This window comes from Solanum lycopersicum, chromosome 2 (genome assembly GCF_036512215.1).
Source record: "Solanum lycopersicum chromosome 2, SLM_r2.1".
In the NCBI taxonomy this organism is placed as follows: Eukaryota; Viridiplantae; Streptophyta; class Magnoliopsida; order Solanales; family Solanaceae; genus Solanum; species Solanum lycopersicum.
In genome coordinates this window covers 21,830,827-21,902,915 of record NC_090801.1, presented here as the reverse complement: position 1 = coordinate 21,902,915, position 72,089 = coordinate 21,830,827, and the positions used below count along the sequence as shown (strand labels likewise).

The 72,089-nt window shown below is 35.4% G+C and overlaps 1 protein-coding gene and 1 long non-coding RNA gene across 2 annotated transcripts; both read left to right on the top strand.

Annotated features, from left to right (window-relative positions):
- The first annotated feature begins 9,570 nt into the window (after positions 1-9,570).
- Positions 9,571-11,611, top strand: LOC109119509 (uncharacterized). The gene is made up of 2 exons (XR_002026710.3): positions 9,571-9,641; positions 11,379-11,611. It is a non-coding gene; the product is annotated as an uncharacterized lncRNA (long non-coding RNA).
- Positions 11,612-20,956: 9,345 nt separating this feature from the next.
- Positions 20,957-66,389, top strand: LOC138341936 (uncharacterized). Its single transcript, XM_069294121.1, has 6 exons — positions 20,957-21,030; positions 21,188-21,305; positions 21,408-21,566; positions 64,549-64,664; positions 65,701-65,851; positions 66,198-66,389. Exons 1-6 carry the CDS (start codon positions 20,957-20,959, stop codon positions 66,387-66,389), a joined length of 810 nt encoding a protein of 269 aa, XP_069150222.1.
- Positions 66,390-72,089: the final 5,700 nt, after the last annotated feature.

Genomic DNA, 72,089 nt, shown 5'->3' with positions numbered 1-72,089 from the left:
CCTTGAACTTCCGGCATGGACTAGCTTCTTATGTATTTTTTTTAGCTTTTAGAATACTCTTAGTTTGGTCATTCGATCGTAGGTGTTCTTGTGATGATGACTTCCAGATTTTGGGGAATAATAGATGTTGAATTTTAGAAGTTAATGAATTGGTCTTTATTTAATGAGTTTAAGTCTTCCGCATTACTTTCTGTTGATATTATATTGAAATGTTAAGGTTTAGATTGGTTGGTTCGCTCATATAGGAGGGTAAGTGTGGGTGCCAGTCGCGGCCCGGTTTGGGTCGTGACAAACTTGGTATCAGAGCATTAGGTTCGTTGGTCTCATCACACAAGAACGAGTCTAGTAGAGTCTTATGGAACGGTAGGGGGACGCCTTTACTTTTCTTTAAGAGGCTATAAGACTTTAGGAAAATTCCATTCCTTCTTTCTTTCTTTCGTGCTATTACTTGGGTCAAATTGGTATCTAGGTGATACAAATTGGTATCTGACCATCTTCACTCTATTTCGCAGATGGTTAGAACTAGAGCAACGACTACGCCAGCATCAACACCAGCACCGGCGGGACAGGGTGCGACTGAGCCAGCCACTGGGGCTGTAGCTCGAGGAAGAGCAGCGGCAAGAGGCCGTGGTAGAGGTCGTGGGAGGACGTCCTCTAGGGGAAGAGGACGAGCACCAAGTCCATTTGATACTAGGGCAGTGACTCCTCCACCGACTGAGGAGGTAATAAGAGAATGGGAGGATGGGGAAAATAAACAAGTGCAGAATGAGGGATTGCCACCCCAGCCTACCCCAGAGATGATAAATCAGGTGCTCGCTTATCTTAGTGGGTTGTCCGATCAGGGTCAGGCCCCTCCAGTGTTTTCTGCACCAACACCTCCAGTTTCAGAGGTACAACATGCAGCCACTATGGCTCCTCGTATGGATGACTCATTGGACATAGGCACGTTTCCACGTCTGACTACTGGGCCTATAATGACAAATGATCAGCATGAACTTTTCAGTAAGTTCTTGAAATTGAAACCTCCGGTCTTCAAGGGTGCTGAATCGGAGGATGCTTATGATTTTCTGGTTGACTGTCACGAGCTACTACACAAGATGGGTATAGTAGAACGGTTTGGTGTGGAGTTTGTGACTTATCAGTTTCAAGGGAACGCCAAAATGTGGTGGCGGTCACATATTGAGTGTCAACCAACAGAGGCACCACCTATGACTTGGGCCTCATTCTCTAGCTTGTTTATGGAGAAGTATATACCCCGAACTTTGAGGGATAGGAAAAGGGATGAGTTCTTGAGCCTAGAGCAAGGTAGGATGTCGGTCAATGCATATGAGGCTAAATTTCGTGCATTATCCCGGTATGCCACTCAACTGTTTTTCAGTCCACAAGAGCGAATTCGCTGGTTTGTGAAGGGGTTGAGGTCAGAATTGCGGATTTCGGCCTTACAGATAGCGGCAACGGCAAAATCCTTCCAAGAGGTGGTAGACTTTGTGATAGAAGTGGAAGGAGTGAAGCCAGACGACTTCACTACGACATCGACATCAAAAAGGTTTCGAAAGGGAGGTGAGTTTAATGGTGCTTACACTAGAGGACAGGGTACGGGAAGTTACTTAGTCCGACCAATTCAGTCTTCACTACAGACTGTAGTTGGGGGTCCACCTCAGACCGGTCAACACTTCTTCGAGAGACCTATGCTTGACTCCAGAGAGTGTTACGGATGTGGGGAGACTGGACATATTATGAGAAATTGTCCAAAATAGAGTTACTAACCCCCAATAGCTAGAGGTAGAGGTGGTCATGGTAGAGGCCATTTTTCTGGAGAGCGTGGTGGTCGAGGAAATGGTGGTCATCAAAACGGCCGAGGTGATAGGCAAACTGGAGCCACTAGATCACAACATGGTAGGGGCAACAGACAGACGAACGATAGGGCCCATTGTTACGCTTTCCCTGGGCGGTCTGAAGCGGAGGCATCTGATGCTGTCATCACAGGTAATCTTTTGGTTTGTGATTGCATGGCTTCTGTATTATTTGATCCCGGATCCACATTTTCTTATGTATCTTCCGCATTTGCTAATGGTCTTAATTTACATTGTGAATTGCTTGACATACCTATTCGTGTTTCTACTCCGGTGGGTGAGTCTGTAATAGTTGAAAGGGTGTATAGGTCTTGTCTTGTAACTTTTGTGGGGAGCAATACATATGTTGACTTGGTTATCTTAGAAATGGTCGATTTTGATGTAATTCTGGGTATGACTTGGCTTTCTCCGCAATTTGCGATCTTGGATTGTAATGCTAAAACGGTGACGTTAGCCAAGCCTGGGACAGATCCGTTAGTGTGGGAGGGTGACTACACTTCCAATCCGGTGCGTATCATCTCCTTTCTTCGTGCTAAGAAAATGGTTAGTAAAGGGTGTTTAGCTTTCTTGGCACATCTCAAGGATGACACTACCCAAGTACCTTCGATTGAGTCGGATTCGGTAGTCCGCTAGTTTTTGGATGTGTTCCCTGCAGATCTTCCTGGTATGCCACCAGATAGGGATATTGATTTCTGTATTGACCTTGAACCGGGTACTCACCCCATTTCGATACCCCCTTATAGAATGGCTCCCGCGTAGTTAAGATAGTTAAAAGCCCAACTTCTAGAGTTGTTAAACAAAGGCATTATTAGACCAAGTGCATCTCCTTGGGGTGCTCCGATTTTGTTTGTAAAGAAGAAGGATGGGAGTTTTCGAATGTGTATAGACTACAGACAACTAAACAAGGTAACCATAAAGAACAAGTATCCTCTTCCCCGCATTGATGATTTGTTCGATCAGTTACAAGGTGCTTGTGTCTTCTCTAAGATTGACTTGAGATCCGGTTATCATCAATTGAAAATACGGGCAACGGATGTGCCAAAGACTGCTTTTCGAACGAGGTATGGGCATTACGAATTTGTAGTGATGTCCTTTGGTCTTACGAATGCCCCTGCTGCATTCATGAGCTTGATGAACGGGATTTTTAAGCCATATTTGGACCTCTTCGTGATCGTATTTATTGATGATATATTGGTATACTCAAAGAGCAAGAAGGAACATGAAGAGCATTTGAGAATGGTATTGGAAATGTTGAGGGAGAAAAAGCTTTATGCCAAGTTCTCTAAGTGTGAGTTTTGGCTAGATGCAGTGTCCTTCTTGGGGCACGTGGTTTCTAAAGAAGGAGTGATGGTGGATCCTTCTAAAAGCGAGACAGTGAAGAATTGGGTAAGACCTACTAATGTGTCAGAAATAAGGAGCTTTGTTGGGTTAGCTAGCTATTACCGCCGATTTGTCAAGGGATTCTCTTCTATTGCTTCCCAACTGACGAACTTGACTAAGCAGAATGTTCCATTTGTATGGTCGGATGAGTGCGAGGAAAGCTTTCAGAAGCTCAAGACTTTGTTGACTACCGCACCCATTCTCACCTTGCTAGTGGAAGGTAAGAATTTCATTGTCTATTGTGATGCATCTTATTCGGGTTTGGGTGCAGTGTTAATGCAAGAGAAGAATGTGATTGCTTATGCTTCGAGGCAATTAAAAGTGCATGAACGTAACTATACAACTCATGATTTGGGATTGGCTGCGGTAGTGTTTGCATTAAAGCAATGGAGACACTATTTATATGGGGTTAAGTGTGAGGTCTACACAGATCATCGTAGCCTTCAGTATGTCTTTACTCAGAAAGATTTGAACTTGAGGCAGAGGAGATGGATGGAACTACTGAAGGACTACGACATCACTATTTTGTATCATCCGGGGAAGGCGAATGTTGTAGCGGATGCTTTAAGTAGAAAGGCGGGAAGCATGGGAAGTCTAGCTCACTTGCAAGCTTCTAGACGCCCAGTGGCTAGAGAGGTCCAGACTCTAGCTAATGACTTGATGAGATTAGAAGTAAATGAGAAGGGAGGATTGTTGGCTTCTGTGGAGGCAAGATCTTCCTTTCTTGACAAGATTAAGGGAAGACAGTCCGATGATGAGAAACTGCGCAGGATTCAAGATAAGGTATTGTGAGGAGAGGCTAAGGAAGCACAAATTGATGAGGAAGGTGTTTTGAGGATCAAGGGAAGGGTATGTGTACCCCGCGTCGATGATTTGATCAACACTATTCTGACAGAGGCTCATAGTTCAAGGTATTCTATACATCCGGGTGCAACCAAGATGTATCGTGACCTAAAGCAACACTTTTGGTGGAGTAGAATGAAGCGTGATGTTGTTGACTTTATTGCCAAGTGTCTAAACTGTCAACAAGTAAAGTATGAACACCAAAGGCCCGGAGGAACACTTCAGAGAATGCCCATTCCTGAATGGAAGTGGGAGAGAATTGCAATGGACTTTGTGGTTGGTCTTCCCAAGACATTGGGAAAGTTTGATTCTATTTGGGTAATTGTTGATAGGTTAACTAAGTCTGCTCATTTTATTCCGGTTAAGGTGACTTACAATGCCGAGAAGTTAGCCAAGATCTATATCTCAGAGATCGTTCGATTGCATGGGGTTCCACTATCCATCATATCAGATAGAGGTACGCAGTTTACTTCTATGTTTTGGAAAACATTGCATGCGGAATTGGGTACTAGGTTGGACCTTAGTACTGTGTTCCATCCCAAAACCGATGGTCAGTCTGAGCGAACGATTCAAGTGTAGGAAGATATGCTTCGTGCATGTGTGATAGAGTTTGGTGGCCATTGGGATAGCTTCTTACCCTTAGCGGAGTTTTCATACAATAATAGCTATCACTCAAGCATTGATATGGCTCCATTTGAAGCGTTGTATGGTAGGAAATGTAGGTCTCCCATTGGTTGGTTTGATGCATTTGAGGTTAGGCCTTGGGGTACTGACCTTCTGAGGTATTCGATAGAGAAAGTGAAGTCTATTCAAGAAAAGCTTCTAGTGGCGCAAAGTAGACAAAAAGAATATGCAGATCGAAAGGTTAGAGACTTAGAGTTCATGGAGGGTGAACAAGTCTTGTTGAAAGTTTCACCAATGAAAGGGGTGATGCGGTTTGGTAAAAGGGGTAAACTATGTCCAAGGTACATTGGACCATTTGAAGTACTTATGCGAGTAGGAGAGGTGGCTTATGAGTTAGCCTTGCCTCCAGGGCTGTCCGGAGTACATCCGGTATTCCATGTGTCGATGTTGAAAAGATACCATGGGGATGGAAACTACATTATCCGTTGGGATTCAGTTTTGCTTGATGAGAACTTGTCTTATGAGGAGGAGCCTGTTGCTATTTTAGATAGAGAAGTTCGAAAGTTGAGGTCAAGAGAGATTGCATCCATCAAGGTGCAATGGAAGAATCGACCCGTTGAAGAAGCCACATGGGAGAAGGAGGCGGATATGCGAGAAAAATACCCACATTTGTTTACAGATTCAGGTACTCCTTTTCGCCCTTGTTTTCCTTCTTTCGATCGTTCGGGAACGAACGATGGGTAAATTGGTATCTATTGTAACAACCTGTTTAGTCGTTTTGAGCAGCAGATTTTATTCTAGAAAAATAGGCTGAGGTGACGCACCCAACGACGGACCGTCATAGGCACGACGGAACGTCGCAGGGTCTCGTTTCAAAACACTTAGAAAATCTGAAATTTGGTACTGAAAATCGACTCTCTGAACTTCGTAACGGAGTGGCAGGACGGATCGTCACAGGTGTGATGGACCGTCATAGGCCATTCACCCAAAATCAAGTTTCTGAACTACGCGACCTACAGCAGGACGGACCGTCGCAGGCGCGACGGCCCGTCACAGCTTGCGTAATCCCAGTTGGAGTCGGATTTCTGGTTAAGTTTTAAGGGACGTTTTTGACTATTCTTGCCTTAATTATAAAGTTCGTGGGTTTATATTAATAACTCAAATTCTTGGGGGTTAAAAGAGGTAACCTTAAGTTAATTAGTGGGGTATTATTTTCATCTTTTATTCTTAATTATATACTAATTAGGGTAAAAGAAAGAGGGTTTGAATAAGAAAATAGAAAGAACAAGAAGGGAGAGAGAGAAACGATCGAGAGAAGAGGAAAACACCAAGCTTTGAGGATTAACTTGCTTGATTTCAATTCTTTGGCGGAGGTAGGTTATGGTTTTCATGCTTTCATAGTAAACTCTTAATAGAGAATGATATATATTGATAGTATTGTAAACCCTGCTATGTGCTTAATTGTATGCATGCATGAACATGATTATATAATTGTGAATATATTAAGCATGATGAAGTTATTGAATCCCAAATCTTGATAAAAACCTAATCTCTTTTTAACGATGATGCCTTGGTTTGGGAGAAGGCTTGATGAACCTTTTGATGAGATTGATGATGCCTTGGTAAGGGAGAAGGCTTGATGAGTTGATAGAATGAGATTAGAGGATCGGGTGTCACGAACCGACACGTAGAATTAGGGGATCGGGTGTCACGAACCAACACGTAGATTTAGGGAATCGGGTATCACGAACCGACACGTAGAATTAGGGGATCGGGTGTCACGAACCGACACGTAGAATTAGGGGATCGGGTGTCACGAACCGACACGTAGAATTAGGGGATCGGGTGTCACGAACCAACACGTAGATTTAGGGAATCGGGTATCACGAACCGACACGTAGAATTAGGGGATCGGGTGTCACGAACTGACACGTAGAATTAGGGGATCGGGTGTCACGAACCGACACGTAGATTTAGGGGATCGGGTGTCACGAACCGACACGTAGATTTAGGGGATCGGGTGTCACGAACCGACACGTAGATTTAGGGGATCGGGTGTCACGAACCGACACGTAGATTTAGAGGATCGGAGTGTCACGTACCGACACAAGAGGATTAATGAATATGAGGGAGCGGAGTGTCACGTGCCGACACAAGAGAAATAAAGATAATGAATCTTGAAAGAGGTTAATATACTCAATCTAATGAACATGATTCCCAAATGAGTATGGTATTGAGGCTTGAGTCCTCATGTGTGAACTTGATGGTAATTGTTAATGATAGAGTGCTTGTTGTTGCTACATGTTGAGTATCATAGTTGATTTTATGATATTACTTGGTATATATTGTTTTCTATTTTGAGTTGGCCGATGATATCTACTCAGTACCCGTGTTTTGTACTGACCCCTACTTTTATATTTTCTTCTTGTTATTTGTGGAGTTCAGCAAACGTGCCATCGTCTTCAACTCAACATTAATTCAAGCCAGTCTTACTACATCGGAAATTCAGGGTGAGCTAATGCTTCTAGCTTGGACTGGATCTTCTTCTTCAAGTCTTGATGCCTTGAACTTCCGGCATGGACTAGCTTCTTATGTATTTTTTTTTAGCTTTTAGAATACTCTTAGTTTAGTCATTCGATCGTAGATGTTCTTGTGATGATGACTTCAAGATTTGGGGGAATAATAGATGTTGAATTTTAGAAGTTAATGAATTGGTCTTTATTTAATGAGTTTAAGTCTTGCGCATTACTTTCTGTTGATATTATATTGAAATGTTAAGGTTTAGATTGGTTGGTTCGCTCACATAGGAGGGTAAGTGTGGGTGCCAGTCGCGGCCCGGTTTGGGTCGTGACACATATTCTCTCAGTTCTAGGCATAACTACACTATGGAGTCTTAAACATTTATTACTGTAGGTGAAGGGATAGATAATTAGCACCACATCTCAACTCTGGAAGGCTATGTATCCCTAGAGGTTACATTGGAATGCCATATCTCAACTCACAAAGGATATTCAACATCCAAACTATCTTAGAAAGGTGTTTGGAATATGGATGTTGATACTAAACGCTTCATCTAAACTCATGAAGACTGTTAACCCCAAAACTCTCATTTTTATTCACATTCGTTAGCTTCATTAATTAATTCATTCAAAGTGTGAATGTGTGATTACATGGGAGCACATCTTTCACGTAATCACCATTTTCATAACATTTACTTCTAAACATGGTTACTCCTTCATTCATGATATTACATAATTTAATATACTTCATACAAACATATACTTCATTTAGACATAATCTCTAGCATACTTCACATAACAAGTGTCATAAAGCACATCAACATGAACATCATCATTATCATCTATTTCACATAATATGCCTTCATGACCTTATTCACAATACACAAGTAGTTTCACATTCATATATTTCAAGTAAACACCATTGTCAAAGGTGGACCATACCACTCAAGAGCATTTCATAAAAATAGATAAACAATATAACCAACTTACTATTTATCAAAAATTTTACCACCTATTATAAAATCCTAAATAATAAAGCATAAAATAGCCCTTAAGACAGTAGCTAAGTAACAATAGAACCATAAAGAAACTAGAACTCTAACATTATAAAATAACGTTCATTAGACCCATTTCATAAGTCAAAAGTTTATAAAATTATATAACATGGTTTCATTGAAGTTTTAGCATTAAAATCACTAACTAACATTATAATTAACATATTTTAATTCTGTATAAAATTTTATGCAACACCCATACTTAATGTTACAGATAGAAGAAGTTAGGACTTGAAGAACTTTTTTTGCAATTCCTTAGAAATGGATCCTTGAATGGAAGAGAGTTCAAGGATGAATACAATACGTCAATGATATGGAAACCCACAAACTATGATGAAAAACATCCCCCACCATCCCCTTCTAGCCCTTCCTTGACTTCAAGATTCTATTGGGTTTTGAGAGTCTTTCTTAAGGAAGTGTTTTGGGTTTTTGAAAATGTAGTCTAAAATTAGATCTTAGTGTTTGCAACCTCTTACTATACTTAAAATACACTAAAATAATAATCCATTGTTTAGAAAAGATTTTGGGTGAATTTACAAAACACCCCAAGCCTAGGCAGAAATTTGACAGCTTTTGTAGGCCAGCCTACGGCCCTCACTGATGGGATGTTGCCGGGTTTACGCCCCTAATAGGGGGTCCATAGATTGGGGTACAACCTACATTATTTGCAGGATTTGGTATCCTTGAAGGGACACTATTCACCCAAGGTCAATGGGACGTCAATTGACCAACGGTCGTCCCTTGCAGCCGTCGTTGGTCACTGTTTGGCATCATCCTGCCAAAGGGATTGGGTCCTCTTCTAGGGCCCCTCTTGGGTCCTAGGTGGGTTCGTACCCGGAATTTAAACCCCTATATATATATATATATATATATTTCTAAGTCATAAGAACATCCCACGTCAATTTCAATCAAAATGGACACGTAGACTCACTAAAAAACATGAGGACACACAAGTACTTTCTAAGGCACACCTTCAAAACATCATGGAGGTTAGTAAACGTTTGACCTCAAAACCTTGCCAAAATTCGTACATGGACTAAGGAAATCATTTATGGAATTGAGGACCTCATCACACACATATTTAGATCTAGTTTCACTTAGTTCTTTTTAATGTGTTACATAGGCAATTAATTAATTAACAAATTAAATAATGACTAGGGATATTTATAATTAGTTAGTTAAGGACTATTTAATTATAATAAATCATTAAACTAACCTTACACCTCATAAATCCCGAAACCAAATAGCTCCCACTCCTCTTTAGTTTCTCTCACTACTTAAAAGATCCCCATTGAAGAAAAAGATCAAGTTCTCTCCCGGGCTTCAAGATCAAGGAATTCATTCAAGATTATTTAAGGATTCTCAAGGTATGGATTCTATTAACTCTTTTAACTCATTTCCCCACTAGGTTCTTCAAAGTTTGGTTTTCAATCTTCTTCAAAAAGCTTGTTTTCATCCAATTTCGTGGGTGTTCTTTCTAAAGTGAATGTTTTAGTATTAATTCATTTATTAGTTATTAATTATGCTTTTTTATTTGTGGATTTTTATAATATCTATAAATTTTACCTAGTTCCCTAAAAAGGTGTATGAACACACATATTCTCCTAACCCTAACTTGTGAATTAGGTTGGTTTGTGATTGAGGGAGATGTAATTGAATGTATTATTTTATACTTTACCAGCATATAATGATTATGATTAAATTGGTGGGGAAATATCATTGAATTGAGGGTGATGTCTTTAAAGATCTCTCTTGGAGGATTATGGTAATATCTTCAAGTACATTACTACTTTATAGCAATCATGTTGATCTATTCTTGATGATTATTGTTAAATTAAAGTACGAATATGTGAGTATCATAGGAAATTTCTTATATTATGAATGTGATGAATTATTAGACAATGATAGGTGTATCATTATGAGGGATTGGAGGTGATTCCTTCATGCATCTATTAACTATGTTTATGATGATGATATTTTTCACATACAGTTGTGTTGTGACGAAAGGTTTTTATCATTCTACAACCTATGATATTTGAAAAATATATATGATGGGTTAGACTCCTAGGACCTATTATATAAACTAATTTAATTAAAGACTCTAAGACACTTCAAAAGGGAACATTTAGCTTAGCACCGAGTGAACTTAACAATGATAGGTTCTCCATCCCAAAGGAAAGGAGTATCACATTATGTATTCTCATGAGGTGGAAACCATAATGCTTATTAGCATGAAGAGACTTTCTAGAAACAACCTCATAGTTCCTTAACATTGTTCCTCATAGAAAACCTGGATAGTGGATCAACGTAGACACTATTATGATGTATATGTCTACCTACACAAGTAAGATGTCCTCCTTTCGGTGTGAGGAGATGACACCACATTCCATGTCTAGATCACATGGTCTATTTTCAGTTATGAAGAAGTTTTCCAAACGTAAAATGAATTAATATAAGTAAATGTATGTATAATAACTTGGATTACTTGAGAGGTGTACTAGTATAGGTAAGGGTATGAGACTTTAGCTATACAATGAACATGGGGACTTTGAGGGAACTCCTAGTGTGGTTTCTCTATATACATATGTTATGAATGAAATGCATAATGTTGATTCTATATAATGTTCGTCTCATATGATGTTGCATTTACTAGATATACATGTTATTGGTTTCGATTGCCATGTATCAGATTTAATATACTTATTATGAAGTGATAAGATATAAAGACATTGCTTATGGTTTCTTTCCAAGTGGACATAGTTTATGTGGGGTTATGGGGCTTCACATAGGCAATGTAGTAGTTGGCTTGGACTGGGATTGTAACGTATTTTTATATAATGATGAAATGCATTCAAAGTATGAAATGTTTACTACGTATACATTATGATGTATTCTTGAACATTAACATAAATATGATTGGTTATTGTTGTATTGGGGACTTTATATGATTGAGATGTTCATAAAGGCTTTTAAAGTGACTTAGCATGCTTTTGAACAAAATGTCCTTTTAGCATGTTTCTAAATGTTTTAATTTCATATGTCTTCATACTTAGTACATGTGTTTGTAATAACCCGTATTTTGTTCTATTCCTACAATATTGTAGGTCCGGATCATTGTAGGGATTCAAGGCAAAAAATTCAAGAAGCTTGTAAAGATCCCCAAGTTTGAGAGTCCTCATGTTCAAGGACGAAACCTATCAATCTAGTGCTTGATATTTGATTAGTCTAAAGACAACGCTTTATTCTTTATCCTTTTGATACTGGTTATGTGTGAGATAACGTAGACTATTTTCGATATATGAGAACTACACTTGAACTTCAAATGTCAAGTTTTTAATTTTCTGTATTTTTCTATCTATGAAGTTCAATGATGAATGTCAAGGGCTTGTTTATGGAATATATGAGGATGAAAACTTCGGTTACCACTACGGGGTTCTCCTCGGTCATGACACCTATAATTTTAATGAGATAGGCAGCAGTTCAAGAAGTTCGACAGATGCCTTTTTTTAACCTTTATTTTGTTGACAAACAAGGAAAGTATGCGCATAATCTTAAAAAATCATCTCGCATATGAGTTCAATGATAAGAGAATTCCAATAATGCCAAATTCTTTTTCTACCCCAAGTGACAAGCACATGCAGTATTGTGACCTTTCTTAATCAAATAACATCAAATGTTTGACCACCTAGAAATGTACATACGTGTGCCCGTAGTTTACAACAAACCATTCTGCGCCAATAACTTATTTGTCTTACCCTATAGGGACAAAACGTGAAGGTGTTCTCCACGTGATCATGTTGCATTCCCTCTTTATTATTCTCAATAACATAGCTTCAAGTTGAACTAACAATAGCAGCTAAAGTATCCTTGCAACTAAGTTAGTCGGCTATGCATTAGCCTTACCCAACTTGTTCTTAAAAGTGAAATCAAATTAAGCAAAGAAGTCTTAGCAACATGTTTATTTTGAAGTCAACTTCTGTTTGAATTGAAAATAAGTTGTTTTAACATTTCCTTCTTAACAACAAAGTGAGCACCCAACACATAATGATGTTAAGTCCTTAGACGATGGACTATGACATTCTTCTCATGTGCCGAATAGAGACTTTTGACATTATTCTATTTTCTTTTCTCAAATTCTGTCGGGTGGTCCTCTTGCTATGGACACCACTAATAGCAAAACCATATGTGTCAGTGTGAATTTTAAATGCCTTTGCGAAATCAGGTAGCGCAAAAACAAGCTCGTCGGTAATAGCTGCCTTAAGCTTTTCAAACGCATCATGACCCTAATTATACCACTACCACTAATGACTCTTTTTCAGAATATCGGTGAGTAGAGTTGCAATAACCAAATAGCCAAACTTGAAGTACCAATAAGAATTGGTGAGGCCAAGAAATGATTCTAGTTCGGGTACCTTTGTTGGAACATCCCAATCATGAATTTCCTCCACCTTATCAATGTCCATCCTTATTTCACGATGGCTAATAGTGTGTCCAAGGAACTAGACAGTGGGTTGTGTGACAACTGCATTTTTCTTGCTTCACGCACAAATCATATTCTTGCAAGACCTTGAACACTTCGTACAAGTGCTCGATATGATCCTTTATACTATTTCTATACATATATATCATATATAACTAAAAACTGATCCAAAAAGGGATGGAATATTTGTTCATAATTGTACAAAATGTCGATGGAGCATTTCCCAAACTGTAAGGCATGACCAGCAACTAAATGGATCCATAATGAGTAACATATATTATATTTGGGTAATATCCTTTTGAAATCTGATCATGGTAATAACCCTTCCTCCAGTAAATTTTCTTGAACAATTTAGCCTGCCCCAACCTGTCAAATAAATCAGCAAACAAAAAAATAGGATATTTTTTCTTTACTATGACCTTGTTGAAGTCCCAATAATCCTTACACAAATTGAATTTCCCTTTATCCTTCTTTTTTAACAAAACAAGCGCATTAAATGGGGCTCCATAAGATAAAGCATCATGGCAGGTGGCTTTACCTAGGAACCAATTCAATTTGCGATCAACATTCCTTTATGGTGGAAACCATTGGAGAAGTTCTTCAAGCATCACATCCCTTTCATAAAAAAGGTCCTACTCAATACAAGTATTCAAATCTACTGCCTCAATTGAGTTTTCTAAGCCTCCCACTAGGGTAGAAAGAAAGGTTCGTTCCCGTTTATTCAAACCTTTACAATCAGCATAGAGGACAAGTTTATTCAATTTTGTGGCACCCAAATAAGGGGTATCACACGAACATCCAGCATCGTGTATGTGAATTTGGGTGAGAAACGGTGAAATAAATGCGTTAACCTAATATTTAAGATCTATCCCCAAAAAAATATGTTCGCAATAGTAAAGTCTGTCAACCTCTTCCATTCTCCTAACTCAATGGGCACTTTAGTAGCAAAACCTTGGACAGTAGTGGGGAGCACATTGATGGTTTTAAACAAAGTATGCTGGTAACCAAATTTATACAATAGCTGCTATCCCTTTTCTCCATTACGAAATTATGTATTAGTCAAGCATGATTCAAACATATTTTCCATTTATTTAGGCATTAATGAACAATGATTTGTGTGGCTTTACATGTGCCGGTTATTCCGCCAACATTGTAAGTATCATGTGATTAAACAAATCCATATGATTTGACAAATCCACATCAACACTCTTCTCCTTGTCCGCCCACTAACCCATCCAGTTTGCTCCCATAATGTCTTTAAGCCTTTCTAAATATTCATATCTTAGTATAGGACATAGGAGACTAACCCCTTTTAATTACCTCATTAGGTATTACATGAGAATTTCGTTCCATAACAACCTTTAATTTGTGTGATCAATATATCATATTGATATCATAGTAAGGCACACAAGTGATTAATATTTAACCTTGTGTCTTCATACCCTTAGAATGATCACACAATTAGAATTGTCAAGACATTTAAACACATTGATAATATCATAATCATTATCTTAACCTAATCACATGTAACACTTCACTTGAATACCATTATCAAGAATAAATCATCATTATTGCCATAAAAGATTATAGATTATTAAGTCTTACCACATAGCCTTCATATGTCCTCTTCAAAATCATACCATCAATCAAACAATATTCATCGATAAATTTACTTAATAATATCATATAATAGTAATTCATAGAAGAACTAAGTCAACTGTATCATCAGTAATCAAATCAACCTAAATTCATAACCTAGGGTTAAGGGAAAAAAGGGTTCAATCATAGATTCTTTCATAGAACTAGTTCAAAGTCTAAGAAATACAAAAATTAACCCTTAAAAAATCAAAATATATCAATAATAATCAATTGAATTCATCACCTAACCAGTTTGAAAGATCAAATACGAAATTGGAATAAAACCCATATTTTGAAGAACATAGAAATCATATTTTGAAGGAGATTCTTGGTGAAAGGGTTCCAAAGAGTGAATAGATTTCATACCTTAAGATTCCTTGATAATTGTTTGATAAAATACAAATCTTAGAGCCCTAGTAAAAATTGACCTTTGTCTTCAATGGCCGGTCTTTAGAAGAGATAAAGTAGAGAGAAATTGGAGAGAAATGGGTTTGGGAATTATAAGGTTTAGGTTAGTTTGATGAGGTTTAGATATTATATAGACCCTCAAATAACTTAATCAACCACCCCTTAACCCTTAAATAATCACCTAAAAACTTACTAAATAAGTTAATTAAGTAAAACTTGGACAATTAACTTGACCCCTAAACTACGAGACCTTGATGTATAGTCGATATACACAACAATTGCTCGTGCTAGCAACCTTTGTTTGTGTCAGAGATTGGTATTTTGGAAAATATTGTAAAATTGACTGAATGTCAACCTGAGAATTCATCAACGGAGCGTTGATCAATCGACGGCTCGTCACTTGGCTCGTAGATGCACATTGTAAACTTGACAGTTTTTGGGCCAAATGAAAGGGTCGTTGGAGTGGTACTTGCGGAGTCGTACCCGGAAGTTTTAATCCTAAAATCACTCTTTTATATGTTTAACACCTTTTTTTTATACCAATTTTCATTAAATTCTGACTCTTAAAACCTCCTGAAACATGGCAAGGCAAACTAGTAATTCTCCGTACATCATTGACGTTTCTTGACCTTTTGACTCCAAACATCCTAACTAGGACAAATACTTTAAATTACGCTTGTAAACTGTTTTTCAAGTCGTGGTTTATCATTTAGGATTTATATAATGTCATGGACTTTTGGATTCAATACCTCTTTCATAGGTGGAATCCTCAACACCTTATCACCCACCTCAAAATCAAGGTCTCTCCTCCTATTTTCGGCATAAGACATTTTACGACTATAGACTGCTTTAAGTCTATCTCTTTTCATTTGAACTTTCTCCAATGCTTCATAGATTATTTCTAAACCATTGAGTAAAGACTCACTGACCAAAACACCCTATCGGAGATGTAGATCTCCTACCATAGAGTTCTTCAAAAGGATCCATGGCAATAGTCTAATGGTAGCTATTATTATAATAGAACTCGATCAATAACAAGTGATCATTCCAATTTAGTTTGAAATCAATTACACAAGCTCTTAACATATCTTATACGGTTTGAATGGTACATTCCGCTTGACCATCCGTTTGAGGATGAAAATCAACGCTAAGCTTCACTTGAGTACCTTACCCTTTTTGGAAAGATATTAAAAAATGAGAAGTGAATTGTGAACCTCTATCAGATATGATAGACAAAAGGATCCCATTAAGAATCACAATCTCATTAATGTAGATTGTAGCATAATCCTTCGCCGAATAAGTAGACTTAATGTGGATAAAGTGAGCGGTCAACCTATCAACAACCACATATATGTAGTAATTTTTCCTTGGTTTCCGAGGAAAACCCACTACAAATTCCATATTAATACCTTCCCACTTCAAGCGGGGACTTACATTTCTTGAAGTAAACCACCCGACTTTTGATGCTCGGCCATTACTCATTATTAATTTAGAGAGCTAGCCACAAAATCCTCTATGTCCCTTTCAAACCTTCCAACCAATAAACGCTTTGAAGGTCACGGTAAATTTTTGAGACACCCGATGAATAAAATATCAGGACCCATGAGCTTCTTCCAAGATCCAATTCCTCAATCATCAACACCCGACATCTGTTATTGTAATATTCAAGAAAATATACTCATCTAGTGAAGAGCTTATAAAGTTTTAAGAATGGGTATTCGGGGTGCATAGGAATTCCAATGCCTGATATTTTTAAATATTGGTCTTAGAAAATATTGGCTTAAAGGGGTGTTGCCAAATTTTCTATGTATTAACAAGCTTGTTTAATAAATTTACTTGAAATAAAGACGCTAATAAAAAAATATTATTTTTCATTGCTCACAAATTAAGTACGAGGCATCCATGTGTCAAGGATATGCACCGTAGCACATGACCTATTAAAATGATCATATATATTAAGCAATGTCCAAGGAAATAGTGAGGATCCTTGGACAAGGAGTTAACTTTCCAAATGCAACAATAGAAGTGCATGGTTGGGAACATGGGCAGCAACAAATGTGCAAGCACATGTGTAACAGACAATGGAGGGACCACGCGACCAACCTAAGAAAATTTGGATTGGGTGGTAAGGTGCAGGTGTGCGAGCGGGTCCTTCCATGTGGGAACTATCTCCCTAACAAACTCTAGACTCTATCTTACTGACCTAACTAGATATGTAAGCTAGGAAAAACAAAATTAAACCAACTAGTGAACCCGACAACCTAAGACCTAACTGGGTGATACTAACCTAGTAACTAACTCTAGAAACATCCTAGTACCTAACCTAGGATGGTCCAAAAGGGTTAGTTGAGGTCCAAATGACCTAGGGGTATTTTAGTAATTACCCTAGGTCCCTTAATTAATTAAATTAGAAACTTAATTAATTAATGAAAATTCACAAGCTTGGCCGAGACCCTTAGCAAATTTTAAGATTTAGCTATGTCAAACTTTATCCTTTGTCTAATTAACTAAGGAGGGGTGTTTTTGGAATTAACAAATTAATTTATTTAATTAACTTAATTAGCCTAATTTGAATTATTAAATATTAGTTCGTAAGACTTAGACTCACGTACAAACACTATAAAACTCACGACTCGAAAGAGTAAGCAAAATATGTAAGAACAACAAAAGTTCTCTTACGTGATTTCAAGTTATTCTTCAAGGTTTTCGTGCAAGGGGATCTTTATAGATTCAATTCTACATAAGGTATGTGTTTTCTATCATGGTTTCATTTCCCCAAGAGTCTTTTCAAAGGTTTTACGAATTTAAGAATATCGAAACTAGGGTTGTTTCGAATAATTTGTTTAACGTCCATCTCCTTAGTTATGTTTGTTTTTTATTCTAATAGTACATATAATGTAAATGTCAAACATGTTATTGGTATGTGGTGCTAATTGATCATTATTTGTAAGTTTCTTGATCTGTTAATGTCTAATGAGGCCTATAGATTTGATTCGTATGATTAAGGTATTAGTTACATAAGTTAAATGATGTTTTAATGCCTAATGGTATTCAAGAATATGAAGGTGTAATGAATCATTCATGAAGTTTAGTTCACTGTTAAATGTCGACTTGCGTAGAATGATGAAATCACTATAGCACATTCATGAAGTTTATTGACTTAGCTAATGATAATATCATACTTTGACTTATGCCAACAAATTGACTAGCAATATTGTCCAAAAAGTAGAATAGAGTTGGCTTATAATGTTATTTCCAAAATATAATATAAAATTGGATAATGACTAAGTTAAGCTAAACTAAGCATGACCAATGTAACTCAATGAATTCATAACAAAGGGTGTTCCAATCATTGGGACAAGTCCCAAACTACCCTTTCCAAATGAACTATGAATATAAGTAAGTACATTGAACAAAGTATATAATGTTCATAAAGAGTGATATAAAGCTACCAAGTGCCATTGAACAATATATGGATAATAATAACATAATTAAAATTTGAGAATTATGAAAGTGACACCAATGAGGTGTTAAAAAAAGTGAGACAAGTCTCACTCAGACCTAGACAATTATTTTAAAGATACTTACATAAGAGGGTGTTAACAATCGTGATAAAAGTCTCATTAACACAAACATGATGATGTAAGATTAAATTTACATTTCATCAAGTAAAGAAAGGGATGACTGGTTATACAAAGATTTAAATAAACCTCATAACTAGAAGCAAGCTCCAGAATGTTTGAGTCAACTCTAAAAGTTATAAAGAAAAATAAGTTAAGCAAATAACTGATAGACTAGCAATGAGGTTGTGCTAACACATGTAAGCCTCATGAGATAAGGCTCCACCAAGGTGGATGTCTCTGAAAATCTCCTAGTCTTTAAACTATGTTACCATCATAGCAACAAGCCAATCTATTCAATCAAAGAGATCTAGGTATGATGCGGTTTAACTTTAGTCGGTGAAACCACCCCTTTTCGGTGTGGGACAAACACTTAATTTCATGTTTAGCTCACATGATCTAAGTCGGTTAATGCTCAAAGAAAGTACTGGGTTTCACTTTAGTTGTGAACCACCTCTTTTCTGTGTGGGGAAGACACTAGACTTGTTTTCATTTTAGCCAGTGAACTACCCCTTTTTGGTGTGGCGCAGAAACTGCATTACACGTTAACTCACATGATCTAGGTTCATTTTGATCGCTGAACCACCCCTTTTCGGTGTGGGGTAGACACCGGATTTAATGTTAGCTCACATGATCTTAATGCTAAAGATTTCATTTATAAAATAAGAAAGAAAGAAGGAGAAATATAAGTTCAAAGTGAACGAAGAAATTCAGAGCTCAAGAATATCAGTCAACACTTTTTCTAAGAATGAAGTTTTAACAAGTTATGAGCATAGCCAATAAAGATTTGCTTATAATGACTTCTTTGATTATGCCAATAAAGTTGAATTTAACATAATGACTAATCAATGCCCCATAATCTTCATAATATGAAAATGAATAAGTGGCCTAGACAGCAAAGATTGTTTAATAAGGATTTCATGCCTAAATTAACAAGAATGGAAAGAATAACTTGTAATAAGGGTAGCCAAATCATTTCCCTAGTATTTTGGTTTACTTGTTCGATTCATTGTTGGTATGGGACTAAAATGGATCATTGCACTCATTAGTAAGACATAGAATTAAGGAGATCATTAAACTACACAACAACAAGAAAAGAAGAAAGAAAAATAAACTACGTTTTGGGGGAAGAGCTCTCGCGTTTGAGAGGAGCAAATTTATAACCTTTCGTTCGAGGTGTTATATAATTATGTTAAAGATTAAAAGTTCTTATGTTAATATAGAAAATGAGTTGTGTTCTTGTGATGCATTAAAATATATCATATTCATACTATCATTCACAAATAAATAATTAAGAAACTTTAGTGACTCCACTTTCAAGAAATGACATGTTGTTATAGAATGAGCTTTTCTTGATCATGCATAGTCCTTATGTGTATATGTTAATATACCCATACTTTGTACAAGTGTGTACTAACCCTATGCTATTTATATTTTTATAGCCGCGGGTCAGAGAGAAGATTGAAGACTCATTGAAGTGGTTTGGACTAGCGACCTCCAGACTTTGGTAGGTCCTCTTGATTTATAGGATGCTACATCTAGAATTATAGATTAGCACTTTAGAAAAAGCTAGTGGATGTTGTCCCTAGCATATCATTGTAAACGTTTTATTCAAAGCTTTGTATTAAGGTCGTTTGGCAAACTATTACGATATATTGATTCTTTCATTTGCATTGATTAATCGATTATAGATGGTAGTTTAGTTTGAGCTCATTATAATATTATTCTATATAATAATCATATGAAGTTTATGTATACTTCTTTATGTTTTACAAGATCTAAATTTATATGATTGTGATGAAAGCTAAGAAGAGGCTTGTTTGCGTCATCTGAGAGGTTAACGACACCAGCCTCATTCGGATTGCAGAATCCGGGTGTGACAAACTTGGTATCAGAGAATTAGGTTAATATACCTAGGAACTAAGGCTCAAAACAACCATGTTACATAGTTTCTAACTTATGGTTGTGAAGTTGACCACAATCATTACTTACATACTAAGTGATGATAAGAAACTTCCCTTCCTCTACTCTTTATCGTGTTGTGTAGAGTTTTGACATTTTGTTTCATTTTAGCATCTAACTTCCTTCTTGTGTATGCGTGTAGAAAAATTAACACAAGGAGAAACGTAGGCAGGAGAGTTTGAGAAGCTGCTACTGGGGGAAACCAAGCTATTCCTTAAGCCCAAGCTGCTAGAGTGCAAGTGCCTGTCAACCCAGCTGCGTTGACGGATGGAGAAGTAAGAGAAGCACTAGTTCAGATGTCCCAAGCCATCACTACTTAGGCACAAACTATCACAGCCAAGGACACTAGAGAGGGTGCTTCTAAGGAGAACCCACATGCTAGCACCATGGCTAGAAGAGTAAGGGAATTCACTATAGTGAATGCTCTAGTCTACTTTGGGTCCAGAACCAATGAGGATACCCAGAGTTTGTGGATGAAGTTTAAAAGATTCTCTGGTGCCATTGGAGTGAATAAATAGGAGAATGCTGAGTTGGCTGCATATCAACTCAAAGCGTGGCACATGTGTGGTACAAAATGTGGGCAGATGGCCGAGCACCTGAAGAAGTTCCCATCACTTGGGACATTCTCAAGAGTGCATTCCTTGTGAGGTTCTTTCCCAGAGAATAGATGGAGACTAAGGTTGAAGAATTTATCAACCTACGATATGGAGGTATGTAAGTCAAGGAGTATTCTTTGAAATTTTGTAAGATATTCTTTGAACTTTTGTAAGATCTCAAAATATGCTTCTTCTCTGGTGTCCAATAGGATGGATGAGATGAGCAGGTTTGTGACAGGTGTATCAGAGGATCTAGAGGAGGAATGTCGGGAATCTATGTTGCATGATAACGTGGACCTTTGTAGGTTGATGGTTCATGCACTGCAGGTGGAGGAGAGTACTCGGATAAAGAAAGCACAAAAAGGCAAGAAACCTAGACCCTGAGATTAGGGAGGTTCTAGCTCTTGTAGGAGTTCGTTTGGAGTTTAGAACAGGACCAAGTTCAATAAGGGAAACCAGTGCTCAAATATTCCTACTCCTTCCAGGAACTCCAATGCCAAAGCGGACAAGTCTGGCCCCAAAAAGGGCAATGATAGGACTACCCAGCGTAACAGTAAGTTGTGTGGTAAATGTGTCCTTTGCATGGAGGTGAGTGCCTGCTAGGTACTAATATGTGATATGGGTGCGGCAAGAGTGGGCATATAGTAAGGTACTGCCCACAGACGAGGAAATAGACCAGGACATATACTCACCCTCCACCTAATCCTACTGCTGTACGCGATCTTCAAGAGAGGAATATATATTATGCTTTGAAAGGTAGAGAGGAGCAAGAGAAGTCAGCTGATGTGGTCGCTGGTGCATGTCTTCTTTTTCCTGTGTATGCATTGTTAGATCAAGGATCCACTTTGTTAGTTGTTACTCCTTTACTAGCTAGTAAATTTAACTTGCTTCTTGAGATCTTGCATGAGCCTTTCTAGTTAGTACTCCCATAGGAGACGACATTAGATCTGAAAGAGTATATAAAGAATGGCCAATTAATATTCTTGATAGAGTCACCCATGCTGACCTTAAAGAATTAGCCATGCTTGATTTTGATATAATCTTGGGTATGGATTGGCTCCCTAAGTGTTATGCTACCATAAACTGTCAAAAAAGGGTAGTAAGGTTTCAGTTTCCAAATGAGTTAGAGCTGGAACGGAAAGTGTGTGGTTCAAATCCAACAAGCAAAATAATTTCAAACCTTAAATCCAATAAGATGTTATCTAAGGGGTATTTATACCACTTAGTCACAGTCATTGACAAAGAGCTTGAGGTTCCTCCCATAGACTCTTTGTCCATAGTGAATGAGTTTCAACATGTCTTTCAAGAGGATTTACATGGAATCCTTTCTGAGCATGAAGATGATATTCGTGTTGACTTAGATCCCAACCCCAACCCAATTTACATTTCTCCTTATAGAATGACTCCAACTGAACTCAAAGAGTTCAATTTGCAGTTAAAAGATCTACTTGATAAGGTCTTCATCCAGCAGAGCATATCCCCATGGGGTGTTCAAGTGTTGTTCATTAATAAAAAGGATGAAACTTTTAGAATGTGTATCGATTATCGACAACTCAACAAAGTCAGTATAAAGAACAAACTTTAGACTCTAAAAAACTAACCTAACTAGCTAACTAACTTAGGATGGTCAAAAAGGGGTATTTATCGTCCCAATTAGTTAGAGGCACGTTAGTAATTACCCTAGGTTTCTTAATTAATTAAATTATCAACTTAATTAATGAATTAAAAAATTCACAAGCTAGGCCGAGACCCATAACCAATTCTCAGATTTTGCTAAGTCAAATATTCTCCTATGTCTAGTCAACTTTGTCGGGGAGTTTTAGTAAATAACTAATTAATTTATTTAATTAACTTAATTAGCCTAAGTTGAATTAGTCAATAGTAGTTCCTAAGAATTAGACTCACATTCAAACACTAGAAAACTCATGACTGGAAGCATTAAGCAAAAACGTAAGATAAACAAAAGTTTTCTTTAGTTTATTTTAAGGTATTATTCAAGGTTTTCGTGCAAGGTGATCGTCATAGATTCAATTCTAAATAACCTCTAAGTTTTCTCTCTTGGTTTCCTTTCCCCAAGAGGCTTTTCAAACTTTTTATGAATTAAAAAATATTGAAACTACGGTTGTTCGCAATAACTTGTTGAACGTCAATCTCCTTATATATCCTTATTTTCGATTCTTATAGTATGTATAATGTAAGCCTCGAACATGTTGTTGGTATGTTGTCCTAATTGATCATTATGTGTAGGTTTATTGATCTACTAATGTCTAATTAGGCCAATAGATTTGATTTATATGATTAGGATATTATTTAGATGAGTTAAATGATTTTGTAATGCCTAATGGTGTTTGAGAAGATGAAATTGCTATGAATCATTTGTGAAGTTTAGTTTAGTGCTAAATGTCGACTTGCTTAGATGATGAAATCACTATAGTATATTCATTAAATTAATTGAGTTGGATATTGATAATATCATAGATTGATTTATGACAATAAATTGACTATCAATATATCGTCTAATAAGTGGAATAGAACTGGCTTACAATGTAATTTAAAAAATATGATATAAAATCGACTAATGACTATGTTTAGATAAATTAAGAATGCCCAATATAAATCAATGAATTCCTAACCAAGGGTGTGCCAATCATTGGGACATGTTGCAACATACACATCCCAAATGAAATATGAAAATAAGTATGTAGATTAAAAAAAGTTTATAACGTTCATAAAGAATGGTATAAATATACCAAATGTCATTGAACAAGATAAGGTGAGTAATAACATAATAAAAAGTTAAGAATTATGAAAGTAACAAGAATTAGGTGTTAAAAGAAGTGAGACAAGTCTCACTCACATCTAGACATTTATGTTAAAGATACTCACATAAACGGGTGTTATTAATAGTGAGCCACGTCTCATTAACACCAAGATGATAATGTAAGTTTAAATTCACATTTCATCATGTGAAGAAACAGATGACCGATTACCTAAAGAGTTAAATAAACCTCTTAACTAGAAGCAAGCTTCCATAATGTTTGAGTCAACTCTAAAAATTATGAAGAAAAAGTAGTTGAGAAAAGCACCGATAGACTTTTTATGAGCTTGTGCCAGCAGAAGTAAGCCTCATGAGATGAGGATCAACCAAGGTAGATAAGAGTCTCCGAAAATCTCCTAGTCTTTAAACTATGTTGCTAGTATCGAAAATAGCCAGAGGATTCCACCTAAGAGAGCAAGGTCTGATGCGATTTCACTGTGGCCGGTAAAACCACCCCTTTTCGGTGTGGGGCAGAAACAAGATTTAATGTTTATCTCACAAAATCTATGACAGTTAATGCTCAAAGAAAGTATTCTGTTTCAGTTTGGTCGTGAACAACCTCTTTCGGTGTGGGGGAGACCCTGGACTTGGTTTCACTTTAGCCGGTGAACCACCCCTTTTTTGTCTGGGGCAGACATTGGATTTCATGCTAACTCACATGATCTAGGTTCATTTGGATCAATGAAACACCCCTTTTGGGTGTGGGGAAGACACCGGATTTCATGTTACCTCACATGATCTTAATTCTAAATATTTCTTTAAGAAAGTAAGAATGAAAGAAGAAGAAATTTAAGTTCAAAATGAACTAAGAAAGTAAGAGCTCAAGAATATCAATCAACAGTTTTGCTAAGAATGAAGTTTTAACAAGTTATGGGCATAGCCAATAAAGTGAAGTTTTAACAAGTTATGGGCATAGCCAATAAAGTCTGACTTATAATGACTTCTTAAATTATGCCAATAAAAGGGAATAGAACATAATTACTAATCAATGACCCATAATCTTCATAATATGAAAATGATGAAATAAGTGGTCTTGCCAATAAAGATTGGCTAAAAATATTTCGTGCCCAATTTAACAAAAATTGAAAGAGTAACATGTAGTAACGGTAGCCAAATTATTTCTCTAGTGTTTTGGATTACTTGCTTGATTCATTGTAGGTATGAGACTATAATGTATTATTGCACTTTTAAGTAATACATAGGATTAATGAGATCATTTAACTACACCACAACAAAAAGAAAAACACAGAATAATGACATAAGTTATGGGGGAAGAGCTTTGGGCCTTGAGAGGAGAAAATTTATAATTTTTCATTCGAGGTGTTCTAAAATTATGTTCATGAATAGAAGGTCTTATGTTCAAATAGAAAATGAGTTGTGTACTTTTAATGAATTCAAATATGTCATATTCATACCATAATTCACAAATAATGAATTAAGAAAGTTTAGTGACTCGACATTCTAGAAATGGCATGTTGTTATAGGAAGAGCATTCCTTGATTATTATGTATATGTGCATATAATCATTCATAGTACAAGTTTTTACCAACCCTAAACTATTACTATTTTTATCGGCCCATGTCAGAGAGAAGATTGAAGACTCGTTGAAGAGGTTTGAACAAGCGATCTCTAGACTTTGGTAGGTCCTCTTGAGTTCGAGGATGCTATATCTATCATTTTAGCTTAGCACTTTAGAAATATCTAGTGGATGTTGTCCCTAGATTTTAATTTCACACGTTTTTTTCAAATCATTGTATTAAGGTCGTTTGGGAAAAACATTATGATCTATTGTCTTTCATTTAAATTGTTTATCGATTATAGATGGCTGTTTTGTTTGAGATCATTAGAATATTATTTATATAGTATTCATATGAAGTCTATCTATAGTTCGCTATGTTTAAATTTTTTTAAAACTTCCGCAAATTTAACTATATGATTATGAAGAAAGCTAAGAAGAGGCTTGTCTGGACCTTTTAGAGGTTAATGATGCCGCTCTAATTCAGATTCCATAATCCGTGTCTGACAGCAATCTATCTTAATACCCAGGCATCGAATCCCCCCTTGTAAGAATGATTCTTTAAGTTTACCAAGAACCGATTCTTTCAACTCTATAAATATTGGATCAAGATGTTGCGTATACTTTACCTCAAGCACTAGACACAATTCAATGTTTATGGACCATAAAACCATCGTTAAGAGAATGTTCTAGATTAACACCCAATTGAGCCAACCTATGATTATCTATCACTAGGTCTTTCTTGGTTTCTTCCACATGACACATCACCCACGATCATACAAATTAGAGCATCCGCAATCACGTTAGCCTTGCCGGGGTGGTAGAGAACACTCATGTCATTTTCCCTCAATTTCAACCATCATCTCTATCGGATATTCAACTTCTATTCAGTAAAAAAATTATGAAACTCTTATGGTCGGTAAATATATCGACATGAACACCACAGAGATAATGCCTCCATATATTCAAGGTAAACACCACGGACGCTAATTATAGATCGTGACTTGTATGGTTCTTTTAATGAACCTTGAGTTGTGTAGAGATATAAGCTATCACCATACCATGTTGCAAAAGGACAGAATCCAAACCTACTCGAGTGGCATCACAAAATACCACAAAACTCTTGGTTCCCTCTGGTAAAGTCAACACCAAAGCATAGGTTATCTTATATTTAAACAATTGGAAGTTAATTTAATAAGGCTCCAACAAATCAAAATTAACATTCTTTTCAGTAATTATAATCAAAGAAGATGAAATAGATGCAAACCCATCGACAAAATCTTCTATAGTACTAGGCTAGACCCAGGAAACTTTATATATCGGATTAAGCCAAATGTCTAGGCAAATTCCTAAGCACTTCAGTGTTTCTCGGATCGACATCTACACCATCACTAGAGATAATATGGCAAAGAAACGCAACTGATCTCAACAAAAATTCACACTTGCTATACTTATAGCAAAAAGTTGATGTTTTATGAGGACATGCAATACCACCCTCAAATAGCTCATATGCTCATCCTCGCTCTTGAAATACACTAAGATGTCCTTAATAAAGACAATCACAAAGGTATAAGGTAATTCCAGCACACTCTATTCCTTAGGTACATAAAAGTCGTCGGGGCATTGGTTAATCGAAATGACATAAATAAAAACTCAGGATGACCATGCCTAGTTTGCAAAGCCATTTTGGGAATATATTCACCTCTCACCCTAAGTTGGTGATATCCCAACCTCAAATCAATATTTGAAATGTAACTCACAGCTCGGAGTTGATCGAATAAATCATCAAACCTTGTGAGACATTACTTGTTCTTTATACTGACCTTATTGAGTTTACAATAATCAATGCGCATCCTAAGGGACACATCCTTTTTTATTCACAAATAATACCATGCAACCCCATGGAGAAATACTTGGTTGAATGAAGTCTTTGTCTAGTAAATCGTTGAGTTGAGCCTTCAAATCTTTAAATTTGGCCGGAGCTATCCGATGAGGAGGAATAGAAATGAAATTCATATTTTGTAATAAGTCAATACGAAAAAAAGTTTCCCCGTTCAAGAGAAACTATGGGTATGTCCTATGGGAAGACATTCGAAAATTCAATAACTACGAGGACCGACTCATTAGGAGGAACTTCAGAGTGTAGATCTTTGACCTTTACAATATTGTATAGAAACCCTTTAGAGATCATCTTACAAACCTTAAGACAAGAAATTATACAACCTCTAGGAATAGAATTTCCCCCTTCCTCTCCGAGACGAGGTCATTAGGAAAAGTGAACTTAACTACCCTTGTTCTACAATATATGGACGTAAAGCAAGCATGTAACCAATACATTCCCAAAATGACATCAAAATCCACCATATAAAGTTCCACCAATTCAACTGAGTAAATCTATTGGGCAATATTATAGGACAATTCCTATATACCTTTGTTGCAACTACCAAATTACCCACCGCGGTAGACACCATAAAAGGTTCATTTATCGTTAAATACATTAAACTTCCTAGGTACCAATAAAGTAACAAAGGACAAGGTAGCACAAGGATCAAATAAACCATGAATATTAATGGAGAAGACTTGTAACATACCGACCACCACATCGTGAGGACTCTTTTATTCACCCATAGAGAAGAGAGAATAAAATCGGTTCTTCCTTGGAAAATCAGAATTAGAACCACTTGATTGAGTTTGACCACTCCTCTTCATTTGAAAACTCACAATATGGAAATCCCTCACCTTGAGGCCACTCTTGCAATATCATTCCCAACAAGACATTCAACCACATGTTTCTTACCACACCGTCCACAAGTAGGCTTCTTGCTTTGTGAATAAGCACCTCTTCTATTTTGGGACATAGGATTAGACACTGTATCATCATGAGCCTTGTCAAATTTTGAAGGAAATTTGTTTGAGAACCTAGGCTTGTCTTAAATTTAAAACCTTCCCTTAGAAGAACCACCTTCATATGACTTTTCCCTCTTAGAATCTCTATTCTTTATCCTTAGTCTAGTCTCTTCCATTTGCTGAGAATTAACCATTAAGAAGGAAATATACATGCTGTCATGAATCATAGTCTCACAATATTCCACTACCACATTTTTAGACATTCCCGACACAAAGCGACTCATCTCACCCCTTGGGTTAGACACCAAGGAAGGGCCATACTTAGACAATTTAGTGAATTACGAAGAGTAATTTAGCACACTCATACCTATTTGATGAAGGTTTGTAATCTCTTCCACCGTGGCTTCCCTCTTCTCTCTAGTAATGAACCTAGCAAGGAAAGCCCTCTTGAAGATCTGCCAAGTCACAGGTTCACCTCTTAGTACCGTATTATCCCTCCATTGATTATAAAAGTTTGTGCCCCATCTTTCAGTTGATAATCGGCAAACTAGGCCTTATCATTCGAAGTCACTCCCATAGCAAACAAGATCTTGTAGACCTTATTAAGAATAAGAGTATGACCAACTAGAACAATCAGTAGGTTCTAGTTATACTAAAAGAAATGACCGATTAGTGGCCGCCAGAGTTTGTGATTTTGATAGGATGAATCCGTCTAAGTTTTTAGGATCGCAAGTTTGTAAGGACCCACAGAAGTTCATTAATGAGGTCAAGAAAATATTTGGTGTGATATTAGTAACAGGTAGTAATAGCTGAGATTGGCATCTTAAAAACTCAAGGATGTGACTCACATATGGTTCACTTAGTGGAAAGACAACAGACATGACTTTGTCTTTTCTAGCTCAGTATAGCAGTCCAAATCAGTATTAGTCCAGAAACTCTCTCCAAACCCTTAGAAGTCTCTACTCAAGTCAGTGACCAAGTAATAGCTAGATGGGTATACAGAAATTGTCATGTCAATGTCTCTTAGAAAGTCACCTCAAAACATCTAGTAGAGTTAGAAATGGTAGACTTCGATGTCATTGTAGGCATGGATTGGTTATACTCATGTTATACCTCAGTCTATTATAGAAATACGATTATTCGTTTTCAGTTTCCAGATGAACCAACCATAGAATGGAAAGGTAGTAGCCAAGCGCCTATGGGTCGATTTATTTCTTACCTTAAGGCTAAAAAGATGATATCTAAGGGTTATCTCTATCATCTAGTTCGGGCTAAGTATTCTAGCCTTGAAACCCCATATCTTGAGTCATTTCTACTAGTCTATGAATTTCCTGAAGTATTTCCAAAAGATCTTCACGAGATTCCTCCTGAAACGGAAATCAACTTTGGAATTGATCTACTTCATAATACCCTACCTATTTAAATTCCTCCTTACAGAATGGCTCCAGCAGAGCTTAAGGAATTGAAAGAGTAGTTGAAAGACCTTCTAGATAAGGGTTTCATCAAACCTAATATTTCACCATGGGGTGCACTATTATTGTTCGTAAAGAAGAAAGATGGTTCTCTCAGAATGTGCATTGAGTATAGATAGTTGAAAAAAGTCACAATCAAGAATAAGTATCCCATCCCCAGGATTGATCACTTGTTTGACCAACTTCAGGGTACTAGTCATTTCTCAAAGGTAGACATCAGATCGGGTTATCATAAGTTCAGAGTAAGAGATAGTGACATTCTGAAAATAGCCTTCAAAACTCGGTATGGTGATTATGAATTTGTAGTTATGTCATTTGTAATAACCAATGGTCCCTGCAGCTTTCATGGATTTGATGAACAGAGTGTTCAAACAGTACTTAGACTTGTTTATTATTCTCTTCATTAATGATATCCTCATTTACTCTAGGAGTGAGGAAAAACATGCAAGTAATTTGAGAGTTGTGCTGCAGACTCTCAAAGATCACTAGTTATTTGCTATGTTTAGAAAATGCTAGTTTTGGTTGCAATCCGTTGCATTCCTTGGTCAAAATTTATCTAACGAAGGGATCCACGTAGATTAACAAAAGAATAGAAGTAATAAAACAATGGCCCAGACCTACCTCTGCTACATATATCAGAAGTTTGTTAGGTCTACAAGTTTGTGAGAAAAGGTTCGCAAAATTGGAAACTAAATCGACTACAACTCCTATTTTGACTCTGTCGGAAGGTTCAGATGGTTATATGATCTATAGTGCTATATCCAGAGTTGGTCTTCGTTGTGTATTGATTCAAAGAGGTAACGTTATATCTTATGCCTCTAGAAAGCATAAGGTGCATGAGAAGAACTATTCAACACATGACCTTGAGCTTGCAGCAGTGGTGTTTGCACTCAAGATATGGAGACACTACTTGTATGGTGTTCATGTAGATGTGTTCACCGATCATAACATCCTTCAGTATGTGTTCACCCAGAAAGACTTGAATCTTCGCAAGAGGAGATGGCTTGAGTTCCTTAAGGATTATGATATGAGTATAGATTATCATCTTGGAAAGGCAAATTTAGTGGCCAATTCTTTTAGTAGATTATCTATGGGTAGTGTAGCCCATGTTGAGTAAAAAAGAAAGGAGCTAGTGAATGATGTTCACAGGCTTGCTCTCTTCGGAGTTCGCCTTATGAGCATATCAGACAATAGTATAACAGTTCAGAATAGGGTAGAATTGTCTTTGGTAGTGGAGTTTAAGGTAAAGCAAGAGAGTGATCTGATCTTGCTTGAATTAAAGAGTGCACTAAACAATCAGAGAGTGTAGGTTTTCTCCCAACGGGGAGATGGTGTACTTCGCTACCAAGGTAGATTGTGTGTTCCTAATGTGGGCAAGTTGAGGCAACAAATTTTGGAAGAAGCTCATAACTCCAGGTATTCTATTCATCCAGGTGCCACTAAGATGTACCACGATCTACGGGAAGTCTATTGGTGGAATGTCATGAAGAGGGCTATTGCAGAATTTGTGAGTAAGTGCCCCTATTGCCAACAAGTCATGATAGAATATCGAAAACCAGGAGGTATGACTCAAGAGATCGATATTACTACTTGGAAGTGGGATGTTATCAATATGGATTTCATCACAGGGTTACCTCGTAGTCGCTGACATCATGACTCAATTTGGGTGATAGTTGATACGATGACTAAGTCTTCTCGCTATTTGGCGATCAAGACTATATAATCGGCATAGGACTATTCCAAGCTTTACCTTACTTAAATTGTGAGGTTGCTTGGGGTTCCTTTGTCTATCATCTCAGATAGAGGTCCTCAACTTACCTCTTATTTCTGGAAGTCATTTCAAAAAAGTCTTGGTACTCAAGTTAACCATAGTACATCATTTCATCCACAGAAAGATGGGAAGGCAGAGCGTACCATTCAAACCTTAGAGGATATGTTGAGAGCTTGTGTAATCGATTTCAAAGGTGGTATGATCACCTTCCTCTTATTGAGTTTGCCTACAATAATTGCTTACATTCAAGCATTCAGATGGACCCATATGAGGCTTTATTTGTGCGTAGATGTAGATCTCTTGTTGGTTTGTTTGAAGTAGGTGAAGCAACTTTGATAGGGACAGATTCATTCCTTTATGCAATGGAGAAAGTGCAACTTATTAGAGATAGACTTAAGACTACCTAGAGTCGTCAGAAATCTTATACAGATATAAGGATAAGGGAACTACAGTTCCAAGTTTATAATTGGGTTTTTCTGAAAGTCTCACCTATGAAAGGGGTGATGAGATTTTGAAAGAAAGGGAAGTTCACTCCTAGATATCTAGGCCCTTGCAAGATCTTTTCATTTTAAGTATGATTTAGCTTCTGCACCAGTTTATTATCTTTAGTATGCTCATGATCATACCAACAGGGTTAGTTTGGGATCACTTCTTGTCCTAGGTTGCGTGTCCGCATCTCGGGGGTAGCTCGGGGCGTGAAGCCTTTTATATTATGTCATTAGCTTATTAGGTATTTCATGAGAATTTCCTTTCATAACATCCCTTTATTTTTGCGATAAATATATCATAATCATATCATAGTAAAGCACACAGCTGATTAAAATTCAAACTTGTATCTTCATAGCCTTAGAATGATCTCTCATTCAAATATTCAAGACATTTCATCACATTAATCATATCATCATCATCATCTAATCTTAACCTAATCATATGTAACCCTTCAATTAAGTACCATTATCAAGTATAAACCTTCATTATTGATGTAAAGCATTCTATATTATAAAGTAGTATCACATATCCATCCATCAATTAACTTAATAACATCACGGAATAGTATTTGTACAAGGACTAAGTCAATTGTATCATCACTAATGAAATCAAACTCAATTCATAACCCAGGGTTAAGGGAAAATGGTCCAATCATGGATTCTTTCATATACCTTGGTCAAAAGCTAATAACTACAACAATTAACCCATAAAAAATAATAATCTGTCAATAATAATAAATGGAAACCATCATACATAAAAAATTGAAAGATCAAATACGAAATTGGAGGAAAAGTCATCTTTTGAAAAACATACGAATCATATTTTTAAAGATCCTCTTGGGGAAAGGGTTCCCAAGAGTGAGTAGCTTCAATACCTTAATATTTAATAGAGAAGTGATGGATAAAATATGAATATTGTAGCCCTTTTGAATCTTGACATCGATCTTCAATAGTGGGTCGGTTGGAGAGAGAAAGTAGAGAAAGTTGGAGAGAATTGCGTTTGGTAAATATCGGGTGTTAGGTTAGTTAAATGAGGTTTAGATCTTTTATTGTCCCTCCACTAACATAATTAACCATCCCTTAACCCTTAATTAATCACCTAAAAATTAATTAACTATGTCATTTAACTGAAATTGGGACAATTGACTTGACCCCCAAACCATGAGACCCCGACCTATGGTCCGTAGACACAACGACGACCAGTGCTGGCAACTCTCCTCCGTGTCAGAGATTTGTATTTTTTACCATCCTTGCAAATTGTCTAAGTGGCAACCTACGAAATCATCGATGGAGCGTCGATCCATCGACAACGGGTCGCTTGGCTTGTATATAACACTTTCAACATGGATGTTTTGGGGCCAAATGGAAGGGTCCACTACAAGGACCCTTAGGATGGTTCTTGGGGAGTCTTACCCGGATGTTTCAACTCTAAACAGAATCTTCTATTTGGATAAAACCTTTTTTACCAAAACATAAAGTTCTTAGACAATGGACTATGCATTTCCTGTCATGTGACAAATAGCGCCTATCGACTTCATTTAATTTTCTACTATAAAATGCTATTGGGTGGAACTCTTGCATCGCACACAACCAATAGAAAAACAAAATCTGTGATTGTAAATTTCAAATTTTCTAGTGAAATCGAGGAAATGAAAAAATTGTCTCATTAGTAATGATTGCCTTAAATTTTTAAAAGGCATCATAACTCAAATTAGAGAATTACCATTCACGACTCTTTTTAGAAAGTCTGTTGGTGGAGCAGAAAAATCTGAATAGCAAAATATAAAGTGCCAATTATATTTTTCGAGGCAAAGAAAGGACTGTAATTCGAGTACCTTTGCTGGAACCTCCGAATTTTTAAATGCCTCCACCTTTTACTTGTCCATTCTTGTTTCACTATGGCTAATAGTTTGTCCAAGAAAATGTATAGTGGGTTGTGCAAAAATGCATTTTTGTATCTTGACGCAAAGATCGTTGTCTCGGAAGACTTTGTACACTTTGCAGAAGTTCTTGATATGGTCCTTTATATTGTTGCTATACACAACAATATCATCCAAATATAGAATTAAAATTTATCCAAAAATCGATTTAACAACTTGTTCATCAATGAACAAAACGTCGCTAGAGCATTTTTCAAACCGAAAGGGATTACCAGCAAATCAATGCTTCCATAACGAGTAACATATGTTATCTTTGGGTCGTCTCCTTCGGCAATCAAAAAATGGTACAAGTAAATTTTCTTGAACAATTTTGCCTACCCCGACCAATCAAAAAATCAGCAAACAAAAGAATAGGATATTTGTTCTTTACTGTGACCATGTTGAAGGATCAATAATGATTACATAAACGCAATGTACCTTTGTTTTTCTTTTGCAACAAAACAAGCCCACCAAATGGGGTGCCATAAGATAAGGCTTCATGGCATGGTGCATTACCCGGGAACCAGTTAAGTTTTGTGATTAACTTCCCTTTGCGGTGAAAACCATTTGTTAAGTTCTTCCAGCATCAAATCCCTATCATAAAAATGTACCTACACAATACAAGGGGGCAGAAGTACTGCCTCAATTGAGTTTTCAAAGACTCCAACAAGTGTAGCAACAAAGGCTGGGTACCGTTTCTTAAAACCTTTATAATAAGCATAGAGGTCAAGTTTATTGAATTTTGTGGTACCCAAATACGGTTATCTCGCAAGAACATCCAACATCGTTGATGTGATGTTTGTTGAGACGCGGTGAAATAAATGTGTTAATCTCATACAAAAGATCTGGCCTAAATGTCTGTTAACCCCTTCCATTCTCCTAAATCAATGGGGTCTTTATTAGCAAAACCTTGGACAGTAGTGGGGAGCGTGTTGATGGTTTTCAACAACATATTACTCATAACTGAATTCAAACAATGATCCTTGTCCTTTTTCTTCATTACAAAATTATTTATTTCATCGGTGTCCATCATAATTCAAACGTATTTGCCATTCAACTTGGAATTGATGAACAATGATTCACGCGGCTTACACGAGCCACTTAGTCAGCCAGCGTTGTAAGTATGATGTGATTAAACAAGGACATACGAATTAACAAATCCACATCCACATTCTTCTCGTTGTCCTCCCACTACCCTATCGAGTTTTCTCCCTAGACGGTCCGTCGGGCTACATCACAACCTTCTTTGGTTGCTTTTCAGAAGCAACAATAGCTCATAATTTACTCATCAATGAACAATAACAAGGAGCGTGAGTTGACTCACCGCAAAGATAACACCACTCATGACGTGTAACACATTTATTTTGATCCTTATAATTTCTTGTAGAAAATAGAAGACTGATTATGATTGTTACCTTTCATGTCAATGCCTCGATCGAATATGTACTTTCCTTTTTTCCGATTGTTATCCACCATGGGTGTCACGACTCAAGAGCACCCCCTAAGTTGTGACGTGGCGTATTTGACCTCTTGGAGGAATTATTAAACCCACTTAGCTTCATTACATAACATCATAATAGAAGGGAGGGAATTTTAAACTTTTCTTTAAACATAGATTTAAATGATTGCATAACAACATAAGTCTTTCTAACATATGTCTCTAAACCCTCTATGAAACACATTACTAATAATGTGTTTAGATGCAATCAAATAATATTTTTAAAACATAGTAAATGGTGTAAAAGGAACATAAAGGCATTGTCTTCGAATGCTATGAGGACGCACCAATCTTCCATCATCTCAAAAATTAGGAACCTAGCCTCCAACAACTCAATCTCCCAAAAATCCCATACATTTGGGTAGAAATGTAGGCAATGTGTGATAGTACAAAGTACTAAGTAAGAAACCTAACATATAAAACATAAGATATCTCAAAGGGTTATTCAACATAAGAGATAATCATTACACATAACAACATGATCATAACATAATTTCAACATAAGCATTCTAACATAGTAATTCAACCTACGGCACAAATATATTCGTAAATCAACAATTAGTCCCTCATACTTAAGTGAACTACTTCCCAAGCCAACTCCAAGAATAAATGTGCAAGGCCAAGTTAACACCCTATTCTACTACGTAAATTGATTACCTTTTTTAGGTCATCCTTGGTCATAGCCTACATTCATACTCAAGACCTGGGTATCATGGCATCAGAGTACTATACACCAAGATCACTTCAAGGTACACTTGTGCAATGCATGTGGGGCATCCCATTCTACCTCACTCACTAAGCATATCATAAAGTCACACTATTAATGTGTTACCATTTTAAATGTAACTATTCACCTACTTTCATATTTGACAAGGAACTATTATCTTAAGTCAATCTTAAGGTGGAAGGAAACTATAGCCATTACCCAAGATAGACATACCTTATAACATAACATTGCATAAGTAGATTCAAGTAATAACTGTGCCATGTATGAATGTCATCCCATTCAAATATTCATACTAAGTACTCATGTAGGCTAACATAATCAAGGTATCATATGAAGGTTACAAGTATGCAAACATAGCCACCATGAACAAGCTTATCAAGATCCAAGATATCCATAGGGGAGTGTTAATTCCTCAACCCTAAGCTATCATGAGAATTCTATCTCAAATTATTACATGAATTTCACCGTGCATGAAAGTCAAGCTACTATAGAGAAGTGTAAGTCATCTCTCCTAAAACTACGATGAAATGGTTTTTGCTTAACTAAGTCAAGATATCATAAACTCATTCTAGTCATTCTACTTAAAGCTATACTTAGACGAGTCACATATCTCAATCCAAACCTTTCATAGGAATTACAATCCCCATGAATCAATGAGATTCACTATCTCAAGCTGCCATGAGATTTACTATGTCAAGCTTCCATAAGTAATCGAACTCAAGCTATTCCATGAATGAGTCATAAATGGCAACTTCAATCTGTTCTACAAAGTAAACTACATTAGAAGTGGTCATACAGTAAAACTTGAAGATATTCTTAGTCTATCATGCTTTGATTCATTTTAGGTTCTTAGGTTAACCTAGAATCCATCTATGTGAGAGAACTTACTTCTCCTAGCTTATTAATGTCTAAGTGTATAAGATAAAAAGAACACTCAATATATCTCCTTATTTAATTAACACCCAAAGCCATAACAAAAATTGGTAAAAGGCCTATTTTCAATGCAAGATACATTCGATCATGATCCATGTCTAAATGACAAGATACTCAAACACCGTGATCATTAGAGGGTATTTCTTGTCATACATGATAATATAATATCATTTCTAAGCTTATCAGTAAGGACCGTTATTATTCAATTATACCTTGTTCAATTCATATTTTGATGATCCTAACTATGATTAATTATCATTCAAGACTATTGAATTGATAAGTCGATTAAGAATCCTCAACCTTACCTCTAATGGCCTAAACTCACAATAATAACCTTCACCAATCTAAATTGGAGTTAATCAAGGAATTCACATGAAACATAATATAATCATCGTATAAACATAATTCGAACATAATTGAATGCTATACACTACTTTGGAATTACAATCATGCCTTGTCCATATTGTAATCACAACCCTAGCTAGATTGAGATATTTTTGTTTTACAGTTGAGGAAAATTATGGGGGATCCATGGATGACGGAGCTTCACATACCTTCAATCAGAGACTTAAAAAAAGCTTTAAACATTGGTGAAAAATTGGACCTAGTTTCTTTGGCCCTTCATCACTTCTTCTTTTTCGATTCTGAAGACGGAATATTTGGAGAGAGTTTTGGGGTTTGTAAATGAGTTAGTTAGAATGTGTAGTTTAGGGATTATTTAGGATTATATAAGTGGTTTAATATATGAACCGACCCACGTTAACACCTAACAAATAACTAACCCTACCCCTAATTCCTAACCTAAAACATAAAACTGAAAAACTAGGCAGACATACGAGATTGACTTCCACCTACGCACTAAAAGTTGAGTTACTGGAAGTAATACGCCTCAATCCTTTGTGACTGGACCTATTAAAACTGTAGTATCCTAAATAAAACTAAGTATGTACCTATGAAGCAGACCTATGGGGATTCATCCAACTTACTGTCCGTAGGTTGCCTCCGTAACTTATACCAAAAATCTGCAAAGCATGTTGTCAAGGCATCCTTGGGGAACTCTTTGAGGGTCCTTTTCTAGGACCCATCGAGTATTCCAATGAGAATTTTACGCGTACATTTTACCCCTATACATTTCCATTTAAGTTTAAGAACACTTTATACTCAATTTCACCCTCCTACCATACTTAAAATCTCAACTATAAGATCCTACAACACACTAGTTCAACTAGGCTAGTTGCAAGGCGTCATGGTAATTTCTTGACGCTTCACTTCGAAAATCACCAACAAAGTTAATTGAACAAGATTATATCTATAAAAATCATTTTAACGCTTTTTAAATTTATTAGACCTCATGTAGGTCTCTTGTTTAGGTCATACGATTTCTGGGGTGTTTCAGGATCACCGAACGGGTCGGCAATCCTTACATGCTACACCGAGTGGACCTTTGCAAATCTCTTTTCACAACTAGAAATGTATTTTTAACTTTTTAGTTTCAAATAAATCATTCAATGTGAGAGTTTTCTTAGAAGAAAATGGTTGGTTTTTAATTGAAAGTTTTGAGACAATATTTCCTTCATTTTTGAAGATTTGAACATTTCCATTTCTGAGAAATATGAAGTGGGTATTGAAAATTTAAATCTTAGACCTCTGTAAAGTAAATATAAATCTTACCTAGTATATTGAAACACAATTTTTTATATATTTCTACATTTTTATGATTTTTAGCATACACCCTATTCGAGGTTGTTATTATGGATTGATTTAGGTGCTGGGTATTGCTAATTGAGAGTGTAAATGTTGTTTTTAAGTGATTCCATTTAGTAATTTTTTATTAATTTAACGGATTGTCGTTGCAAATGCAGCTCTACCTTCTTTTTTTTGGGTTGCTCAATAGGGAGTTTTTAAACAAAGATTACTGATTTGATGATATGTGGGTATTAGGTTCTCATGGTTTCATTAATGAATCCTAAACTCTTTTCAATACATTCAGCTCTCGAAAGTATATGGACTAAAGCGAAGGTTGTTCTTAATTTATTCTTATTGGTGTTCGATATAAACCGATTGATTCGAGGTAAATTGTTCAACATAATGTTTATCCCCACTAAGTCTAGCTTATTCATTGATTTAGAACTATTAACTACTTATTTCAACTATCCATGTCTACCTTAGCCCATAATCCAGTTACATCCCAAGAACTCTTATATTTGTATTTTTTTTTATCTATTTGGTGTTGTAGTTGATAATAACAATCCAAACTCCCTTGGTATTTGACACTTGTGTCACCCCAAGCTTGAACTATATTTTTATTCATGAATATTTTTAGCTATGACTGATTAAAGCATATTCATATAGGTTATAGATTTTCAATTATATACAACTCCATGTGGTAATGATCTCAAATCATTTATCTTGGTGATATATTACATAACGGTCATTGGTACTTAGAATTGGATGAAGTGTCTTGATACATTAACTCAAAAATGACGCTGCTGCTATGGTGTGATGTTTTTTGAATATCTTTCGATAAGTTGAATTTCGCTCTTGTCAGTTATAGTTGGTGCAATGCATGAATAGTATCCTATTCCACCATCCACACTCAAGCATCACATTAAGTTCACCAAGTTGAACATTCATACAACCTTCATTAATTAAACCCATACATTCACATAAGCACAACATATCACGAGACACATACTTTGCATATGACCCAAAATACTTAATGAACAACATATAAGAATCATTTTACGATGACATGCTAGTAAACACTACAAATAACATCATAGGAGGAAATAGTCAATAATATCATACTTGGACTTCATTACATAAAGACATCATAAGACCTACTCATAATCCCAAATCTAAGCCTACTAGTGCAATGTACATGTGAAGTCCCATAACCTCATACATACTAAGTAAACTAAAAAATAGACCGCAAGAATTATAACTTACTTCAAACATCAACATGACAAGTATAGACAACTTCATACAGACCAAGTAAGACCTTCATAAGATGGCAATTAAGACCAACATTATGAACATGATAGAAGACCTTCATCATATAAGCACAATAAGACTCATACTACACACATTATTATAAGAAGTAGGTAAATACAACAATGTCATGCATAAGATACATATACATATACATACAAAACACCTTCCTAGAACTTCTTTCAAGAGCTACTTGTGCAATACATGGGTAAGTTCAATACTCTAACCTATACTAGGCAAGTTCCCTTAGGTTATCCTAGTTAGGGTTAATTACGTTACTTCCATTGTCCATTTTACATTGAGGAACCTTTACCCTTAACCAAAACTATACCATATGAGATCAACATGGAATCCAATGGCATGGAACCCCTCACCGAAAATAGGTGCTCTACTTTCCAAGGTACAATATTAGGTGTATCCGCTTGCTAAGTCCTATGGTTTCAATATAGTTAAGGAACTAGGATATATATGATTGAAACACTCTTTTTGTCAAATTAGGAATTATAGTTTCCATCTCATGAGTACGTTTGTGAACCTACCTTCCACTTTGGGAAGCGACACCCCTCATTGTCAAGTGCACTTTGTGCTATGCTAAGTTCCCTTTATTGAAAAGTCTTTATTAACATTAATTTCATAAAAATAGGATTATGCATAGCTCATAGGTTATATATGAGAATTTCATTTCATCAAACTAACTCATGTGCTAAAACCTTTGACATGGACATATCTTATTCAAGCACAATCTAGTTTAGAGTAAAATTGAGAACACCTTTCAAAATACTCTTTTTACTAGATGATCTTATATGATGCATTATATGCATCTATGTGTGTGTGTACCTATATATGATAAAACCATTCACATAAACACTCTTGGACAACAAATATTCATTACATATACTTCATGTTCATAGCTTAATCTTGCATTCATATTCATGTATTTAGACAAATCACTCTAGGCACTATCCTATCAAGGTACACCTGTGCAATGTATACGCAAAGTCTATACGCTTTCCTACACTAGTGCACCTATCAAGTCATCCTAGTTAAGATACATTATAACACTTTTATGAGCATATACCTTACATGTATAGTAGTAGACATTGGTGCATATGAGAATTATCATTTCATTAGTAACAATGAACCTATACTACTCATAAACATGCATGAGGTGTGTGTGTAAACTGGTAAACATGATCACATAATGGCTAATAAAAAATTTCTGAGGCATCCACCCTCCAAGGATAACAACACACATTCCTGTCCCTTAAACAATAGACCACACACCACTTCATCATTAAATCTAACAATCCTAACATTTGTTACAATCACTTATTCATGAAGGGTTACATAGGTAGGGGTAATTCTACACAATAGTATCCAATAATCAACATGTATACCATACCTCTCCTTAATAGAGCCACACATATAGGAAGCATCATCAATACACCTAGAACATGATACTAGAATTGGAGCGTAGGCATAATAGTTCACATTGTCTGATCATCATAACCACAATCACAATACATAAACTTTCCTTCAAGGCCATGATCATCTAACATATAAAATCACAAGAAACTAAACATCGCCACGATAGGTGACCCTATAAGACAATGTCATTCAAGGCTATTTCAACTACTAATTCTATACAAAATAGAGGGGATAGAGCAATCTTACTGATTTTCAATGTTTTATTCACCGTTGATGAATTTACAATAACTCATCAAAATTAATATTGACACAGTAGCTATAGATACATTGACATAATCAAAATCACAATCTAACAACACCTCAAAAAGATAACATTACCCACATTATAGGCTAAATTTAGAATTGAGGAGTATCATGGGTTCTTCATGAAATCGGATCCAAATCCATCTTTATACCAATATCTACTCATTAATTCATCAAAATCAGGCTTTTGAATTTTTTTTTGAAAATTAATCCACGCCTAGATTGAAAGATAGAGAATTGGATCAGGAAATATCTTTAAAAACCTTTGAAGAAACTACATAGATGAATGGTTAACAAAGGATTAAGGATCACTATATATAATTACATGATAAAACCACAAAATTTTGAATAATAATACATGAAAAACTACCCCCCCAGAGATGTTCTTGAGATTCATCACTAGTAAAGGTTTAGAGAGTTTATTTTCATAGGAAATGGTAAAATTTGAAGAGTAACTTGGTAATTGGTTTTTCATGTTATTAACTAACTTAATATACTTAAATAACCAATAATAACCATCCATAATATATCTGGGTGTGGGGTGAATTTACAATTCAGCCTTTAAGGGACCAACATGGAGGCAACTATTGTAGGCTCCAAACTATGGAGGGTAGTAGACGAGCGTCGTCTGATCGATGAGCCAACCTGTTGATTCATAATTTTTGAATTTTGATCCAATCTTGGGGGTGGATGTCACACGTCAAGGTGTTGAGCAACACCCACAATTGATGGGGTGTCGGATGATGTACGGAGCATATATGCATGGTCGCCATTTGGACACTACCAAGGCAGTATCTAAGCATCGGTGGTGCTTTTGGAGGACCCTTGGGTGGTCCATGGAGAGTCGTGCCTAGATGTTTCGAACATAAATACGATCATATAAATGTTAGGGACCTCTCCTATAAATTTTAGCACCAAACAACACGTAAAACATTCTAAGGTACACTAGAACACACTAGCACGTCTAAAGGCTAACCCTCAAACGTCTCGAACGTTCTTGGACGTTCGACATCTAAACAACTTCAAATCAAGTGTATACACTGTAAAACAATTACTTAGTATATTGTTCATCTTTTCAAGAACATGTGAGGCACTAGACACCTTAACTTTTTTTAAGGGTCACTACGATGTCCACCACTTAGGGAAATTCATCCTCAAATGACACTAGGAACATTTAAAACACTTTCAAGGTCTCTATGGTCCATAGAGGATCTCACAAAATTCAACACATCATTACATAGAATTCAATGCACCAAAATTACAAGGAGCACCAACTTACTACCATTTTCACTCAATGCACACAAACAAGTAAAACCTTCATTCACTCATTCTTTGATGCATCAAACACATAGGGATTTATCATTTTAATACATGAAAAACCCTTACCCTTATCCTAACATGGTCTTACATTTCATTAAATTAAGAGCTCAACATGCAATTTCATTTAACTCACATATAGGCCGATTCAGCATCATCACTTCAGAAGCAAATAACTAACTCACTAAATGCACATAGACTCGAGTCATGTAGAACAATAAAGATTCTTATAACCTCAAGTTTATTCATAATATTTCAATGTTTAGTTATGCTTAAGGAGGAAGGTCCTTCTCCTTAACATACTTACATGTTATCATAGGGTTCATATACAAGCAATGCTCAAAGGTAAATTCATTTTAATGAGAACTTCTTAACCTTTTAAGAGAAGCATGAACATACTTTCTTTATAATGAAGTCAAATGGTAAATTACACCAGATACATCACAAATGCCGAAAGTCATTTCATATAGTTTCAATTGCTAGCATAACACTAGTCTTCGTAAACATACATCATTTAGGGAATTCTCGCAATTTATAGGAACACACTATGAAAATAGCTAGACATAACTTCACTTCTCACGAGTGATCATACAAGGACAGTAGCCAAACCATACAAATCATATAATTTTAAAGGTAGTCATTATTTCTTTTTTGAAGAAAGCTCAACTACGCATTGTTGAGCCAAAACACCCCACTTAATAAGAGACGTAAGCATGATTCTTACATCATCTTATGAAGTCTAATGAACATTTATCATATCAAGAAGCATGGGATCATGAGAAACACGCAATTAATTACAAATCCCTTTTTCATGACATAAGAATATTTCAAAATAGGCATAACATATTGTCATTTAAGACATGCATAACCTATGCAGAATATGCACCTTATACTTATATGAAAAACACAAATCATTTAGAATCTACTAAGGACTCTTTGGTTTCAAGATTGAGTAAGAATAGAAGGAAAATATATAGATATCAAAAACCTTACTAGTAAACTTATCATCACAAAGTTAGGGTAAACCCATTTAAGAGCAACTTAACTCAACTTAAAGAGAACCTTGGCTTACCAACCTTAATAACAAAGCACAAAATCCCACTCTTGGGATCTAAACATATGAAAACCCTTCTAATCTTCACTTTGAAGTGATTCTCAACCTAGAGAAACTCAAGGGTGTCACGCCCGGATTGCAACCAGAGAAGTATCATGGCCTACTTGACCTATCTAATTTCTTATACAAGCCCATAGTTATCATTCATCACATTTTTATGGGAAATTTAGCTAAAAATTTAGAACTTTTCATAGCAATTCATATGCTAGAATACAACTTCATGTATACACAAAACATATAATACATAGACTCTAAGTCTCTTTTCCATCTTAGACTCAACATCATTAGCATAAACTAAATGTCATGCATAAGGGACCCTAATAACATATGCATTGCACCCGGACAACACAAACAAGCAATATCTTTACTCATGCACTCCTTAATGCATCAAACACAAATTCATCTCTCATGTTCATTGGCGGAATATTCTTCTCCTAATCATCATATGCTCTTTATATTTAATTTTATTAGGTGCTCATCAAGTATGTATTATCATTTAAATAACATAAAGGCAGATTCAACATCATCTCTCAAGAAGTATATAAGAAACTCATACTTAATGCACATATACTTCAGTCAAGTAGATAAACAAAAATCCTTATAATTTTTACATAGTACCATTAAGGCCATACTTAACTTTACCATGTTAAGTTATATTTCAGGAGGAATTTCCTTCTCCTCAAGACACTTACATGTAATCAAGAGCTCATACACAAGCAATGCACAAAGGTTAATTCACTAAAATGAGAACTTCTCAACTTTTTAACCAAAGAATGCTCACACTCCCTTCCTATTGAAGTCAAAATGGCAAATCATACCATACTCATCACAACAATAACGAGTTATTTCACATAGTTTAAATTTCTAGCAAAACACTAGTTTCCGTAAATATGTATCATTTAGGGAAATTCTTAAAAAATTATAGGCACACACAAGGACATTTTCTAGATATACCTTTACTTCTCAAGAGCGAGCATACAATAACACTTTTCAAAACAATCACATATTTTCAAAGGGACACATCTAAACTCATTTTGAGGAGACTCAATTTCTCTCTTTAAGGTTAAAATACCACACATTAAGAATGATATCTAGAATTCTCTTTAAGCCATATCATTAAGTCTAATGCACATTTAACATATCAAGATGCACAACAACACGAGCAACATGAAATTTATCACAAAATTCAGTTTTCATGCATTGAAAACCTTTCGAAACATACATAACATAGTGTAATTTAAGACATGTATAACATATGGAGAACATGCAACTTAAAATTATATGCAAAACTACCATCATAAAAAAGCTACTTAGGAACTCTATGGTTTCATGGTTGTGTAAGAATAGAAGGAAAATATAGGGATATAAACAACCTTACAACTCACACATAATCCCCAACATAGGGTAAACACATTTAAGAGAAACTTCACTCAAAAACCTTCACAAGTAAGCACATAATCCCACTTTTAGCATCAAAGCTTAAGCAAAACCCTTCATCAACGTCACCCAAAAGTTATTCTCAACATAAGAACATTAAGGGGCCATTATTCCACATTTGGCGTAATCCTAATAACATCATGCCCTTAAACACAAAGGTCAAGGCAAGTCATGACTAAACCTACATACTCCTGACAAAAGAATGTTTAACATCATTGAGGGTTACCACTCCTAATATCACTTCAAGGAGCCTACTAACTCAATCATCATCATTCCTCTAAGCATAACACTCAAAGGAATTTTAATCAAGTTAGGTAATACTAACCAACCACATAAGTCCTTAACTACACCATGAACAACAAGGGTAACTATATCACTTCATCATAACATAGGGTACATATTCAGACTCTTAAGATCCACCACTACCTTTTCTTAGGAACTTAGGGTAACCATCGTCCATAGGTAATACCTTAGGGGATACATAGCAGAGACTTGGCCATGAAGTCCTCTTATTTTTCTCTCACCATAAGGAAAGGTAACGTCTAGGTCATTTCATCCCACATAAACATCTTTGGTTAAACCTTTAAACAAACAATGCCGAAGTACAATCTAAACACCCTTTTCAAATGACCAAACTTAACATCAACCTTAAATGACAACTAACCTCTTTCAAATTAAGTCACCATCAATTCTCATCCTCTACATACGGGCTAAGAGATACATAGATCCCTCCAAGTCAACGTTAAGGCAAAACGTAATACCAACTTAAGGATTAAAACCCCTTTATTCCCTTTTCCCCACTCTTATAGTAGGTTCATATAGGGAACTATTAACTAGTCAAAAGGGTTATGCTATTAACTAGCTTAGTTAACAATCATCTTACAAGGTAAGAACATTACCTTCACTTTCACGTATCAAGATTATACAAAAGAATCCAATCCTCACAAGTAAACTATTAAGCATTACATATATAAACATTCATGCCTAAACCATACCATTATACTACCAGCAAATATAACCTGAAGGCAGCTCATTTTTCCAAAGGTAACTTCTTACAAGCTATAACTATATCATGATATAAATTTATCAACATAAAATCTATTTTGTCATATATCAACTATAGCCATAAATGGTATAACAACAACGCATGCCGAAAATCACCTTCACACATACACATTAAACCATAAAACCAAGGTAAGCATAAAACTCACCTTTATCCCTCAAGTGGTGGGATCTCATCCCATTTGAGCGATAACATCTAAATACCACTAGAAAAGGAAAACATAAGAGAGAGATATAGAGTTACATTTTATGGCACGATATGAGAATAGTGAAGACGGAAAACTATTTTTTCCTATAGCCCTTGCACATAGATGTGTAAGGAATCACCACCGATGAACAAGACCCTACTAGACGAGGCAATATGAAACTTTGGACCCTTAATACACTTTTGTAACATTATGTTCTGATACCATGTTTGTCATGACCAGAAAGCACACCAAGAAGTAACATGGCGTACTTGACCACTCGGAGGCCTTATACAATCCCATAGTTATCATTCATCACATTTTCATAGGAAATTTAGCTGAGAATTTAATACATTTCATAGCACCTCATATGCTAGAATATCACTTCATATCTATAAAAATCTCATAATACATAGTTAGACTCTAAGTATGTTTGTCATCTTAGACTCATCATTATTAGACTACATTAGGGATACGACCCTTAACAACATAAAATATTAAATGAATTATTACATAAGTTTGCAAAAAACATAACATAGGAAATCCTTGAATTTTAAGGACCCCTTTCTATGAACTTGGGAAGTTATCCATGCCCTTCGTGTCACAACTCGAGACCACACCCTAGAATATATAGGACTCTCAGAGTGCATCTGTCGTACTTTACCTCTCAGAGGTCTTGTACAAGCCCTTTCATATCGTTCATCGCATATATACATATGAAAAATAGTGCGGAATTAAAATTTTCCACAAACATTTGCATAGCCTTTAAAATCTCTTTAAGATAAAACTCATTGCAAATACCAAGTTTCATTTCATAAAACTTTAGACATAAGAATACTTTTGGACATGACCCTTCACAATAGAAATATATTACACTAATTCAAATACAATACTTCAATAAGAAAAATAAAAGAAATCTATTCTCTCGAGTCAAATGAGGACATATTTCAACTGGCTTGAACTAACCTCTAATGTAAGCTTAGCTCTCCAAAAGCACCTTCACCAATGAATTACTTTAGAGATAGATAAAAGCATAGAATTAGTACAAACATATGTACTAAGTATGACGTAATGCATAGAAATCATGAAAATGATTATTTATTTGAAATATACATCTTTTGATTTAAATGTCGTAATATAATCATAAGAACAAAAGTTTACACCTTAGAAACACATAAGAAGTCACACAAACAATTTATCACATTTTTGGAAGACCTTATAGTGAATTCTTGTGACTTTAAAATGACTTAATTCACAGTTTCAGTGAAGTTTCTCTACTTCACGAAAAACTCTTCCTAGAATTCAATCCTCCCACTAAAAGCTATCCAAAGACTCAGTTAAGTAAGACAAAGAGTAACCGCCCATACACCCTCTCTAGTCACACATGAATGATCCTTAAGACCCCTTATAATGAGATATGCACACTTAAGATACGCAAACATATGAGTATAAGATTCTCCTACTAAAGGTGATTCTAAGTTTCACTTGAGTCAGTTGAGAAGCGAACGCCCATACAATCCCTTTGGCCCACACATAAGAGATCCTTTATGGGCACACACCATAAAAATAGATACACATAACTTCACTTCTCAAGAATGATTATACATTCACTATTCCCAAACCATAAAAATCACATAATTTCAAAGGAACTCATCATTTCTTATTTAAATACAACTCTACTCTGCATTGTAGAAGGAAAACACCGAACTTTATAAGTGACATAAGCATGCTTCTTTTATAATCTTATCAACTGTAATGAACATTTATCATAACAAGTAGAATGAAAACATGAGCAACATGCAATTCATTACAAATCCCTTTTTCATGCCATAAGAATATTTCAAAACATGCATAACATAGTGTCATTTAAGACATGCATAACAAATGGAGAACATGCACCTTATACTTGTTTGCAAAACTCTCATCCTTGACGAGCTTTTAAGGACTCTTTGTTTCAAGCTTGAGGAAGAATAGAAGGAAAATATAGAGATATCAACAACCTTACTACTCAACTTATTATCACAAACTTAAGGTAAACCCATTCAAGATAAATTTAACTCAACCTTCACAAAACCTTAGCTTACCAACCTTAATACCAAATCACAACATCATATTCTTGGGATCTAAACTTATGAAAACCCTTCTCATCATCATCTAGAAGTGATTCTCAACCTAGAGAAGCTCAAGGGTGTTATGACCGGAGTGCAACCCTAGAGGTAACAAGGCATACTTGACCTCTCTGAATTCGTATACAAGCCAATATTTATCGTTCATCACATTTTCATAGGAAATTTAGATTAAAATTTAAAACTTCTCATAGAACTTCATATGCTATAATATAACTTTATGTATATAAAAATCGCATATTAAATATTTGGACTCTAATTCTCTTTTCAATCTTAGACTCAACATCGTTTCTCTCATCAATCTTAAATAGCTTCGCTTAGGTTATCCTTCATAGGGCTCCTTACTTAACTTCAATTGTTAATTTTACATTAGAGAACCTATATCCTTAACCGACATTAACACCATATTTTCTAAACATAGAATTTAGTGTCATCCTGTCACATTAATCATGGTATCTTACCGCCAAGATAAGACATGAATATCATGCTATATAAAAATCGCATAATACATATTTAGACTCTAATTCTCTTTTCCATCTTAGACTCAACATCGTTTCTCTTGCATATCTTAAATAGCTTCGCTGAGGTTATCCTTCTTAGGGTTCCTTACTTAACATCGATTCTAAATTTTACATTAGAGAAAATATATCCTTAACCAACATTAACACCACATTTTCTAAACATGGTATTTAGTATCATCCCCTCACATTAATCATGGTATCTTATCGCTAAGATAAGACATAAATATCATGCTAGCATCTTTTGGTGGATCCACTTGGTAGATTCTATGGGAAAAATAGTTTATGGAACTTGGATGCATATATTGAAACTCTCTGTAAGCCAATTGGGAATTGGAGTTATCCACCTCCCGAGGACTATGGTGAACAAGCCTTCTCTTTCGGGAAGGCATACCCTCATCATCGAGTTCACTCAGTTCTAAGTCAACATCCCTTTATAAAAAAGCCTTTATCAACATTACATTATAAAAATAAGCTTTAGGAGATAAACTCTTCATATTCATACTTCTAGGTCTTAGATGAGAATGGCCATTCATCAACCTAGGTCCTGTGAGAAAACCTTTCATATGGACATAGCACATATAAAGCATAGTCTAGTTTAGCGTAAAATTGAGAAAATCTTTCAAGAGACCGTACTTTAATAAAATATCATTGCATGCATCTTTTTTATACATTTAATGTTTGTTCATACAAATATGTGAGAAGAACTTTCACATAGACATTCTTAGACCACACATGTTCATACTTTGCTTTGTTCAAGCATAAGTGTATAGGTGTACATATAAGAGCAATCCTTTCATATATACAAATTTAGACATTACACATATTCATATTTCATCATATCATACACTTGACATCATAGAATATAAGCCATCTTCATAGTTTACTCATACATTGATATCCATGTACATACAGAGTCAACCTAGGAACTATCCTTTCAAGGTACAGATGTGAAAGCATTTACACGGTCTCATACCCTTGTCCATACCAGTACACCTATTAAGGCATCTTATTAAATATACACTATCATACTTTCATGAATATATACTTCACATGCATAATATTAGACATTAGATTCATATAAGATTTATCCTTTCATTAGCGACATTGAGTCTATCGTACTTATAGTAATGCAGGTGTGTGTGTACATTGGACTACATGATCACATAATGGATACCAACATAACCTTGAGGAAGACACACTCTAAAGATCACAATACATATTCATGTCCCTCAACCATAGAAAATTCACATAATAGTGTACTAGGTACTATAGACCACACACAACAACATTGTAGCATAGGAGACTAAACATCTTCATTCTTGAATCTAACACTCCTAATCATTCTTAAGATCACACATGCATATAGGGGTTCATAGGTATGGATGATTCTACACAAATGTGTTCAAACATAAACATATATGACATGCCTTTCCCTAACCTAGTCATTCACATATAGAAATGATCATCAATATAACTATATTATGAACTAGCATTGGAGACTAAGCATAATACTTCACATTGAGTGCATCATAACCACACCTCCATGATACAATTGCCTTCAAAGACATTCTCACATCACATATAGAATGACAAGAAAGTAAACATCGTCATCATAAGTGGACCATAACAAGTGATGCCATTCAAAGCCAATTTAACTACCAATTCTATACAAACTAGAGGGAATAGATTTTTTTTACCAATTTTCCATGTTTTGACGATAATTGATCAATTCAACATAAATCATATAAAAAACAGTAGCTATAGGCATAATAGCATAATCTAAACACAATTCAACAAACCTGACATGAAGATCACAAGCCCACAGTATAGGATAAATTGAGAAACTAGGAGTAATATGGGTTCATTAAGAGATTAGATTTTAAATAATCAATAAAACAGTATATAATCATCAATTTTATCATAATAACGCTTTTGAACGATTTGAGAATGAAGCCATGGATAGATTGAAAGATAGAAATTTTGATCATAGAATCTTTTTTGAAAATCTTTTAATGAACTCCTTGGATGACTGTTTAACTAAGGATAAAGGATAACCATCCCTTATTTAATGATGACCCCTGAAATTGGAAACGAAATTGTTTGAAAATTCCTCTACTAGCTTGAGCTTGAGTTTTCCCTCCAACAGAGGTTTTGAGAGAATTTGGAAGAGAAGACCACTTTGGATTTTTTATTTTTCATTGTATATTGGGGTTTTCCTTGGAAAAAGGGATCAAATATTGCTTAAAAACCAGTTATAAATGACTCCAAAATATCCAAACTAGCCCCACATCAATTGGGCCTTTTTAGTTAAGTCAAACTTAACTTTCATTTTAAGAAGTATCCTCAAGGAGCAAGTGTGCGATGCGTAGCTGTTTTCCAACATGATTTTTGAATTAATTCTTGGAGCAGTAGGTCTGCTTTGTGTCTGCGAAGCAGAAAAAACTTTTGGCCTATGGAAAACCTAATCCACGATGGGGACATGTTTCATCAATGAACAAAAGCCTGCTGCCCTGGGTAGCTTGTCGATCGAAGGTTGGGTCCTCCTCAAGGACCCCAAAAGAGGTCCTTGGGATGGCAAGCACAGACGTTCTGGACCTAAATACCCTCGTATACATGTTATTGACCTATTCAATCTATTTAAGCAGTAAACAACACATAAAACATACAAAGGCACACTAGAACACACAAGCACGTCCAAGAGATATGTTTCGAACATCTTGGACATTTGACCGATAAACCACTTCAAATCAATCATACATAGTGTAAAAAACTTTATGAAAATACTAATAACCTTTTTAGGAACGTGTCAAGCTCTATATAAATTACTTAATTTTTAGGGACGTTACAATATCCTTCACTTGTGATAGTTCATCCTCAAATGACACTTAGAACATTTTAAGCACTTCAAGGACTCAATGACCCATAGATCAACTCTTAACATTCAACACACCAACACATAGCAGTCAATGCACAAAAATAACAAGAAAAATCAACTTTCATACCATTTGCACTCAGAGCAACACAAGCAAGCAACGCCTTTACTGACTCACTCCTTAATGCATCAAACACAAATGCATCTCTCATGTTCATAGTCGGAACATTTTTCTCCTAATCAAGATATGGTGTTCATATTTCATTTTATTAAGTGTTCAGCATGTATGTATAATCTTTAAATCACATATAGGAAGATTAAACATCATCTCTCAAAAAACAAATATATAACTCATACTTAATGAACATTTACTTGAGTCAAGTAGATAAACAAGGATCCTTATAATTTATACATAGTACCATTAAGGCCATACTAAACATTACCATGTTTAGTTCTGTTTAAGGAGGAGTGTCCTTCTGCTTAACGCACTTACATTTCATCAAGGTTCATAAACAATCAATACACAAAGGTCAATTCACTTGAATGAGAATTCTCAACTTTTTAACCAAAGAATGCTCACACTCCCTTGCTATTGAAGTCAAAATGGCAACTCATACCATACACATCATAAAAAAAGAAGGTATTTAGCATAGTTTAAATTTCTAACATAACACTAACATCCATAAACATGTATCATTCAGGGAAATTCTTACAAAATTATAGGCACACACAAGGACATTGGCTAGACATACCTTCACTTCTCAAGAGTGAGTCTACAATCATTTTTACCAAACCATACAATAACATATTTTCAAAGGGATTCATCTTAACTCATATAGAGGAGACTAAATTTCTTATTGTGAGTCTAAAACTCCACACATTAAGAGTGACATCTAGTACTCTCATTAATCAATCTCATTAAGTCTAATGCACATTTACCATATCAACATGAACAACAACACGAGCAACATAAAATTTATCACAAAAACTATTTTTCATGCAACGAAAACCTTTTCAAACATGTATAACATAGTGTCATTTAAGACATGTATAACATATGGTGAACATGCAACTTAAGCTTATATGCAAAATTCCAATCATAAAAAAGCTACTTAGGAACTCTATAGTTTAATGCTTGTGCAAGAATAGAAGGAAAATATATGGATATCAACAACCTTACTACTCACATCATCATCCCCAACTTAGAATAAACCCATTTAAGAGAAACATAACTCAACAACCATCATAACTAAGCACATCATCCCACTCATATGATCTAATATTAAGAAAAACCCTTCATCAACATCACCCGAAAAGATTTTCTCAACTTAGAGAAGTTCAATGAAACTCAACATAGGAAAATTAAGGGAACATAAAATATTTACATATATACCCATTATCCAATAATTAGGGTATGCCTAATCACATCATGCCCTTAAACACCAAGATAACGACAAATGAAGACCAAACCTATATACTCCTCACAAAAATGTTTAACATCATTGAGGGTTACCACTCCTAATATCACGTAAAGGAGCCTACTAACTCAATCATCATCATTCCTCTTAGCATAACACTTAAAGAAACATCAATCAAGTTAGGTAATACTCCGAACCACATAAGGCCTTAACTACACCATGAACAACAAGGGTAACTATATCACTTCATCATAACATAGGGTACATATTCGGACTCTCAAAATCCACCACTACCTTTTCATAGGAACTTAGGGTAACAATCGTCCATAGGTAACACCTTAGGGGATAGATAGTAGAGACTTCGCCATGAAGGCCTCTTATTTTTCTGTCACCATTAGGAAAGGTAACTTCTAGGTCATTTTAACTCACATTAAAATCTTTGGTGGAACCTTTAAACCAACAACGTCGAAGTACAATCTAAACACTCTTTTTAAATGACCAAACTTAAGATCAACCTTAAAAGACAACTAACCGCTTTAAAAGTAAGTCACCATCAATTCTCTTCCTCTAAATACGGACTAAGAGATACATACATCCCTCTAAGTCAATGTTAAGGAAAAAGGTAATACAAACGGACGGAATAAAACCCATTTCTTACCTTTTCCCCACTCTTAGAGTAGTTTCATATATGGAATTATTAACTAGTCAAAAGGGTTCTGTTATTAACAACCTTACTTCACAATCATCTTACAAGGTAAGCACACTACCTTCACTTCTTAGGATCAAGCCTATACAAAAGACTCCAATCCGCACAAGTCAAATATGAAGCATTACATATATAAACATTCAATCCTAAACAATACCATCATACTATCATAAGAAATAACCCTACGACAGCTCATTGTTCCAAAGGGATCTCCATACTACTATTACAACTCTTTACAAGCTATAACCATATCATGCCATAAACTTATCACATAAAATCTCATTTCTAATATTTCAACTATAGTCATAAATGGAAGCACAACACATTCCAAAATTTACCTTCTCACACACACATCAAACCATAAAACCCAGTTAAGCATCAAAACTCACCTTTTCTCCCTCAAGCGTTGGGATCTTATCACATCCGAGCAATGACATATAAAATAACACTACAAAAAGAAAACATAAGAGAGATATATAGAGTTATATTTTATGGAACTATATGAGAATAGTGAAGGGGGGAAACTCTATCGTCCTATAGCCCTCGCTTATAGATGTGTCGCGAATCACCACCGATGAACAAGACCCCACTAGATGAGAAAATATGAAACTTTGGACCCTAAAAACACCTTTATAACCTCATGTTCTTTTAACATGTTTGTCATGACCAGAGTGCACCCCTTAATTAACATGGCATACTTTACCTATCGGAGGTTTTATACAAGCCCATAGTTTTTTCATAGGACATTTAGCAGAAAATTTATGCTAGAATATCACTTCATATCAAAAAAAATGTGATAAGACAAAGTTAGACTCTAAATCTCTTTTCAATCGTAGACTCAACATTATTATAGTACATTAGGGATACGACCCTTAACAATATCAAATAATAACTGAACTACTACATAACTTTGAATAAAACATAACATAAGAAATCCAAGAATTTTAAGGACCCCTTTCTTTGAAATTGGGAATGTTATCCATGCCCTTCATGTCACATCCCGAGACCACATCCTAGAGGATATATGACTCCCAGAGTGCAACCAGCGTACTTGACCTCTCAGAGGTCTTGTGCAAGCCTTTTCATATCGTTCATCGCATATATATGTATGAAAAGTAGTGCAAAATTAAAACTTTTCGCAAACATTTGCTCAGTCGTTAAAATATCTTTCATATAAAATTTAAGAAATTCTAAGTTTCATTTTATCATACCTTAGACAAAAGAGAACTTTCGGACATGGCCCAGACACAATAGAAATATAGTACCACTAATTCTATTACAATACTTCAGTAAGAGAAATAAAAGATATTTCTTCCTTCGAGTAAAATGAGGACATACTTCAACTTTCTTCAATGATCCTCTAATACAAGCCTAGCTATCCAAAAGCACCTTCACCTACGAATGACTTTAGTGATAGATAAAAACATGGAATTAGTACAATCACATGTACTAAGTATGACATAATGCTAAATCATGAAAATGAATATTTATTGGAAATATGCATCTTTTTATATAAATGTAATAATATAATTATAAGAAAAACAATTAAAACCTTACAAACAGATAATAAGTCACTTAAACAATTTATCACATTTTTAGAAGACCTTACAATGAAGTCTTATCACATTACAGTTACTTAATTCACTGTTTTAGTGAAGTTTCTCAACTTCAAAAAGAACTTTTCCTAGCATGAAATACTCTCACTAAAAGCTATCCTAAGACTCACTTAATTAAGACCAAGAAAGACCACCCATACACCTTCTCTAGCCACACCTAAATGATCCTTAAGACCCCTTATAAGGAGATACGCACACTTACAATACGCCAACATATGAGCATAAGATTCTCCTACAAAAGGTGATTCTAAGTTTCACTTGAGTGATTTGTGAAGCGAACACCCATACAATCCCTTTCACACACACATAAAAGATCCTTTAGAATACCTAGGATAATATCATTATCACTTAACAAAATAGTATTCACATAATATAACATTCATCTCCCGAAGGTTATTAAAAACACTACTCAACTAAATCAAACATAAAATGTCCATGATGGACCTCTTCAAAATTACTTAAGTAATCTTTAAGACTACCTAAGTTTGTATCATGTCTTCATAATCAACAAAAATTCCTAAACTAGATTCATTCTTACACTTATTTGGGTAATATATAAAGTGATCACTTATATTCCCTCTTTACACCTTGACTATAGAATCCTTAATTACTCTAGTTAAGTATTCATTCATTTAATATGCTTACTAAAGTTAAGTCATTACATTCCTTAGTTCATTTAAGACTCATTCATCACATAAGGACATTCAAGTAATGGTCTTGGAGAAGACCTAGGGAATCTCACTAATATCTTCAAAGCCTATAGTGTAATGTCTAGGTAACATCTCATACCACCACCTAAACTCCATAGAACTTCTCCAATACTAGTAGGTATCCCATACGATGAGAATAGGCACCATTACTTCACTTTAGCACATAATGCATACCATTATAGAAGCGCATAGGAATAACCTTTATCATCCTTAAGTCTCCCTATAAACTATGATAACATTATCAATACAACCGTCATAGACTAATATTTTCAAGTAGAAATAATCATGCATCAACTTTAAGACTACACATACAAGGATATAGTGATAGTCTAACATGATAACTTAATATCAATAGAAAAAAAATACTTTCACCTTAGTCACAAGTAGATGAATATTATCATACTTCACATAATTCTACTACACAAATCATCATAATACTTCATGTAGTTGTCAACAAGGACATGATTATCATTATACATAAAGTAACGACGACAAGGCTGCATCATTCACATAGCACCACCATTATAAGTGGACCACAGCATTAATAACATAATACAAGATCTATATTAATTAAAATAAAGAAAATTAGGGCAGCATACCACCAATCCATTCTCACCACTTCAATCCGTAGCTAAATCATCCAATTCAATACCATATAGCCCTTAACCATGACCATCAACATTTATAAAATAAAAAAACCATAATACTCAATGAATCTAGGTCAATTAAATATATATATATCAATATAATAAAATCTATACATCAATTGAATACAATTCTTACATCATTCAATAGCCCGTAGAAAATTACACTAGAATTCATAAGCGTTAAGTCAATATCAAGTAACCCATATATTAGTCAAAAACTAGTTTTCATCACTTTCATAGATTCAAAGATTAACAAAGGTAAAATCATCTAATTAACAACAATTAAATCATTATACAATGATTTAAAATCTTTAATGCAAGATCCCATGGATAGATCATAAAATTTGACAAGTTCATCTTTAGAAAGCTCTTTGAATTTTGAGCTCCTTGATGAATAGAGTTTCAATGATAAAAAACCATACCTAAATGATTTTAATCCACCAATTTTATGAAGAATCACGACTCAGTTCTTTGATCCAAGCTCTTCCTTGAGTTTTGTCTTCAATTGAGTTCTAGAGAATTTCTAAGAGATTTTGGAGTTTTGATTTGAAAGAATGAAATAATCTAGGCATTTAAACCCACTTAAAATACCTAAACTACCCCTAAGTAACCGCATTTTCTCTTATTTGGACATTGGCTGAATTTACCAATTCACCCTTCAACTTAACAGTGAAGTTGCGAATTGCAGCCCGTAATAGACAATTGCCCATCAACGGGACATCAGTCAACAAACGAACCGTCCTGTGCTCCGTCGGTTGGGTCAGATCTGCAAAATGGAAGCAAGTATTAACCCACTCTTCCAATTGATGGGTATTCGACTGTACAACAAGCCGACATTTGTCTCAGTTTATTGGGGCTGGTCCAAGACAACCTTGACTTAAAGGAAAGGTCCTTCCTCAAGGATCCTTGGATGGTCGTGGGGACGTTTTCCCGGACGTTTCAAACCCCAATTTTTCCGTATACGAGTTGAGGATATCCCATATAAATTTCATCCAAAATAAACACACAAAACTCGATTAAACATGAAAAGAAACACAAGCTCATTTCAAGACAAACCTTGTGAACATCATGGACGTTCTTGGACGTTTGACCTCCGAAATTCATGAAACATGAGACACTTCCTATAAACACTATTATATATTATATTAGGACTTCATTAACTCATAAAAACACATTTAGTAACATAACCACACATGAGGTTTCTAGGTGAGTTAGTCAACGAACGACTTAGTCATCCCTTGAGGTTTGACTTCCCATGGACCAATAGTATTTGACACTGCCTCAATACAACATTATAGACAATTTTAGAACCTTCAAACATCATTAAAACCATGTTAGTCTCTAGCTTCACCAAAGTCATTTTCATGATATTACATTATCCCACACTTTGAAAACATTCGTCCTCGAATGACACTTGCCACTCTCCGAACACTTCCTAGAATAGATATTCAGTTACCAAATCATAGCCATACCATGTAACAAATTATGCAATATCAACATCTAGAAAAACAATAATTTCACATAATCAAGATACTCGCAACACAACAAGAAACTAGAAAAAATTCTATAACTCACATCCTTCATTAAAAATTAGCAAAATCTAATTTAATATTCATTAGCATACTCATATACATCAGTTATAACAGCATTACAACAATTTTTTGACCAAAAAATGAATTAGTTTATTTTGCAAATTTGATTTACGGTAAACTTCCAATTCATTATAATGAATCGTGATTTTTTTTTAAAATGCAACTTTTACGCAATTCATGATTGAAACATTCTAATATGAAAGATAAAATCATATAAACACCTTCTACAACATAATCATAACCTCTTAATATACACAATACAAGAAATCAATGAAATTCAATTTTAACAAGACTTATAAACACCATGTACATTCAATAAGCTTCTATGATATTGTAGACCACCTATTAACCATACACACCCCACTTAGAAGAAACTCATATCACTAAAGAAGTACAAGAACTTACCATCATCATCATCACCCTCATCCAACTTTGCTTCTCTTGTCCCTAGTGCATAGAAACAACTCTTCTTTGGAGCATCATCTTTTGGAACATCAGGAGAAACATAATCACCATCTCTAGTAGGACAATCCCTCACTTTGTGTCCATATTTACCATATCAAGAACAACTCCCGGTACCCAATAAACATTTACGATAAAGCCTCTTTCCACAAATAGCACAGGTATTTTTGCCATTTTGGAAACAACCTCCTTTCTCAAACTTCACCCTAGGATCACTAGGTCCGTCTTGAGTTTGAGTCATCTTCTTGTACCAAGGTTGATTTTGACCACTTGAACAACTTCTCATAAAGTTTCTAGCAATTCTACCAAGTTTAGACTTGTCAATTGATTGAGCATACACCATGAGTCTAGTAGGGTCATATAATCATGTAGCATGGTTGTCCAACATTTTTCTCTCACTAGATCAGCAACCTCGATAAGAAATCTACTAAACTCATGCCTAGGGTTAGACAAAAGGGATGGAACAAATCTAGGAAACCTTGAAAAATTCATTGTGTATTCTTCAACACTCATATTTCCATAATTTAGATTGATAAACTCCTCTATCTTTACTCCCCTTCTCTCATGGTGAAATTAATATCCTAGAAAAGGTTCTTTTAATTCTTCCCACTCAATAGGACCCGACTCAAATGACCTATTGTCCATCCATTAAGTTTACCACACTTGAGCAACCTCCCTCAATTGGTACGAAGATAACTACTCCTTCTCCCAAGAAGTTACCCCCATGGAACTCAACACCTTGTACACTCCATCTAAGAACTCTTGGGGATCCTCTCCCACCTTAGAGCCAAGAATGATAGGAGGATTCATCGTCACAAAATTTCTCAATCTAGTTGTCATAGTTTTCTCCACAACATTCACTCTCGACACCATAGACATATTCACATGGGTATTCCATGCTCGGGCTAAAGTGATTAAAGACTATCTAATCTCACTATTGGTCATTTTCGGGGGAACTACCAGAACATCATTACCTCCACCCACAATAGGTACTTGATCACCTTTAGCTCCTCAAGGAATTTCATCCAGTTGAGGAGTAATATTCTCACTTACATCATTCTACTAAACCCTTCTAGCTTGTGTCATCCTCGTATTCATCTCCTATAACACAAGGAAAACCATAAGAAAGGAGAACTTATAACTTTTACTCTATGGCACGGCATAAGAGTAGAATATAAGGAAAAATCTATCGTCCTATAAACTCTGTCCCGTAAATGTATCGCAACTCATGCCGATGGTCAAGACTCTACTAAACGTGACATGATGAGACTTTTGGATTCCTAAGATCACTCTCATAACCTATGCTATGATACCAAACTTTTCGCATCCCGAGACCATATCCTAGAAGATATGGAACTCTTTTAGGTATTGCCTTAGGTTAATATCATGGTTGAATTATGGATATAAATCTCATACGATCTAAATAAAGAAGTCTTGGTATGAGTTGATCTAGTCTATCAATAAGTAACTTGTGATCTTGACGTCGGGATTGTGGTTATATGACTCAATCATGGTTAATTGTCCTTAAACACTTCCTATATGTATAATGTGATGATAATTTGGTATAATTGATCTAATATGAATAGATAACAATTTAATTGTTAAAGATTGATTTGGGTTCTTATAGCCTAAAGACTTGGTAGAGTAATATATATGTTGTGATCTACATCTTAGGGTGGATGAAACATGATTAATCTATGATATTATATGTCTTTATATAATTCCCTAGGTTGGTATTGTTTGTATATTATGAATTTTACATGGTAATCAAAGTAAAGAATATTAGTAAGTGAGCTATGACTTTCCACTTTCTAGTATATATGTGATGCCTTGTATTCTGTTATAGGATGATCAAGTAGCGTCTTCTATATGGTTTCTTTCATAATTGAACTATATTTATCTACTGTCTTATAATTTATTGATGATAAAAAGGGTATATTGATCAATTATGATAAAAATTAATGATGAGGTATGAATGTCTCTTCATTTCTAGTTTTCTATATTATTGTAGTTGATGAAGCCTTGTATTGCATTGTGTGGTATGGTCCACTTATGGTGGCGGTGTTTACTTTATAGTAATTATATATATGTTGACCATGTACTTGATGGAAAATTGATGAATATATGAATATGTTGTCATGATGATCACCCTATGTGTAACTTGTGCCTTGCCTTCTACTCTAGTTGTGAATCTAGGTTATGTTACTATTGTTATGATCATGAGAATGATTATGTTATGGTTATGTGAAGGTTCTTTCATTAATGATATATTAAGGATTATTTTACTTACCTATGTACCCCTATGTAAATGGGTGAATAACTTATGTTAGCAGTCTTAAAGTGTAATATTAAGTTAGTTTGCTCTTATGCTAAATTGTACTGTGTGGCATATTATTGAAAGTGTAATGTGGTCTTAATAGGGTGGGTGCCTCAATGTGATGTTTACAGACATTATATGATCATGTTGACTAATGTATCATGTTGACTAATGTACACACACACTCACACATAATGCATGCTTACAATGTAGTAAAGGTTCATAGTGTCTAATGAAAGGTTATTCTTATATTCACTAGTGTCTACTACAATGCATGCTAACCTTATGTTTATGAAAGTATGATATGTGTTTCCTTGACTAGGATAATTTTATAGGCGTACTAGTATGGGCAACGGTATAAGACCTTGTCTATGCATTGCACATGTGTACCTTCATAAGACAGTTCCAAGTTTTGTCTCTTATGTACACGGATATGAATGCATGAGTATGTCATGAACATGTCTTATATGCTATAACATGAAGTATGTGGTATGATAAAGTACGATTATACCTTGTGTCTTAATGTATTAATATGAAAGCATGGCTCATATCATTACGCTTGTACACTTATGCATGAATGAAGTAATGTATGAACTTGTGTTATCTAAAGGTATTATGTTAAAGGTTTAATCACATGTGTGTACACGCACATGTATGATGATCGAGTCAATACAGGGTCTATACAAAGGTGTTCTCAAAAGTATCCTAAACTAGATAGATTCTTACATATGTTATGTCCACATGAAAGGTTTTCTCATATGATATAGGTTGATCAAAGCACTTCTAATCTGTAACCTATGAGCTAAGCATATGGGACGTAAATCTCCTAATTTCTATGTTTTATAAAGTAATGTAACAAAGAATTTTAGTAAAGGGAACTTAGATTAGGACCGAGTGAGCTTGAAGTGAGGAGTGTCCCTTCCCATTGGAGGAAGGTAGGTCACCATAATACTCATGAGGTGGATAGCCTCATGACCCAAAAAGGGTGTTACAGTGATGTTTCCAAGATGCCTCCATGTTCCATAACTATGTTTCCCTATAGGATCTTGCACATGATATCACCTCATATGCTAGCATGATACTCATTTCATACCTTGGGAAGTAAGACAACCTATATTTGTGTGAGGGGATGACACTAAATTGCATGTTTGACTTACATGATCCTATTTTTGGTAAAGTCTATAGTTTGCCTAACGTAAAATTTACAATGGAAGTAAAGTAAGGATTGTAACCAGTATAACCTAAGGGTAGTTGCGTAGTGTAGGTGGGTATGGGGCTTCACCTATGCATTGCACAAGTGATACTTGAGGGAACTCCTAGGAAGGAATTCTAAAGCATGTGTCTATATTTATGGTTTTCTTGCATAAAATTGTGTTAGTGTCTACATGATGAGATGATATACATAATATGAAGTTCTAATATGAATATCTGACTAAGGTCCTATATTGAAGTGTATGTGGTTGCCATTGTGTTTGGAACATGAACGATATGTTAAGTCTTGTGGGGTCATGACAGGTCTACTAAGTATGTCTAAGATTATGGGGCTTCACATGTACACTGTACTACTAAATTTGTATTGAGATTATAAGTAAGGTTTCATAATGTTCTTATGGTATTAACTTAAATGTGTCTTTGATGTCTTATACTTCTATGATGGTATGTGTTGGCTCAGTTGTATGTATGGATTTCCTTGTGACCTTAAGGTGATTCATTGCACCAAGTATCACTAGAGGGGTACTTGGGAGGTTAATGAGTTAAAATAAGAACTTTACTATAAAAGGAAAGTAGCTCACTGTAACGTCAAAAGGAGCTCACTGTAAATTGACCTCAAATATGGCTTAAATTCTATGTGTGATCTTATATGATATTTGTTTTTTGAATATGTATAAACGAAGTATGTGTATGATATAAATGCTATTGTATAATGGTGCTATGAAAATTTACTCAAAAAGGAATGAAGTATGATTTTCAAGAAAATGTCCCTTATAAATGCATGGTTTGGATAGTTTCCATAGTGCATTCTTGTACTAGCTCCATTATTCTCTACTTTTTAAACAAAGTGTAGGTTATGGATGTTGAAAGGATGTCTCTACGATACTTGGTTTGGATAGTTTCCATAGTGCATTCTTAGTCTACAGATCACGCTTAGGTCGATTTCTAGTCTCCAGTTCAGTAGAATTAGTGGTGAATCATCATTCTCCAAGGAATATATGATGTCTTTTTTTTGTAGCATTTTATTCCTTTAGTTTAAGTTTTGATACACTTAGCAGAGGCTTTCTCATCCTTTCTAGTCCGCAAGAGGCTATTTTTATGACATACTTAGTTTTAGCTTAGTATTAAGGTAATAACTACTTCACATTAAACTCATTAGTTTTTATATATCTCGATTTTAGCATATGGTTATCCCCCTCTTTTTGTCTTTATTAGAGTTTAGCTTGCGCATCTGTTATTATATTTAGTATGCTCATTATCATGCTAGTAGGGTTAGCTTAGGATAAGTTGTGGTCCTAGGTCCAGTGTCTGCGTCTCGGTGGTTTCCCAGGGCGTTACAAACTTGGGGATTAGAGCACTAGCTTTAAGTGTCCTAGTATATCAGAAAATACATAATAAGTAGATTTTTTTTGATGGGTGTGAAGTTCATCACATATAAAGAGATGGAGTCTTCAAAGTGTTTTCAGGAAACATCACTTTATTGTTACACTTGTTGTGCGTAAGGTATGATATAATTCCATTCTAACTTGACGTTATACGTTACAGATGATTCCTCCTTGTATAGATACCTCTAGCAATGCAAATGCCACAAATGCAAATGCAGCTCATCAAGTACCAGATGAGAAAGTCTCCAATGCTTTATTCAGGAACACCATTCACATGTTGGCTTAGAGTGTGAACAATTCGCGGGTTACAGCTCAGGTGAATGAAAATGATGGATTAATTCATCTAGGGTTCGTGACTTATTTTAGGTTGAATGCACCTATTTTTTAAGGAATAAAGACTTCTATGGATCCCCAAAATTTCTTGGATGAGATCAAGAAGATCTTTGAGATGATACAGGTCACTTGAAATGATGAGAATGAGTTGGCATCATACCAATTGATTTATATTGATCATATCTGGTACAATCATAGGAATGAAAATAGGGGTACAGATGCATCTCCTATTACTTGAGATTTATTTAGTGAGACCATTCTAGACAAGTTTTTCCTCAAAAAATTAAGAGAAGCAAAGGCTTAGGTATTCATGAACTGTAGGCAGGGAAACATGACGTCTAAGAGTATGTGTTCAAGTTGAACCAACTCTCCAAGTATGTTCCACAAATGATTGCTGACTTCCTGGCTCAGATAAATAAGTTCTTGTATGAAGTTTCTTATTTAGTGAAAACTGAGTGTCGAAATGCTGTGTTACTAGGAGATATGAATATCTCTAGGCTTATGATTCATGCTAAGCAAGTGGGCTTGATAAACTTAGGGAAATTTCTAAGGAGAAAAATATGGTTGGGACTGGGAAGTATGACTATTCTCAATAGAAATCTGGTGGTGGAAATCACTCGCATAGACGACTGAAATTTTAAACCCCAGCCCCGTCATAATCTGCTTTTCCATCCTCAAAGAAAAAATATGATCAGAAGGTTAGGGCACCATTCTCTAAGTCTTAGGGAAGAGTTTAAACCACCAAGACTTACCCCCACTTTCCCTAAGTGTAGTAAGAACCTTCAAGGTGAGTGCCTTGAAGGAAAGGAATGATGTTTTAGATTTGGTCAAAATGTTCAGAGGTTGAGGGGTTGTCCTTAAAGACAAGGTCAAGGAGGTGGTAATGGAAGAGCTCAGTCTACAACTTCAGCAACACTAGTAAGTCACCCGAATTAGTAGGGTAACTCATCTAGTAAAGGTGGCGTGAGCATCGGAACAGGTTGTATGCTCTTAAAGCTTGCAAGGTTAAGGAAGGTTCTCCTGGTGTAGTCACTGGTACCCTACGAGTCTTTGGCCTTGATGTTTATGCATTGTTAGATCCAGGGTCTACTCTTTCTTTCATAACTCCTTGCATAGTAGTCCAATTCAGTGTTTGTCCAAAAATTCTCTCAAAAAGTTTCTAAATCTGTATTCCTATTTCTGACTTTATTATAGTGAAATAGGTTTACAAAAATTGCCCTATCACTATATCTCAGAAAGTCACCTCAGCACATCTTATAGAATTAGAAATGGTAGACTTCGATGTCATTCTAGGGTGGATTGGTTACATTCATTTATGCCTCAATCGATTATAGAATTAGGATTGTTCATTTTCAGTTTCCAAATGAACCAATCTTAGAATGGAACTGTTGTAGCTTAGTGCCTATGGTACTTTTTATTTCTTACCTTAAGGCTAGAAAGATGAACTCTAAGGGTTATCTCTATCATTTAATTTAGGTTAAGGATTCAATCTATGAAACCCCAACTCTTGAGTCAGGTCCAATATTTAGTGAGTTTCCAGAAGTTTTTCCAGAAGAACATCCTGGAGTCCCTCTCGAAACAGAAATTGACTTTAGAGTTGATCTCCATCCAAATACACTGCCTATTGTTATTCCTCCTTACATAATGGCTCCAGCTGAGCTTAAGTAATTGAAAGAGAAAATGAATGACCTTCTAGATAAGGTCTTCATCGAACCTACTATTTTTCCATGGGGTACACCAATGTTGCTTGTAAAGATGAAAACTTGTTTTATCAGAATGTGCAATGACGATAGAAATTTGAAAAAAATGTCATAATCAATAATAAGTATTCAATCCCAAGGATTGATTATTTGTTTGACCAACTTAAGTGTGCTAGCCAGTTTTCGAAGATAGACCTCATATCATGTTATCATCAACATAGAGTAAGAGAAAGAGATGTTAAAAAAACAACCTTCAGCACTCGGTATGGTCATTATGAATTTGTACTTATGTCATTTGGACTAATGAATGCACCCTATGGATTTGATGAACAGAGTGTTCAAAGTGTAGTTGGACTTATGTGTTATCGTCTTTATTGGTCATATCCTCATTTAATCTAGGAATGAGAAGGAATATGCAAGTCATTTGAGAGTTTTTCTGAAGACTCTAAAAGATCTCAAGTTATTTGCTAAGTTTTGGAAATATGAGTTCTGGTTGCCATTCGTTGCTTTATTTGGTCACATCGTATCTAGCGAAGGAATCTGATTAGATTCACAAAATATTAAAGCAGTGAAACAATGTTTCAGACCTACTTTTACTTCAGATATCACAAGTTTCTTATGTCTAGCTAGATATTATAGAAGGTTCGTGGAAGGATATTCATCCATATACTCTCCATTGAGTAGTTTGAGTCAAAAGATGATCAAGTTTTCAATGGGCAGATGATTGTGAGAAAAGCTTTATAGAATTGAAAACTAGATTGACTACATATCTTGTGTTGACTCTACCAATAGGATTCAAATGTTTTGTGATCTATATAGATGCATATATAGTTGGACTTTGTTGGGTATGATGCATCGTGATAAGGTTATAACTTATCCTTCTAGAGTACTTAAGGTACATGAGAAGAACTATCAAACTGATGAACTCGAGCTTGCAGCAGTGGTGTTTGCACACATGATCTAGAGACACTATTTGCATGGTGTTCATGTAGAGGGGTTCATTGATCATAAGAGCCTTTAATATGTGTTCACCCAAAAAGAGTTAAATCTTCTCAAGAGGAGATAACTTGAGTTCCTGAAGAATAATGATATGCGTGTGCATTACCATCCTGGTAAGGAGAATGTAGTAGCAGATTGTTTTAGAACATTATCTATTGGCAGTGTAGCCCATGCCGAAGAAGAAAGAAAGGGGCTAGTGAAGGATGTTCACATGCTTTCTCGCTTGGGAGTTAGCCTTATGAGCAATTAAGAGAGTGGTGTTACACTTCAGAATAGGACATAATCTTCTTTGTTATTGGAGGTTAAGAAAAAGCAAGACGGTGATACAATCTTTCTTGAACTTAAGGGTGCAATCCATAATCAAAAAGTGGAGGTTTTCTCCCAATGGGGAGATGGTATACTTCACTACGAGGGTAGATTTTGTGTTTCTTATATGGGTACGTTGAGACATCATATTCATGAAGAAGAACATAACTCTATACATTCTATTCATCCAGGTGCCACAAAGATGTAACATAATCTGAAGGAAGTCTTTTGGTGGAATGGCATGAAGAGGGATAGAGTATATTTTGTGAGTAAGTGCCCAAATTGCCAGCAAGTCAAGGTAGAACATCAGCAACCAGGGGGAATGACTCAAGAGATAGACATTCGTACTTGGAAGTGGAAAGTGATAATTGTGGATTTCATCACAGGGTTACCTCGAACTCGCAGACAACATGACTCAATTTAGATGACTAAGTTTTCTCGCTTTTGGAGGTCAAGACTATATATTTGGCAAATTATTATACAAAAATTTACATTAATTAAATTGTGAGGTTGCATGGGGTTCCTTTATCTATAATCTTATATAGAGGTCCCCACTTTACCTCTCATTTTTTTGAAGTCAATTCAAAATGTTGATCGTACTCATGTTAACCTTTAGAACAACATTTCACCCACAGACATATGGACAACCAGAGCGTACCATTCAAACTATAGGGGATATGTTAAGAGCTTGTGTGATTTATTTCAAAGGTAGTCGGGATGATCACCTTCCTCTTATTAATTTCGTCTACAATAATAGCTACCATTCTAGTATTCAGATGTCCCTTATGATATGTATAGAAGTATATGTAAAACTTATGTTTGTTGGTTTTAAGTTGGTGAAAAAGCTTTTATAAGGATATATTCATTCTTTTATGTAATGGAGAAAGTGCAAGTCATGAAAGATATACTCAAGACAGCCCAGAGTCGTCAGAATTCTTATGAACATATAAGGAAAAGGGAACTACAGTTCCAAGTTGATGATTGGATTTTCAAGAAAGTGTAACCTATGAAAGGGGTAATGTGATTTGGCAAGAAAGGGAAGCTCAGTCCTTGATATATTGGCCCTCACAAGATCTTGAAAAAGTGTGGCAATGTGGCATATGAGTTAGAGTTGTAAGCAGAACTAGCAACATTGCATCCACTCTTCCACATATCTATCTTGAATAAGTGTGTGGGTGACCCAACCTCTGAACTGGTATCAGAGAGTGTGGCGGTGAAGGATAGTCTTTCTTATGAGGATGTACTAGTTGAGATTTGTATTACTCTAAAAGTTTAAATACTAATATATATTCCCACATGAGATTCTAAGAGTTGTCACAATGTTTCAGGGTTAAATATAATGTATATATGTCATTTAGGAAGTTTTAGAATAATAGCGTCAAGATACATCGTTGACGTCCATAAACTAGTTCAAGAGGTGCTAGTGTGCCTTAGCCTAAGTGACGGGGCTTTAGAAGCCATAATTTAATGAAATTTGGTATTAAAGTATCTAACATGCATTTAATATCTTTTAGGATCAAATTGTCCACGTACAACTCCCCAAGTACCAACCAAAGAGTCCTTTAGGAATACCCTTGCATTGTGGTAAAACTTTCTTAAGATAGTAGTCATCGGCGGTTGAATGCTACGAGGTGTAGCTGATCGACCAGGCATCAATGGTCACTTAGTGATTTTTATGAAGGGTCGTTTTGGCATGTCTCTTACCATTTTGACGGACCCGCATGATGGTTTGTCCAGAGGTCTATCTACCAAACTATGACCCGTATGTCGGGTCTCATAGGTCAAGGTCACTGGTTGTTGTTAGTTTTAAGTTAGACCATTTAATTTATTGGGTTGTTAGTTTATTATTTATGGGTTCATGGAGGTCTAATTAAGTTAGTTAATGACTTATATAAAGATCAAAATCTAATTGCTCTTTCTTCTCTCTTATTTCTCTCTCCCAAATAGAACAACTCCATTGAAGGTCTAGGTAATGCAATAAGGGCAGAAGAAAGGTTTCTTTTATCCATCATTCTTCATCAATAAACAAGGTATGGGATCTTTTAATTTTTAGTATTCCTTTCCCCAAAGGGTTCTTCCAAAAATCAATTTCAAAAGATGAATTTCAAGTGCATTTTCTTATATTATGAATTTGATCTTAAAAATTTCATTGTCTATGGTTTATTTTGATTATTAAACTTAGATTATGATGTATTATTATTCAATTATACGAGTTCTTGATGAGTTAACTTACTTTTGTAGAATAGATCATGAAATTGAACAAAGTCCCTAACCATAGGTTATGAACTAGTAATGACTTGATGATAGTGATTAAATTGATTTTGTTACTGTGTTAATTACTATTGTTTGATGATATTACACCCAATTTTGGGGTGAGTTGGATGGTTAATAGTAAAACCTTTGACGATTTCTTGTGAAGGAGATTGGGGAAAGTGTTGTGATCTCAATCCTTTACTTTAATTATGATACTTATGTTTAGTGATGATGTTATATTTGAGCATACCTTATGATGGGATTGATTAGGGTTACTATGATTTTGAACTGGAATGTCTTTATTTATGGCTTGTGAGTTGTTGCCTAAGATGTAATGATATGAGGATGGTGATGACTTTCCTATATGTATTATCACAATGTGATTATGTATTTCAAAAAGGACTCTAGCTTAGCACCCAGTAAACTATATTTGAGGAGTGTCACTTCGCACATGGGGAAGGTAATATCACTATTGTAGCATGTAGCATATAGAGGGTTCCAACTACATATCCTTGTTCTGGAGCTATGTTGTCCCATAGGAATACTAGCTAGTGGATCCACCTAGAAAGCTATGTTTATGTTTAGTTTTTATTTTGCCGGTATACCACGTTACATCGGTGTAAGGTTTTACAACAATGGATTCCACATTTAGTTTTTGTGGTCTATAAGTTAAGGCAAGTGTCCCCCAAACAAAAGTGAAGTAATTAAGTACAAATCTACTAGGTCATTTAAGAGGTTTCACTTAACTTAGGTAGGTGTATGGGACTCTACATGTGCCTTGCACTAGATTTCCTTAAGGGAATCCTTAGGAGGATGTTCTTATATATGTATATGCTTATAATGGTACATGGTCTGTATATGATGATCTTGCACAATGATGATACTAAATGATGATTGGTTTCACTTATGTATGTGTTTCGTCTCCTTGGTTAAAGTATGATGCTATGTACTCTTAATGATATGCAATGAGAAATTGGATGTTGGTCATGATTCTTGTTGGGTTTACTTGATTGAATAAGGTTATGGAATTTTCCTTGGTCATTGCACTAGTTGACTTATTGAGGGATAATTGGTATGGCTTTGGCTATGTTGTAATGAACTTTTATCCATGCTTGTTGATGTAATATCATGATGATAGAGTTGTTTTGACTATGTGTTCAATTATGTGATATGCATGTTGGCCTGACTGGAGTTGGCATTGTTGGTGTTAATGCATGATTTTGACATAATGAATATGTCTTAATGATTGGTATGATCTTCTTGATTGTGAATAAGGCTTTTCAAATTAAATTGCATACTTTAATGAACTATCCCTTTTTAGCATGATTTCATGATGTGAATGCATATGGTCTCATACTTAGTACAAATGGTATACTAACTCCATTTTTTACCTTTTCCCAATTATTTTAGGTTCCTGTCGTTGAAGGGTTTTTTAGACGACTTTGGAGGAAGGCTTGGAATTCTCACTCTCCCAAGTTGGGTAGGTCCTCACTTTTTGAGGGCAATGCCAATCTCAAGCTTATGATGTTGTTCTAGTTTTAAGACTTCTATTCTCTTTCCTTTTCATTGAAGATGTTTGTTGTAATAGCCTAGATATGGCTTCTATTATTGATGTATGGGCTATACCCAATATTTAAACTGTTGTTTAGATGGTTATGATACTACACATCCATTTTAATACAATATCGTATTATATATATATATATATATATATATGTATCTGTGTGTGTGTGCGCGCTCGCAATAGAAGTAGAAGACTACATAATCATCATATACGAAGGGTCTATTTACACTCGATATAAATATATTATGTGTATGTAGAGGTCTATGTAAACCTCAATGTAGAAGTAATTAAAAAGTTAAAATTTCTGCATTTTTAACCTATAAAGGTCATGATGTAAGCTAAGAGGGTAGTCTTTTTCCTCGTAGAGGACGATGACGCCGGTTACATCTTGGGGTGTTCCTCCGATGTGACAAACATGGTATCATAGCATGAGGTGTAATATCTTTAGAGTCAATATCTCACTTAACGACGTCTATGTATATTCTTATTAATAATTGTGAACTGCACCTATCTTATGAATAAGAAACTATAAGATATTTCAGAAAC

Coding starts and splice junctions, on each gene's coding strand:
- LOC138341936 (XM_069294121.1), top strand. CDS start 20,957: ATGTGGGCAGATGGCCGAGCACCTGAAGAAGTTCCCATCACTTGGGAC. Junction 21,031..21,187: donor AAGAGTGCATTCCTTGTGAG/GTTCTTTCCCAG, acceptor GGTGTCCAATAG/GATGGATGAGATGAGCAGGT. Junction 64,665..65,700: donor TTCAGGAACACCATTCACAT/GTTGGCTTAGAG, acceptor GCATCGGAACAG/GTTGTATGCTCTTAAAGCTT.